The 72,089-nt window shown below is 38.6% G+C and overlaps 2 protein-coding genes and 1 long non-coding RNA gene across 3 annotated transcripts in view; all 3 read right to left on the bottom strand.

The window, feature by feature from the left end:
- Positions 1 to 4,217: 4,217 nt before the first annotated feature.
- On the bottom strand, positions 4,218 to 5,202 carry LOC145770222 (uncharacterized). Its single transcript, XR_014289135.1, has 3 exons — positions 5,134 to 5,202; positions 4,483 to 4,625; positions 4,218 to 4,264 (listed from the first exon to the last, which is right to left on the bottom strand). It is a non-coding gene; the product is annotated as an uncharacterized LOC145770222 (long non-coding RNA).
- A 22,127-nt stretch (positions 5,203 to 27,329) lies between these two features.
- Positions 27,330 to 47,453, bottom strand: LOC145770179 (uncharacterized). Its single transcript, XM_082581765.1, has 15 exons — positions 47,402 to 47,453; positions 47,005 to 47,144; positions 44,990 to 45,088; positions 44,574 to 44,739; positions 44,110 to 44,306; positions 43,578 to 43,677; positions 41,848 to 41,990; positions 41,554 to 41,633; positions 41,317 to 41,424; positions 40,633 to 40,883; positions 40,302 to 40,460; positions 37,841 to 37,947; positions 37,145 to 37,273; positions 28,506 to 28,698; positions 27,330 to 28,176 (listed from the first exon to the last, which is right to left on the bottom strand). Exons 1-15 carry the CDS (start codon positions 47,451 to 47,453, stop codon positions 28,130 to 28,132), a joined length of 1,971 nt encoding a protein of 656 aa, XP_082437891.1. The 3' UTR covers positions 27,330 to 28,129.
- A 23,615-nt stretch (positions 47,454 to 71,068) lies between these two features.
- LOC145770827 (uncharacterized) overlaps positions 71,069 to 72,089 on the bottom strand; it is a 10,771-nt gene continuing 9,750 nt past the window's right edge. Inside the window, exon 15 of the mRNA XM_082582558.1 lies at positions 71,069 to 71,902. Coding sequence (XP_082438684.1) covers positions 71,856 to 71,902 — 47 coding nt within the window. The 3' untranslated portion in view covers positions 71,069 to 71,855. The remainder of the gene's footprint in view (positions 71,903 to 72,089) is intronic.

The raw sequence follows: 72,089 nt of genomic DNA, 5'->3' as shown, positions 1-72,089 counted from the left end.
GCAACCAAAAGATTAACAAAACGAGTCTCACTAACATAAACAATAAATCTCATCCTCCACTGGAGCAGAAGATGTTGATCTGTTGCAGATGGACACTTGAGCTCTTCCAGTTTCAGGACACGCTTGATCAACTTCATAAGCATCATGTCAGGGGAACTAGCTTTACACAATATTTTCATTTGTCCCCGAGAAGAAATTTTCCTTCAAATCTAAACAATGAAAATATGATTTTCCTTGATTAAAGTAGAAAGTTATGAAACCTTCGATTACAAACTTCACTGTTAGTTCATGTCGTAACTTTTAGTTCCGAAGTTACTCAAGCGAATGTTTCTTACGACAATGCTGTTTGTTGCAAAAAATAATACTTTTCGCATGACTATCTCTCCTCCATACAATCATTCATACAATGGTTGGGTTCAGTCAATTGGCGTTCAAATCGATGCAGCCGCTATTAAAGTGTAGTATTCAGGAAGTGACGATTTAAGGCAAGGAATGGAGAAACTGTGATGACACAATCCAATTCTTTTAAACAAAAGCGTTTGATATTTAAAATAAAATAAACTTAAAAGCAAGTCTTACCAGAGGCCACAGCATCATTAGATGACGGTATGTGGTTGCTGTTGTTCAGGTCCGTGCTTTCTATCTTGTTGAAGTGAAATGTTTGTTCCTCGCTTGATGATGAAGATCGTTTCAAGTTAGGAAGAGCGTATTCGATGTCATCCATGAATCTGTCTTCTTTCATATTGTTCTTCCAATGAATATTGCGACTCGCCTTGAATTAGCATGCCAGTTAGACACAAGATGGAATTCAATTGTTACAGCTGATGGTTTTATAACTAATTATCTCCCCTACCACTAAATGCAAGAAAACCTAAAATCAATGTTATGGACTAAAAGTTTAAGCTAGTCCAAAGCTAACTCATTTGACTAATATAGTTGATTATTACTAGGCAACGGAAAAAGAAAAAGAGTCAGACCACCAAGACGATGGCGACAACATCCAAGCATGGACCGAACATAATTTAGCGACATTGGGCGAGCTAGTTCAAAACCGTGGCTCATGGAGGCAGATGACCGATGTTGATGTGCAATCTGCTTCTAGTGGAAATACAGACATGTCATTTTTACAACGTTTTATTTCACACCTTCAGGGCTACCATCAGTTCTTGTGAGAATTCTTCTCCTCTTTCAGTGGACCGTTTCAAAGCGGATCTTGCTCCCGGTGCTCGGACAATGATTAGCTTTGTTTTGTTCTTCATCATATTTATATATCCCTGAAAATATAAACAAATGAACAAGTTTATTTCTACATACTTCGTAACACTTTTCTGGGAAGTAAAACAATCGGCTCTTAAAACAAAGTTTATCCACCCAACACATGTCCTTGCCTTCCCTGAGTCCATCATATTTTTCCTGCATATCTCTAACGTAGAAAAAGTGTCTAACAACTAGCATATCTTCACATCATCATTTCATCAATATTATCATCAGCATGTTTGTAAGCTGCATAGCCGAGTGGTGAGAGCACTGATACAGCATTCTAAAGGGCGCCGGTTCGACACTGCTCACGAGCATGCGGCTGTGTCTTTGGCAGGACATCTGAAGGTAAATACGAAGATTGACTTCCATCCAGTCCACTTAATCTAAATCTTCAACAACTAGGCAAAGCGTGGCTGAGAAAAACATCGGTATCACTTCAACATCATAAGCATCGTATCTCATCATCTTGTTTATCGAAAAACATTTCATAATCAACTACTTTGAAAAGTGCATCCTTTTTTCTTTGTGTGTGTGAATAATATACACATTTGTGTGTACTATATACACCATACAGTATATGATGCAAATACGTCATAATTGAACACCGACCTGTTGTGCTTCAAAGCGAGCCCATCTTTCTTCGACGTAAGCATCTGTCAGAACAATGACCATTCGATGGCTATGGTTCAAATTCTTAAGGAGGGTTTCAACAGTTGCTGAAATCATAAACATTCTGCTATCAAGAAAATAAAAGCAGACAACTCTTGGATATCGTGGTTTACAATCCAATTGACATTTTCACACTTTTCAACATCCAAGAAGAAACATCATCTATTTGCATTGAAAGTTGATGGTATACAGTAAAGTTTCAATAGTTGCTGTAGGCTTAATCATAAACTATTATGGTAAACATATTTTCACATCATGCTAACCCAGCAAACCTAGTACCTCGGCCCAACGTAGAGTGACAGTTGGTAAAATAGTGCTCCTCTGTCGACCCAACGTATCTTGCACCATTCGTCGCAGTCGGGCCAACTTATTTTAAAATCTTTGGGCCAACGTAAAAAAGTTGAGGGGTTGCCGTAGTTCGCCCGCAAATAATGACGTTGGGCCAACGTTCTGTACAACTGCCACCAACATTGGCAAGAACGACTTCCTAATTCTAAGTTTTTTTGCATTTTCATTGTCTCATTACAATTGTAAAAGGAATACCATGAAGCAAACTTAAACAATTCTTCGAAGATACCTTCGATTAAATTATTTCCAAAGTTGGCAAAACTACACTACCCTCAGCCAACCCGAACAACCGTTAGCCAACGTTGGGCCAAAGAAAATTGTTTCTGGAACGCATCATAACACCAGGTGTAGTGTGTGTCAATGCTTCTCTAGAAAGGCTTATCGTTTGCCATCACTTCATTTAAACTTTCGTTGGTGATCAGGGCAGCTGAGAGGATATTTTGGGTCCAGTAGCCTACCAATCAGTTTCTTAGGATTCAAATCAAGATAGCCTACTTAAAGCGCACTATTACCCATGAACTCACGATGGCTTTTTCTAGTTCCTGAGCCCTTTAACTGCGTCAGAATTGACATCAGATTTTACAATAGAAACGAAAAAGCTAATGAGAGCAAATTTCGCAGCAACTTTGATATGCGACCAACTTTAAAACTTACATCCTCCTTTGCTATCCTGATGCTTGTCATAGAAGCTGTAGTTCATTTTATCCATGCGTTTCCTGATGCAATGAACTATCTTCTTGGTATGTTCCTTGGCTTCCTCTGCAAGATCATTTGAAAACAAATAGGAAATGATGGCCACGAATTCCTTGTTATCTGTAAAATATTCAAATGTAAAAATTGTTAGACGGTTTATTGAGCAACAGATAATCCACAGAAGCAATCTAGAACGTCAGACTTTCAAAGAGGTTTGTAAGAACAAAGGCAAAAACATTGTAAAAGAGAACTACAACCAGCCAGCTGAATCAATCAATGGACATTTCCATACCTTCTGTTGGTTGCCGGAAATGACGACGAATAAACAGAAGAATTTGGATCCAGTTGTACCAGATCAGGCCGATGGCAACTAAAATTGCTGTTAGCACAGCTAGCACGGACACTAGTATGGTGATGATGTATCGCAGCTCTCTGGCTGGGTTGAAGGTGAGAGTAACATTCCAAGGCTCGCTCCATAAGTTTTCATAACGCAACTTGACTTGGTACACACCAGTGTCGGATTTGTTTATATAACTGCAATAACAAGCTGATTAGATTATTAAAAGTTAAATTATTATAAATGTAGAAGTTAACTGTCCTACAAAATAAATGCTGATGCAAATCATATTAAACTTCAGCATACTATGGATTTTGCGTTTGTTTTTTCAAAGTAAACGTTATAAAATTAATTTCATGGACATCTATTTATTCTGGAAATGCTAATCAACAACACCATTACTTATAACACATATTCTGCATTTGAAAAAATTGAAAATTGAAAAACTTTGCCAACTGATTCGTGTTTAGAGGTTGAGATTTAACGTGACGTAAAAGTTTTAATAGAAGGCACGTGTCACATATCTTCTGCTGCATACACACGTCATCACAACAAACGTAAATTATAAATGATGTAAACTTTTTGAAAGAATATTTTTATACAATTGACAAATCAGGTGACATGCGGATCAATTACCTCAATGTGTAACGTATCTTGAAAGTATTCTTGTCTTGATACATATTCAGCTCTTGATCATCAGCCATGTACCAAAAGCATTTTGTTCCCAAGTTGTAGAAGTCAACTCTGAAATGCAAAAGTTATAAAACAGCTTTGTTGGTGGATCAAGAAAATAAATCTAAGCAGCATTTTGTTGTCGAGCTGCAGCTGGTATTAAAAGTAATATGTTGCAAGTAGTTATTGCATAACGACAACTCACAAGTCACAAGTAGCTTTGCCACCGCTTTGCTCTGACGAAAGGTATAGTGTCTGACAGTCGTAGGAGCCATCACTGTCGATCTATAAAGCAAAAATAAAACAATACGTTTCGTCTTACGCATGAGCCATGATGACGATAAAGATTGAAAGATCTTTGCCTGAGATGACATAAATGAAACACAACAGCAATTCGTCGACTGAGAATATCACAAAAAATATATTTATTGACAGCTTTTATCTGTTAAGAAAAGATACTTGTTCAAATAAAAGATTTTAAAAGCACAAGTAGAATTTCCCACCTTGGTCCATTGAACCTCCAACTGATCTTTTTCTATTTTGGCATTACTGGATTGCACAGAGCATTCAATCTCCACAGATTCTTCTTCGTAGAAGTGTTTGATTGTATTACATTGTACGGTAGGAACAGATCTTTCAATATTATCTATGAAAAAATAATAATAACAACACTTTAAGGGAGATGAAAAGTTTTGTGAAAGACTCGTGCGATACTGACGAGGCGATACTGAAGACGTCACCCCTAAACGTTGCCCTCATCTGTTCTTGCCTTATGCAATCGACTGCCAAACAAAATGAAGTAGTTTGTTAGTGGAAGTGGCAACAACTAACAATTTATAACAGTTATGATGATTGACATCAACGTAAATTTCATAAATGTGTGCAAAGTTAAACACTTTTGAAAATAAATCGACGACTTTTTGATGATGTAAGAATTTAGCAGCGGTTTGCTGTAGTTATTATGACTTTACAGGCATTTCCTAAACTTAACGCTGTAATAAAGTGGACTTGTTATACTGTTACCGAGACCACACGACATCTGTTAAGTGAAGATTGATAGAGTGTGAAGACAAATGTTGTAAAATTTGCTGATGGTTTTCAGATCACGAAATCGTAACTTTTGTTTGGAAAAGCCAAAAGTAACATGAACTTACTTTCGACGCAAATAGCATAGTGGACAACGTAGGCTGTTTGGTCATTGTAGACTACGCTGCAGCTGTATATCCCCGGATCATAGTAATTCAGCCTGTATTTCTGAAAATTTGAATAACCAAATAGGCTAACTATGACGTCAAAATCCGTGTTGCCATTCTGTTGTTGAAATTTTGCTTTGTTCCAGCTTTTGTAAGAGTTTTGTAGCCTATTGACTATATATTTGCATACAATATTACAATATCATCACATTGAGATGCAGAATAAACCTAATATACTCAACAAATGTGGTGAACAAGCTTACAAACAAAATGTGTTCATCAACTATTCCTCGATTGTAATAAAATCATTGCTAATATACTTAATTACTTCAGAAGTGAAACAACATGTATCACAAAAACTAGTGGTGGTGCGTTCAACACTTTGAATTTAATTGGACACTCGGTTTTCCTTACCCAGATGCTGTCAGGATGAGGTGAGTTGTTCACTTGTTCACCACCGTAGCTTCTACCAAGTTCTTTGCTGTAATCCTCACAAGTTCTATCCTCGATCATTGAGTAATCCTCCTTAACTTTCGTCCGATACCAAGTTGTTTTGTAGCTCGAGGTTGGCACTTCTGGAGGGAATACAGCCTCATTTCCAGCGTCTGGGGCTAAAACAGTTAAAGTTTAAACCTTAATCAGTTTTGAGTTTGAAACTTTAAATCCTCAACTGCAGCTCAGTTTTGTTGATCACTGTAAATCAGTGGTTTCCAATCTAAGGGCCGCTGCACCTTGAGGTGCCATTTGGAACAACTGCTGTAAACGTTATCGGTTTGTAGTTTTCACATTGCCAGATACGATTCCATCAGTTCTACAACATTTTGAAAAATTTATAAAATCGATACAAACATCTTCAACCAAACAGCGGATATGATACCTGTAATGCAATCTAAACGCAATTCATCTCCAAATCGGAGCCGTTTGTATATAAGGATGACGTTTCGTTCAAAGTAATAGTCGACATCATCTGCGCATGATCGGGCGAGCAAAGGACGTATTTCGATTGTGACGTTCGAAGGATTGCTCCATAAGTTTTCATAACGCAACTTGACTTGGTACACACCAGCGTCGGATTTCTTTACTTTGCTGCAATAACAAGCCGGCTCGATTATTAAAAGTTAAATTATTATAAATGTACATAGTTATTGCACGAGGTTGTATCAAGATGTTTTCAGTGTCGCGAAAGTGCAAAAAAATCTGTAAATATATTCTGTGTTTGAAAAAATTTAAAATTGAAAAACTTTGCCAACTGATTCATGTTTAGAGGTTGAGATTTAACGTGACGTAAAAGTTTTAATAGAAGGCACGTGTCACGTATCTTCTGCTGCATACACACGTCATCATAACAAACGTAAATTGTAAATGATGCAAACTTTTTGAAAGAATATTTTTATACAATTGACAAATCAGGTGACATGCGGATCAATTACCTCAATGTGTAACGTATCTTGAAGGTATTCTTGTCTTGATACATATTCAGCTCTTGGTCATCAGCCGTGTACCAAAAGCATTTTGTTCCCAAGTTGTAGAAGTCAACTCTGAAATGCAAAAATTGTAAAACAGCTTCGTTGGTGGAACAAGAAAATTAATATAAGCAGCATTTTGTTGTCGAGCTGCAGCTGGTATCAAAAGTAATATGTTGCAAGTAGTTATTGCATAACGACAACTCACAAGTCACAAGTAGCTTTGCCACCGCTTTGCTCTGACGAAAGGTATAGTGTCTGACAGTCGTAGGAGCCATCACTGTCGATCTATAAAGCAAAAATAAAACAATACGTTTCGTCTTACGCATGAGCCATGATGACGATAAAGATTGAAAGATCTTTGCCTGAGATGACATAAATGAAACACAACAGCAATTTGTCGACTGAGAATATGACAAAAAATATTGTTATTGACAGCTTTTATCTGTTAAGAAAAGATACTTGTTTAAATAAAAGATTTCAAAAGCACAAGTGGAATTTCCCACCTTGGTCCATTGAACCTCTAACTGATCTTTTTCTATTTTGGCATTACTGGATTGCACAGAGCATTCAATCTCCACGGATTCTTCTTCATAGAAGTGTTTGACTGTATTACATTGTACGGTAGGAACAGATCTTTCAATATTATCTATGAAAAAATAATATAACAACACTTTAAGGGAGATGAAAAGTTTTCTGAAAGACTCGTGCGATCCTGACGAAGCGATACTGACGAGGCGATACTGACGAGGCGATACTGACGAAGCCAATCTAAACATTTCCCTCATCTGTTCTTACCTTATGCAATCGACCGCCAAACAAAATGAAGTAGTTTGTTAGTGGAAGTGGCAACAACTAACAATTTATAACAGTTATGATGATTGACATCAACGTAAATTTCATAAATGTGTGCAAAGTTAAACACTTTTGAAAATAAATCGACGACTTTTTGATGATGAAAGAATTTAGCAGCGGTTTGCTGTAGTTATTATGACTTTACAGGCATTTTTTAAACTTAACGCTGTAATAAAGTGGACTTGTTATACTGTTACCGAGACCACACGACATCTGTTGAGTGAAGATTGATAGAGTGTGAAGACAAATGTTGTAAAATTTGCTGATGATTTTCAGATCACGAAATCGTAAGTTTTGTTATGAAAAGTCAAAAGTAACATGAACTTACTTTCGACGCAAACAGCATAGTGGACAACGTAGGCTGTTTGGTCATTGTAGACTACGCTGCAGCTGTATATCCCCGGATCATAGTAATTCAGTCTGTATTTCTGAAATATATCACATGCTCTGTCACAATGTGAGCAATCAAGCTGTCAATCTATCATTGAACATGGAGTGGATCTAATCAGGCAACGCCAAGTGACGCACCGGGTTCAATAACTTTGATGTCAAAATCAGTGTTGCCATTCTGTTGTTTAAATTTTTCTTTTTTCCAGCTTTTGTAAGAGTTTTGTAGACTCATAAAATGTTACAATATCATCACATTGAGATGCAGAGTAAACCTAATTTACCATGAAAATGTGAGCACGCGTACAAATAAAATGTGTTCATTAACTATTCCACAATTGTAATAAAATCATTGTAAATATACTTAATTGCTTCAGAAATGAACCAACATGTATCACAAAAACTGGTGGTGATGCGTTCAACACTTTGAATTTAATTGGATACCATGTTTTAATTACCAAGATGCTGTCAGGATGAAGTGGGTTGCTCAATTGTTCCCTGTTGCTTCTACCAAGCCCATTGTGGTAATTCTCACAAGTTCTATAATCGAAGTAATTCTTACAAGTTCTATTCTCGGTCCTTGAGTAATCCTCCTTAACTTTCGTCCGATACCAAATTGTTTTGTAGCTCGAGGTTGGCACTTCTGGAGGAAATACAGCCTCATTTCCAGCGTCTGGGGCTAAAACAGTTAAAGTTTAAAACTTAGTCAGTTTTGAGTTTGAAACTTTAAATCCTCAATTGCAGCCCAATTTTGTTCATCACTGTAAATCAGTGGTTTCCAATCTAAGGGCCGCTGCACCTTGAGGTGCCATTTGGAACAACTGCTGTAAACGTTGTCGGTTTGTAGTTTTCCCATTGCCAGATACGATTCCATTTGTTCTACAACATTTTGAAACATTTATAAAATCGATGCAAACATCTTCAACCAAACAGCGGATATGATACCTGTAATGCAATCTAAACGTAATTCGTCTCCAAATCGGAGCCGTTTGTATACAAGGCTGACGTTTCGTTCAAGGTAATAGTCGACATCATCTGCGCATGATCGGGCTGGCAAAGGACGTAGTTCGATTGTGACGTTTGTGCTGAAGCATTGTGAGCAATTGATCACCTTCAATAGTAATAAAATCGTGTTATTGAGTAAACAACTACAACAATCAACAAGTATCAGCTGCTTGAAGTTTTATTAGGAAGATAATTGGATAATCAATTTATCATGTGTGTCACAATCAATGTGCAAGGCCTCGCGATGGACTGCTTTGTGTCTTCAACGAGCGTGTTGTTTTGATTGTAAAATTCTAGTGCGATGTGTTATTATCGGTTATGACCTGAAGTAACCTTTGACTGCGAATCTTTGTTATGTAACGTAGTTCTGGACCATTCTGTAAGATGCGAACCTCGAACATTCTGTTGTTTTCTCAATCACCAAATATCGTTTGTCATGATGTCATAAGGATGTTTACCAATGGATCTCTGATTGTGAAATCATTATTATGCAATGTATTTTGTAGAATCGTTTTCCCTACGTGACAATCTAGAAACTTCGGCTTGTTTACGATTTAATGCAACTTGACAGAACCATGAGTCCTATGATGTAATATTACGTAACCTTCTCGAAGTTACTATACTGAAAAACCTTCTATAAATAGTGGTGTAATTTGCGCAATGATTATTATGATGAGTTGATTATATGATGAGTTGGTGATGAGAGATCATTGTTGTAGTAGTAGCAGTTGTTAATAGACGCAAAGATTATTGTTGATCGAGAGTTGAAGTATTGAATACGAGTAAAGCAAAGTTGATGCTAATATAATTTCTGATTGAAATTAGAATCGTATGAGAAGCTGTGAGTGGATCACGTTAAACTCGATCAAAAGCCGCAAGCGTTGGAATCTATTGCTGTTTACTGTTACTTTGATTAATTGCTGGAAGTGGTGAACCATTCGTTGGAGTCCTTCAAGCTTTTTCATATATATCATTTCACTAGTAGAACTATCCGTAAATTTAATTGACTGCTTTTCGGTTTAACTTATTAAACTACGTCATTGAACCTTTCCAAGTCTTTTTCCTGGTAAGAGATAGAAAGAAAGCGTGACAATGTGATGCACTTGGAATGGCATTGTAGGCTAAAAGATCATCAAGAAGATGGCAATTATCTTTGCTCAAGTTTGCAAGCTGAATCGCAAAGACAATCACGTACGTCATATTGGAGCAAGGTTTCCCCTTTGTCAAAATGCATTATTAACGCACCTGAGATAATGTGTACGTAGATGATTGTGGTGACGTCATATTCAAAGTGATGCTGATGTTTGAGAGTTGGGGGGAAACATCTTTCGATGAAACTAAGCACTGAAAAAATAATACAATAATAACTTTCATTCAAAATGAACAAATGAGTTTCAAATTTTATGTGGTATTGCACCAATAGGCTACTAGGCTACTTCACTGGACTCACGAAATAATATGCCCAGTGTAGCCAATTGGCACACCCTAAGTGAGTGGCCCTTGTTACTTTTTTAAAAACAGATATGTTTCCATGTCATGGTTTAATTCACCATTTTATCTCTTGTGAAGACAACAAAAGCAAAATTTTTTATTGAAAACACTAATTACCCACAATTCCCTTCCGAAGAAAGCATGGTGATGGGGTGACCAATCAATAGTTGAAATAGTCAGAAAATGAGGCAGCTTCAAAGCACGTAGATGTGTTTATTTGAAGAAATGATTGCACTTTTGTGTGTTTTCACAAAGTCTTATCAACAAATAACTAGTCTAAATACTTTAATTTTGAAATTAATGTTTTTAATCTTAGTTATGTTACCCGAAATTTTGATGTAGCCAAATGGCTACATTGGGCATAGAGAGAGTCCAAATTCCATGGAATAGAATAAATTTCTGAATTTTTTATATTTTTTATGCAGATAAGTTATTTTTCTGTAACGGCGCCTGAATTATTTTCAATTGATGAAAATAATGTAGATTTGGTGTTGGATGGGATATTGGGATAGTTGTGCCGCTGGTAACATTTCAGAGTATGAGGATGAGTCCGATGAAGATGCGGAATGCCTTCTTCTTCATCAAGGTTATCTTCAGCGCCTTCTACTACAAGACAGCCACGAGTTGAGGTAGTTGAGGAAAGTGTGAAAGAGGTTCAGCCGACAAAACGCTCAACCAGTAAAACCACAAAACCCCAGTATACGTGGAAGAAGGAGGTATTTAAACCCAGTTTGGATATTCAGTGGGAGGATCAAGGGTATACTCTCTGAACATGAAACCCCTTTGGAGTACTGTATTTTTTAGAGTTTTTTGATGATGAGCTGTTTGGAAATATTGTCCGTGAATCAAAACTCTACGCTCATCAAAAAGACGGACGTGTCTTGAGGACATCTATTGCTGAAATGAAAAAGCTAGTTATAGGAGTGCTCTTACACATCAGTATTGTAAAGATGCCTTCAAGAAGGATGTTTTGGGAAAGATGAACGAGATACTCTCCAATAGCTGACTGCATGTCATACAACAGATTTGAAACGCTGTTGCGTTACACGCACTTTAATGATAACACAAACATGAAGAAGTGAGAAGAGGAAGGCTATGACAAACTATTCAAAGTGAATCTCTTGATGGAGAATCTGCAATCGAAATCTCAGAAAATTTGTCAGGAGAAATATAGTATAAATAGAAAATAGCCTATCAAAAAATCTTAAAGCCATTTTTGTTTTCTGGTTACCCTTTGTAAAATGCATATAACATTTCTTCTTCGGTTTTTGACCTTCAGCAATTGAATTTACAGGATAATTTGTATCTAAGAGTTTTCATATTTGTGCATTCTGTATGCCCAATGTAGCCATTTGGCTACATTTTTTAATTTTTTATTTAAAACCCAAAAAATAAAAATTTTGATAAAAATGGATTTGTTGGGTCACAAATGTCACCAAAAAAAAAAAAATTTTTTTTCGTTTGTAGAAAGTAGTCCGGGCATTTAAAGGGTTAAATTCATGTTGTTTGCTCATGCCTTGGAATGAAATCAAAATCTCGCTAGAGGAAGCATCGTTACCACTTTCACTTAGCTCTGGAAATGGAAATATGACAAGTTTGTCATGGCTATGATTGTAACATTATTTGCTCTTACAATTTTTTTTACATTGCAAGATACTTGGCCGTGTTCTAGTAGGCCGTGAATGAACATCTAACATAACAATATCTAATGTAATACAAACAATCAAACAATAAACATTTTTGTTTGGTCTTACCAGCGAGTTCGAGGAAGTCAATGGCACTCCACTAGACTCCACAAGATCATCACAACTCAGCGTGAACGGCCAGTCAACATAAACAATTGTTTTATCGGTTGTTTTAGGGGGTACATCGGTACAAGTGTTCAGAAAATCATCTGCAAATATGACGTGTATACTATTGTCAATATGCGATAGCGTTTGATGTAGCCTAACAATGAGCAACATTACAGAGGAAATTTATCATATTGGGTTGAATAGTTAAGCACTGACAGATGTTCATCCATGTATAAACCAATTTGATAAACTTGATGCAGCATTAGAGACTACTCGACCCTTTATTTTATGTGGAGACTACATTTTCTTATCGCTCGTTTGGAATACAATAATGAATATAAAATAAAAGACACCACTAACCTGTGGCTTTAAAAGGAACTTGACTATTCGCAAGGTGAAATTGTGATGTCATAAACATAGCACCAATCACAAGATGGAATAGAGAAATAATTGAAGAACACATTGAAGTGGTTGACATGGTAACTAATGGTTGTTATGTAATAATATTAACAAAATGCGTCTGTTAGACAATAAGGGTCATTATTGTGACATGCAGCAATTGCAGCATTGATACAAATTGCCACTTTTAATAACAGAAAGTTGGTTTGAATTGTAGCCTTGGCTTCATGTGTCTTCACTTATAGGATAGGCATGGGGGTCTAGGTGGTACTTTTGGACGTGGGCCCGAAATATATAAGGGGCCCGGGTTTAAAAGATTCTCCGCGACTTCAAACATTATCAAGATCTTAATATAATAATCAGATCTAAAGGAATTGCCATACGAGGTTAAAACAGCCACTTCAGCCGTCGGATATTAAAGTATCGGGCCCCTTTCGGGTACCAGGCTCACTTCAGCTCTCTGGTGGTAAAATAGCCACTTCAGCCACCAATCAGTAAAATAAGAAGTTAGTTTAGTTTAGTCTAATATTGTGATTTCCCTAACCACGAATATTTAGTGAAATAACCCGAAACACGAATTTCATAATAACCAGCTAATGTTTGTTTAAACTCAAAAACTGAAATGGCACAGGTCAGAAGATTACTATCCCTATTTCTGCACTAAAAATTATACCAAAACCGCTTTTCAGATTCCAGCAATCAGCAAATGTTTGACCTAGGCCCAAAAACCATTCCAAATCAAATTGAAAAGTTTCTCACCGTCTGCGCCATCTTTGCTGTAAATTCTCTTCTGGTAAGCCTAGAATGACCAGTGAAACATCAATGGAATTGAGCAGTGATAGTCTAGCGCCATGTGACAAATTAAAGTTTAAAAAAGCAACCGCTTGATCAAGATAGTAGCCTAAGTTTTGCGGTTCAGGAAACTTTAAGATTGCGCAAGATTTGTTAAAGGACCATGCTATTGGCATATCGGGTTTGACAGTGACGATCGGTGAGGGAAAGCAAGGAAAGCAGTGCTTACCTGAGCGAAAACTATGCAAAATATAATGACTGAATTCTAGGTTTAACTTCTTATTATTTTTATCACGTCTATTTTAACTTGAAAATTACTGTATTCGTGACTAGAATTACTCGTAACGCTTGTGAGTAGTCTAAGTCCTCACCAAACCGCATGTCTTGCCTATAAATGCCAATTAACGCAAACGCTTCTGTCAGAAACAACCACTGAAGCTCCAGGTAAGCAACTATCAAACTTGCTTTCCCAGGTTCAAAAATGTTAAAAAACGCCTTCGTTTTATCCAATCATCAGTCGTTTTGCAAAACGTCACCAGCTGCTTAGCCAATCAGACATGTTATAGTTATGGTATGGGTAGTTTTGCTTTCCCAATGACGTCAATGCGTACAATGGCTAGACTATCTCGTCATAGAAATATTTCAGACCGCAGAGACACTGCATTTCTTGTATAGATTCTCATGTCAGTATCCGTAACGGTTATCCCTGATGGTAGCCGACTGTGTTGCAGTTGGTAATAAAATCAACAGAAAGAACCAGCCTACATAAGCTTATTATTCGTAAGTGCAGACAGTGGCACACCGTTTCGGCCTTCCAAACTCCTCAGTGCAATAGGTAGCCTACACTGGATAAAGCTGTAAAGCAGCTGCTTTTAATTATTGCAGTAGAATTAGCCTAGCCCTATAGATAGTAGCTAATAATGTGTTAACCAGTTGGAAGTCGGATAATGCAACAGAAGCAATTAGCCTAATTAATATTATGCAAAAAAAGTGCTTATACCATTGAACTAACAGTCGTGGCGTAATTGTTAGTGCGTGGGGTTCGCAGTTGAGAGCTTGAGGGTTCGACTCCAGCCACCGCCTGTTGTTCCTTGGGCAAGAAACTTGACTGTCAAAGGCGAGTACTGGGTAGCTCCAAATTTAGTTACATTGTAGCTTATTCGAGTTGGTGGAAAACAGCATAGATTGTACGCTGAAACTTGAATGATTTGGTTATAATGGGTTATGCTATGCCTTTGGTTGTTATTGCTACTGAGTGCTATTGCAAATACACAACTATCTAAACTTCAGCGTAAATATAAATTTCACTTGCTTGTAGGCTTACGGAAATTCCAAGTGCGCTTGTATATTTCTGAAGTAAGAAAATATTTTAGGGGATTTGTTAATAACTGATGAGTGCAAGAATTAATTGTTTCAAGAACTGCATAAATTAAAAGTAAAATGAATACTGTGGATCAACTTATTTGATAGGTCATTTTCTTCAAGAACGTTTGAAGAAAAGCGTAACATAATAGATGCTGGTAGACCTCTGCCTGAACTTACTGAGCTAAGTGAACAAGACAGAAAATGCGTTCGTCGTTTTCACGTCTCGACTTACCAAAAAATTGAATGGCTTACAGGAAGTGACCAAAAAAATTATTTATTCTGCTGGACCTGTCTTTTATTCTCTGAAGATCGGAAGGTAGCTTCACTGTTATATTATGTACTTTTGTATGTTTAGTTTATATTTCTTGCTGTTTTTTGATGTCTCCTCGCTATGTACTGTAGCCTACTAGCTTTCATAGTCATGCTTTTGCCCTTTTTACAGCGTGGATATAACGTTACTTCGCCAATGAGCGTTCAGGTGCGGATGCAATATTTAGTTCGGCTTCTATACGCAGGAGGCAAGTTTATTTTGTACAAATTGCTTGCGGTTGTAATATTTAGGCCCATGGAGGTGGCCATGTTAGGCCTAAGTGTTAGTTTTTGTAGTATAGGCCTAATTGAATATCTGAGAATGAACATTCATGACGAATTAAATATTTAGACAACTATTATTCCATGTCTAACACTGGATTTTGGTCCTGCAACGTTAAAATTAAGATTGTTCATTACTTCTATAAACATTAAATGGATGTATGATCACGACATAGGCGAAGCACAATTTGACAGATTTTTATTTTTGATTTGTTTTGGAAATGCTCTCAGAGCGCACCAAATTGGAAGTGTTTTTCAAAAATTTCTGGGGGAGGCCCCCCAGACCCCCCGCTGGAAGTGTTGCCTTCGGCAACACGCCTTCGGGCTTCGCCCGACGGTTACGCCCTTCGTGCCTACTACTTTGCTGCAGCATATTTCCAAGTTGCTTTCCCAACGGTTTAAGCCACCGAACGTCACTGGGGTTTGATCTGGTCATGGAAAAGGTAAGGAAGTCTAAAGAAGAGTAGCCTTTGCCTTGGATGCAGATATAACTCAGATATATGCATTGGAGAATATAGAAACTTACTTAAACATGTATATTATACAGGCTAGTGTGGGGGTGTTCAGAGCCGAGGTAGTTCAGAGCCTGGTGTAAATTCGTTAGCAAGAGAGGTAGACGAGTGGTTAGCTTGCTAACAGCACATCAATAAAAGTTTGTACACAACCTTCATATTCATAACATTATCGATGAAGGGGGCCCAAAAATGAATTGGTACTAGGCCCGAGAAATCCTGTCAACGGTCTTGAGGATAGGTGTCAGACTAAATGCGACTTTTTCCTTGCCAACGAAAATTACTTTTGTCTTTTGGGCTAGTGAAATACAAAAGCTATAGTAGTAAACAAGCAACCAGGGACAATGTCCCATGAAGGTTAATCTAAAACTGATTTTATTTTCGTTGATATTTTGCATCAAACTGTATTGCTTGTCAGTTCACTGCAGCTCTGTGTGCCACCTCTGCCAAAACTTTTATATCTGCTACTAATCTCACATGTGATTTTAACGGTGAACTTTAACTGTGAACTTAAACTGTAAACTTTAACTTAACTGTGACCATGGCAAAAGCGCTTACTAGGCTACCAGGCTTGTGGAGTCGTAGCCGACTTTATCTTTATCCCTGCTTGGTGAAGAGCAGGAGCCACAAAACATGTGACAGCTCCCGTGATTCCCGTAAGAAACTCAAGAATTACTTTTATTAAATCTATATGGTGATACGAGACACTATGAGAGATGGCAGGCTAAGTCACGTTTTGAAGCATGTTTTACATTAAAATACAGTAAACGTGTGTAGACATTTTGATGGATTTTGATAGTTGGAAACAAAATAATGAACAGCAAATTATTTTGCTTGTTGAGGATGAAGTAATGCGCAGTTTTTCTTAGGCAAACCTAGAAGCTACACAGTAGTATAGCCTACTCTGCAACTTCTCTCACTCCAAAAACAAGAAATGCAAAAACGTGTTCTGGTTTGTATTGCTAACATTTTTACGGTTTTCAGTAAAATACAATTTCTCTGCATTTGGCCCCACATCAACTGTTTTTAAGCAGGATGGATCATTTTAGTCTTAGATTTAAGCGATTTCGTACTTCAAGAAAGTTTTAAAGTTTTCTCAAGCAGACAACGATAATCTTGCCTTAATATTTCGTTATTCGCCATAGATTGATTTCCGGATCAACCGCACACTGTTGCTCTACGTAAATGGTGAAAACTTTAACACCCATAAATAAAACGCCCAATTTCGTGATCGGCAGTATCACCAGTATGCACAATCAAAATACAGAATACAACAGTCTCACAAGTAAATAGTTTCAACTATCTGGGTTCTATAATCACTTCGAATGGTCGAAGCTGGAGCAATGTTAAATCACGAATTGCACAATCCAAACAAGCGTTCATCAAAATGGCCAAAATACTGAAATCTAACTCAATGTCTCTAAACACTAGAATAAGAATTTTACATGTGTACATTTGGTCAGTTCTGATATATGGCTGTGAATCCAGGACTGTATGCCCACAGATGGAAAAGAAGATCAACAGTGCTGAAATTTGGTTCATTCGAAGAATGATGGGAATTAACTGGATGGATAAGTTCACTAACGAAGAAGTGTGGAGACGCTCTGGGTGCACCCCTGGCGTCTTCATCACAACGATCAAAAAAAGGCAAATGACATTTATCGGGCATGTCTACCGCAAACGCGGAATTGAACACTCGGCAATGATGGGGCGACTTCCTGGTCAGAGGCATCGGGGCCGTCCACGTTTGGAAATCTTCAAAAATCTTCCAACATGGATAAACCAAAATTTTGAAAACCTAATAAGAACTATGGACATTGGACAATCGATCGTTGTGGAGACACACGGTAGCCGACGCCTTATTCATGCATGCATGGCTGATGATGATGATGAGTATCACACAACGAATGTTAAACGTTTGGAGTGTGCGCTTGAACCAGTTTCCATAATCAATGCGCAAAACAAGCAATTTGATCAACTCTGCAACGTTTTTGGTTGAAAATTTATGCTGACTTCGGATAACACATTACGCAGCTTTTTTGTATGACTAATCTGACTTCCAATCACTGCAGACCACTGTAGGCAGCACACCGATTGAGGAGCACTGAGCAAGAACAGAGTTTTCCAAATTGTTTGCCGAGGCACACTGGTGTGCCTCGAGATGATCTCAAGTGTTTCGCGTGAATGGTTTGAATGCTGCAGCCTTAGCACAAAGCTATAAGGTGTTAAAAAAAATCATTTGCTTTCGTGTCACAGTAGGCTACGATAAATTGTCGACAATTAACTGCGTTTAGCCCGGTTCAGTTTGATAACTGACCATCACAACACAAAACAATAGGTAGTTTGCCAAACCTATCAAATGTCTGAAATAACGATCAAAGCCAACTACTGTAAAGCCTCAAAACCCCGAAACTATAGCCAGAGGTAAACCTCCTTTATTGCGGCTCCACAACGCAGGTTGAATTAATGTATTTCGAAGCAGAGAAACATCGTGTGCTTACAATAACAAACAGCAAGATCAAAAGAATTCCCATCTTAGAATTACACACAGAGTGTCTTGGACAAAGCTAATTGTGTCAATATTTGCTTTCTGAGGATAAAGCTGCTGGTTGGTCACTCTTGCTAAATTAGCAGCAAACCCACAGTAAGATAAAAGCAACTCCCCAAAAACGCACTGACTTAACTACAAAGTATAGCCTAAGTCTGTTGTTTGCTACAGTTACAACTTGTAGGGTTGCCAGAGGTTAATATAAAAAAGAGCCCAAGCTTATGCAAAAACTAGCCCAAAAGTAGCCCAATTGTTTTGGGGTCCTAAAATGGAGCCCAAATTGGAGCCCAAGCAAAGAAATAGGCTATTATACAAAATTCTTCAAGAGCGCTTGATTGATTGATTGAATCTTTATCCTCGGATTGGGAAAGCTTCTTGCAGAGCTTAATCCTGGCAGTTTCGCATACTTGTAGAGGCTTTGAATCACTGACGCAGGCCCGGTCACCGAGATTGACAGAGTGAAGTTTCCGATTGTTGAAGTCTTGTTGCTGGGGAATTATTCCATCCATTAGATGCCGCTGAATGGAGAGCAGTCCTTAACGTGCGTTGCTCAAGCGCACACCCCGAGGGACGAACCAGCGCCGCTTGATCTTGAAGCTTCTTCGTTCCAGAAGTGACGAGATAACCAATTGAGCTATCGGGGCTTGATCATGCTTGATCATCGCTTGACCATGACGCTTGATCATCAGTCCCAAACTATAAGTGTTTTTCCAGTTCTTCACATCTTTCAGACAGATTGGCAACCATGCATTCACTCAACTGTTTGTTAAAATAACTACAAACAAGTACCGGTACCACACCAAGTACCTAACACAAAAAATGGTTTAATTGCTTTTCGTGATGAGCTAACGCATTAAGAGACTTCACCTCAAAACCATCAACAGTTTTGATAACCCACCAAGGTCGATCAACATAAAAACTACCTTTTTTGTCTTTTTTTTTTACTTACCGGTATATAAATTGTTAAAAAGAAAATTCACTAGCCTTTTTTTCTCATCTTTCTACATTTGTAAAAACTAAGGTGTTGCGACTATGCCATAACTGATTGTCTTGCTTTGGCATTTGTTTGTTTGTTTGTTTATCTTTATCCTGCATTGCGGGAAAGCGGACTTGAGCGCTATGCATCGGTGTACGCCTTCCGACATACATCTGACCCACGCTGCAGCCGACTGCAATGTCTGTTTCCGGTTGTCTACTATACTTATGACTTAAATTTGGTACTACCCATTACTCGAAATCGATCACTAGGTAGAGGCAATTATCGTTAAGTTTCTTGCCCAGAGAAACAACAGCAAGTGTGGGTGGCTGGAGTCGAACATGCAGGCTCTCGACTGCGAGCCCAACGCGCTAACCACTCGGCCACGGCTTCCGATGAATGTTATAGCGTCCGTGTTTTGTCGCTTCTACCTTTTTCTAGACCCCTGCTATGTCTGACATATATATTGTTTTTCGTTGCGATGGTCGGAAATAAAAACAAACTGAACTGATCCCTGATGTCCACTGCATTTTCATGAAAACCTGGATCACTTAAGTTGCCAAGATTGCCAGATATTAAGACGTAAACATGCACATTTTTGAAAATTGGCATCTTTATACCAAATTGGTAACTCTGCCTGACCGAGGCCTCCAAAAATGCTGCTCCTCAATGAAATAACTACGAATTAGGTAAAAATCTTAAACATGATACAATTTTTACCTAAAAAGTTATATTACATTTTTTTAAAAGTAGCCCAATTGGGCGCCAGCCAAAAAAGCGCACCCAACGCGAATTTTTAGCGCCTGGAGAAATCAAAAGTAGCCCAATTGGGCGTAAAAGCGCCCAATCTGGCAACCTTAACAACTTGCAGGAAAAGTTTACTATATACTTTCGAATAGCACATTTGGTGAAAAGCTGGTCTACTGCTGATCAATCGTAAGTTTCCAGGCCGAACAAAAGTTACAATTTAATCAATTGCCTTCGCAATAACTTCTCTCGTAACCGACAAACACTGAACATATATTTGTAACCGATTTCTATTTTCCTCTTTATTCATTTAGCTTGGAAATTTCAAACTAAAACAAAGCAAGACCAAACGCTTTCGCTTCTGTTCGATAAATAATTGCGAGTCGTGCGCGACGAGTTCATACTGAAGCTTTAATTTTGATGACACAGCCAAGTATGACGTCATGCGCGATAATGTTTGTTGGTGTAGAGACCAGTGCTTCTTAACCTTTGCTAACCTGCTGAACCCTTACGCTAATCTGCAAGGTTTCGTTGAACCCCAAATTTTCGCCGAATCACAAAAACAAGAATCTACCACATCTAGTAGCAATAGCCTACATTACTGTATAAATAAGACTTCTGTTGTTGTTTTTCTGAGACCTATAGTGAGATTCGAGGCTTTGTTTAGGAAACAGTAATTCTCACGTCACTTTCGTATGCAAGCAGGTTTCGTTTTTCGGTTTCAACATCCACAAGAATAGAAAACGCATGCTCGCATAAATAAATGGTTGCGAATAGCATGAGAACTTCAAAGGCAAATTTTGTAATAAGAGGATAACTTTCAATTTGTTGGCACCAAAACGTTTGAAGATTTGTTGTGTTGAACTTTCTTTTTGCACCTCGCTTTTTTGAAGCTCGATAATGTCTACCAAGTATGGACAGTTTATATTTGCCGTTGTAGTATCACAAGCAAAAATGGTTGACGTAGGCTTATCCAGTACCCATGCTGGATACTGCGTTTGTTCAGGAAAGTAGTAGGCTACTGAGTTCCATCAATCAATCATTTTATTTTTGGTTATTAACACGTCCGGGACGAAAACGATACTACTAACCACAACAGGGTTGCCAGACTGAAATTTGCAAAAAAGGCCAAACTCACCAAAAAAAAGGCCAACTTGAGGCCAAATAGGTAGAAAAAAGGCCAAAAATAAGCCAAACTAAAACAAGATAAAATAAGCATTGTAAGTCAGGACTCAATGTGCCAGAATCGAAGCTTAGATTTGTTTTTGTTGAATATCAGCATTCAGCAGCAAATTGCCAGACTATGAAAAAGTCTAAATGTCATAATAATACAAAAAAAAGGCCAAACAAGGAAAATATTAGATAAGTTAAGTCAATTTATTTTGTTTCAACAGCGCCATATATTAACAAACAAGCTGAGTAAATGTAGGGGAAAGTAGGGCAAAATGGGATACTTAAGCCTAAACAGTCATAAAATTCTAGAAACTTAAGCAAAACAAACAATTTTTGTTTTAGCAGAAAGGTCAGGCATCATGCTACACAAATCAAACAAATAAATATCAAAAATGATAATGCTCATTTAAGTATCAAATAAATTCCAGAGGTGCCTTTTTTACCATTTTGCCCCGTGGGTGGGGCAAAATGGGATGAGAAAAGTTAATCAGAAATTTACACAGCAACAATGCATTGACAGTCTAGAAACAAGTTTATTGTAGATGATTAAACAATAAACATGCAAAATAGCAGAAATAACATTTGAACCATAATTATGATAAAAAATATTAGCTAGGATATTCCTGAATGATTATATGCTATAATTTAGGATCTATCAGGGATTCATAGTATAGGGATAAACAACTCGGCTAGATATCTGATAAGCGGAGTGTAAAAGTGTTGCCAAATATTTTTTTAAATTTTTAGAATAACTAATTTTTTAGCATTTTTAAAGAGTAGTAATCGCCCAAAGCTTGTCCGTTTATTTACAGGCAAATTTTGGGCAACCACTACTTTGCAAATGCCAAAATGGTATTTTTACTAAAAATTTAAAAAATATCTGGCAACACTTTTACACTCCGCTTGTCAGATATCCAGCCGTGTTGGCGATTCCTATTCTATGAATCCCTGAAATCTATTAATAAACAAATTGTTTAATTCTGCTATGTCCTGTAGCATATAGCTTCCAGAAGTAGGCTAACAAAAATGAAGAAACCCATTTCACATGTAGTTTCATGCAATGTGGTAACCATCCCATTATGCCCCATTGCATTACACAGAAAAAAAATGGCTGTAAAACACTTGCAGTGAAAGAAAATTCAAATATTTTCCTTCTTATGCTATCACTACTTCCTAAAGTATTATGAGAAAAAGCAATAACTGCAACAAATAATTATTTAGTATAAAAAAATCACGGGAACATTTGGCCGTTTTTTTTTAACGAATTACCTGTTTTTTTAATTCTGCCGCACAAAACATCTCTGTACACTAAAATTACAGAATTAAACTAAAAACTGATTCAATTCCAAGATGGCTACTTCCTACCAAAATTTCCGCTCTGTTGCGTAAGTAGTTTTTTTAAAAAACGAGAACCTCGTTTTGCCCTATCACCTCATTTTGCCCTACTTTCCCATTGTCAAAACAATGCATTGTACAACTGTTGTTTAGATTATGGCGCAATAAGGATGTTAGCGAAAGGCCATAAGCAGTCATCTAGTCAGCCACCACCCCATAACAGTAAATCTAACTACACATTCATACACACTAGTGTGCAGAGGCAGACACACTACTTCAATGAATAAAAAAGGTTCGCCACTGAGATTGAGAAACAACTGCTTTTGGTTTTAATCTCCATTCTCAGACTGAGCATGGACTGAGTAAGCCGAGGATGAAGACTCAAACTAGCAACCAACAATTAACCAATGACCAATATGTGATTGTGTGCTAGAATAGGCTACAGCACTTGGGAAAGCTTTCCTGAAATAATAGGGATAAACTTGAGTACCTCCACCGAATTGCAACATTATTATGTAAAACATACAAAAACAGGACAATTTGATACTACTGTAGAGAACAAAGATTGAGGAGTGCGATACGATGATATACTATACTGTAAAGGTAAGTTATCATTTGTATTGAGCACATAAGGTACACATGTATATCCATGTAACAGTTGGTTTTTGACATTTTTTTTAAAGCGATGGAACGGTAAAAAAGGCCAAATGAATATTTACTTGTTTCTATCAAAGTACTATCTATAATAGGCTGTTCATATTTATTGGTACCGGATTTTAATCAATTGTAGCAAAAATATTTCTGAAAGTAACCCGAACAATACCGTAACAAGTATAAACGAACTGTAGAGGATGTGTTTTAATCCATTACAGTGGTGACATCTGGCACCACTAGCTGGCTTAGAGGATGAGCGCAGTCTGGTCGGCGTCATATTACGAGAATTGAACAAGACATTAGGCCTATAGAATATGCATTGTCGCCATGCATTGAACAATGGTGAATATGGTTTTCATCTGGTAAGGTTACGATATATGAGAAATATTGATTATTATGCATTTTAAAGAATAAATTTAAAAAAGGCCAAATTTAAGGCCAAATCTAGAAAAAGGCCAAATGTATAATTTCTAAGGCCAACAGACTCTAAAAAAAGCCAAATTTGAGAAATTTGGCCTTAAAAAGGCCAATCTGGTAACCCTGAACCACAATACAGTAGTCAATATAGAGTATAGACCAGGGGTGTCCAACCTTTTTGGCCGAAGGGCCACATGTAGTTTACGAATGGTTGCGCGGCCACTTGAGTATTTACTGCTAATTTGTAATCTTAAAAATGACTGTCTGATAATTTCTAATTAAAACCCTCACACCCAAATTCTAATCTTAGAAATGTGTTTGTACATTTTATGGGTTATATAAGAAGAGTGAAGTTGGTTTTAAAGTGGTTTAAGGTTTTTAGTTGAAAGCAAACCAGCAGAAAAGCGTAAAAAATGTCAAATTGGCAATTGACCCTTCTGATGTTGCCGGAAAAGCGGAGTTGCGCGTCCCGTAATGTATTGTCCGGCTGTCCTTAGGTTTATCCACGAAAAACTTGCTGGTAGCCACTTTAACAAGTCGAAATTCTGCCACTAAAAATAACTAGAATGAAACTGCCAATCTATGAATCCTCTGATCTTTTTCTTAAGAAACAATTTTTTTTGTAAAATTCTAGCAATAGAAAGTTTTGAACTTCTCTCGCTAAAAGCAAGAAATATTGCTGATTGACTGACTCTTGAAGCACCAGTACTATTGTGTGGAAAAGGGTATGCGTAACAATGTGCATTGTGATACAATAAAATTAACTTGAACAGTTGCGCACTCCATGCACTAGGGATTATAGAGTAATAGAGAAAGAAAGCAAACAATAAATGCCAATTTATCAGAATGTAAGTTCGCCATAAATTACGTTGGCGATTGAGTTGATAATGCCTGGCTAGAGATGTAAATGCAAAAAAAAAAGAACCGTTTTTTTTTTTTTAAAGCGTGTTATTTTTCAAAAAAAACTTGGGCCAAAAAAACACGCGATTTTTGTTTTTTTTTATATTTTTCTGGAAAAATTGCAATTTTTTTTACAATTTGCAGCTTAGTTTCATTATAGCGCTCTTGAAAAACATTAAACTAGTAAAAATGGTTTATTAGTGTGCTGAAATTCCTAAGTGTATGTGCTTGGCAGCAGCATATGTTTTTTGCATAGCCCTATAGCCTACGTTGTTTCACTTTCTTCTTCATTCTCAGGCATGTTTGTGGCAGTAGACTTGACAAACATTGAATTAATTTTGATACATGACATAATGTAGATCAGTGGTTCCCAACTCGTTTTTAAGGCGACCCATTCAAAAAAAAAATCGGTTCGGTAACATCTTGCGACCCAAGCAAATTGTCGTAATATTTTGAAAGCTATACAAGATTGTGCTGCAAACAAACAGCACTACAAAAGCAGTAACTTTTCCGAAAGTAATATGTTTATCAAATCACTAATGAGATAGCTGTGCTGCGGGGATATAGTGAGCTCGGGATATGAAGGGACGTGACCTCGCGAGAGCACTTCTGCGCACAGTAGTGTCACTGTTTGGCAAGCATTCAAAGTTTAAACAGGACTGTTGGTGATTGGGTTGCACGTTGAAGACTAGTTGGTAATGAAGTTTGGTTGTGCAATAAGGACAGAAAGGCTAATGAACGTCTTTTGCATGCTGGTTTTCTGTAGGCTATCTGCAAATACACATCTAAATACTTTACAAGTGGATTTAGACTAGGTTTATAAAACATTACAATATTAAATGTGTTACATTAAAAAAAGGTTACATTTAGAAAGGTGTGGCAATCATGAGCCTTTCTTTCTTCTAGCATAAATATCTGTGTCTTGATACAGTGAAGAAAAAAAATGTAGGCCTACCGGTCCGATACTGACTGATGGCTGACTACTGAACACGACCGCCAGTCAATACAAAGCCTTAAGCAAACCTGCCTACAAAAAAGTACAAATACAGTAGAGTAAGCGTAGGCTAAAAAAATTTCTTTGATTTCCTTACAAAAAAGAATTTCCATAAAAATTGAAAATAGAGCTAACATGCAAAACGCAAACGTGAGGAAATTCATGTTTTGAGAAAATCAAGTTTTTCTTACCGATCGTTTTTACAATGCTACGTAATAATATTTGCATTCTGTGTTACATGCAGATGGCACCATTACATCACGCGTCAAACACACAGATGTTTATTAACCATCACGTAAGCCGCAATTACGTTTCGGCTGGACAATATTTTCGGCTGGACTGTCGGTTTCGAACAACGAATGTGGCATCAAAACATTTTAATTACAAAGTTTATAATAAAACCGTCCTGAGTTCCATGTTATGAATTTGATCAGTGGTTCTCAACCGCCGGTCTGCGATCATTTTGTGGCGGTCTGCCTAAAAGTTCACATCATTTCAATTCAATTTATTTTTTCTATATCCTAAAGTTTCAAATTTTGCCAGTTGTTTTTATTTCTCGACAGAATGTGCTTTTAAAAAACATTAATGCAGCCTACTAATGCCACTGTTGTATATAAGCGAAGTCGTATGTCCTTTTCTTTTTACCCTTATCAATATACTGAATTTACAAAAGTTTTCTACTTTGCCCGAGAAGAAGCCAGAACGCCATGGCTGCAAACAAAATACAAAAGTTCCTAGGCTACAACTTAAAAACCGGCATACAGACCGCTGATAGCAAATCGTCTTAGATCTGAGCACTACTGATCTACACAGTAAAATCCAATTAAGTGCGCAAGTGCTTAGTTCCTTTATAAAAAAATGGAATTTTTTAATCCTGGTTTTGAGGCTTAAGATTCTGATGAACTAACAAGCGCTTAGTAATTAAGTTAAGAGCCACTTAGAAAATAAGTTAATAGTTTTTGCAAAAGGTGATTTTTAGGGTAAAGGAGAGAGTTTTGGATGAAAATTTCAATTATTTTATCAGACGTTTAACAATATACTATTTTATTCTAAAACTAGTGCTAATGTTGGATTTGAACAAACAACCCAATTACAAATAATTCAATTACTCACTGTCTCCTCAACTTTATTCTAAGTGCAATGAACCATTGAAACATTAGAAGATCATATTCAAATCAAATTCCATAATATTCAGTAGGCCTAAATGTAGTTATCAAAAAAGAATAGCCTACCTGCAATTTTGGAGTTAAATTAATTTATTAATTTATTTATTTAATTTATTAATTTATAAAATTATTACTCGAAAAAATACAAAATAATTCAATAGCATTTGATAGGTAGGACGCCCAGGCCTACTTTTCAATATTTCAGCGTATCTGAATCTTGTAACGAACATTACGGGTCTGAGGAAATAATTGTATATGACTCTATGAAGTGGGCACCACACAGTAGGGTGGTCCTCAAAAAACTTATGTAGCCTACACTGCTTTCCCTCAACTTGGAGCTTTTTTTTTACAAAATGTAGCCTATTTCAGTAAACTATTACTCAGCTTTTGATGGTGAGAGCATCCTTTGCAAAAAAGTTATTGGCTTATTGCAATATAAGCAATAAACAATCTCAAAGCTCGGAGAGCACCTCGTCTAGACAGATCCTTATTCTAACCAACTCGTCCAAGAAGCGACTGCGCAGCTGAACTGGAGAACTGCATTGACATTTTACAACCTGGACTACAGGTTCAATGGAAGATGAAGTTGCATGGTGAAGTGAACGCTTCTTCATTCAAATAGAATCACAACACGGAGATTTGTGAAGCAAACAAGCGTTATAATGATACTGCAACAAACCTACTTACCTGCCCGCAGCATAAGTTCAAATGATTATTTAGCATATCTGGTGATGGCACTGGTGAATATTTGAAAGTTCAAATTTCGTTCTAAGAGCACAAGGTGGCAGCATGTGGCAATTGAAACGCCATGAAGGAAAATGTGATATTCAAAACTTTTCGTTATATTCATCAATAACCAAAATTTTTCTTAAACTAATTCCTATGAAAATTGGACGAAGCGAAAATAGTCTTTAAGACTATATTATGAACGCACTGCTTTTAAACACAAGACAGTAAAAACACAACATAAAACATCTACTGGCAAATCTCAAAAAATGAGGGTTGTTTATAAAAATATGAAGGCACAGACAAGTCTGGAAAATAAACGATATTTTGGATTTTGTTCATTGTTACATCATCAAGTTGAATCAAGATGAACGGTGAAACTTCTACCACGAAGCATCGTGATGTTATTCTTTGTTAGTTGTGAAACGAGTTACGTCACGAGAATAAGCGTCATATATACATCATCAACAAATTGATAAACGAAATCAGTATTTAGTACTTGCGTGGCAACCAAAAGATTAACAAAGCGAATCTCACTAACATAAACAATAAATCTCATCTTCCACTGGAGCAGAAGATGTTGATCTGTTGCAGATGGACACTTGAGCTCTTCCAGTTTCAGGACACGCTTGACCAACTTCATAAGCATCATGTCAGGGGAACTAGCTTTACACAATATTTTCATTTGTCCCCGAGAAGAAATTTTCCTTCAAATCTAAACAATGAAAATATGATTTTCCTTGAGAAAAGTAGAAAGTTATGAAACCTTCGATTACAAACTTTGATTTTAGTTCATGACGACAATGCTGTTTGTTGCAAAACAATAATACTCTTCGCATGACTATCTCTCCTCCATACAATCATTCATACAATGGTCGGGTTCAGTCAATTGGCGTTCAAATCGATGCAGCCGCTATTGAAGTGTAATATTCAGGAAGTGACGATTTAAGGCAAGGAATGGAGAAACTGTGATGACACAATCCAATTCTTTTAAACAAAAGCGTTTGATATTTGAAATAAAATAAACTTAAAAGCAAGTCTTACCTGAGGCCACAGCATCATCAGATGACGGTATGTGGTTGCTGTTGTTCAGGTCCGTGCTTTCTATCTTGTTGAAGTGAAATGTTTGTTCCTCGCTCGATGATGAAGATCGTTTCAAGTTAGGAAGAGCGTATTCGATGTCATCCATGAATCTGTCTTCTTTCATATTGTTCTTCCAACGAATATTGCGACTCGCCTTGAATTAACATCCAAGTTAGACACAAGATGGCATTCAATTGTTACGGCTGATGATTTTGTAACTAATGTAACCTCCCGTATCACTAAATGCAAGAAAACTTAAAATAAATGTTATGAACTAAAAGGTTTAAGCAAGTCCAAGGCTAGTTTATTAGTTGATTATCAGATTATAGACAATGGAAAGAGACAACGAGGCAGACCACCAGTGCTGTGTCAAGGGGGGGGGGGGGCAAGGGGGGCCCGGCCCCCGGGCCCACCATCTCAGGGGGCCCACAAGTAATAGACTTTTGCGCGTCAGTGTCATGTTTTTTAGCTGCTAAAGTTTACTGCGTGTCCTTCCATTGAGAAGATAATTTAGGTCCGATACCAATGAGATGCCGGGCCTGGGCCCTTATACCAAAATGTATTTGAAACAAAACAGGCTGGTTGCAATTGAATACTTGAAATCAAGAAGGGCCCAATTCCCACAAAAGTGTGTTTAAAATAAATGTGTTGTAGTTATTTTGTGATAGAATTTCAGGGGGCCCACAGGTAATAGACTTTTGCGTTTCAGTAACAATGTGTTTTTTAGTTGTTAAAGTTTACTGCGTGTAGCCTACTTGTCCATTAAGATAAATGTGTTTTAATTATTTTGGTTGTTTATTTTTTCGTATTTTGTGGTAGAACTTTGGAATTAGCAACTGTTGAACTGAAACCACTTTATACACTGGTAGGATCACCATACTTTATAAGCTACTGTTAAACCACGAAGTAGACAGCTCATTTTAAAATAATTGTCATAAATGGGCAAATTATATAAGACATTTGCATAACTTAATTGCAATGCCTTGTCTAAATTTTGCAAAAGCATAGATTGAAACCTTTCTTTAGCATACCGGGTAAGGTGAAAGCGTTCATGTTTTGTAGGTTAGCTTCTCTTTAGCATAAACTTTAAGAGTGAGGTACGATTGATTTTGAAGTCTGCCAATAACTAAACAAGACACATAAAATACTTTTTGTAATACTGGACTAGCTGAAAGTTTGGTTGGTCTATTGATATCCCTTTTAACAATAAAGTATTTTTCTACATCTACTGGTATAACTTGCAAGGTAAAAGTCTTTTTTGAAGTGTCATAAGCTGCAGGCTGTTGCACTTTTAGCTTAACGTTTTGGTTTTACAGGATGTTTTGTTTTCTTAAGCTTTACTTCAAAGTGAATGTTACTGGTTTACAATTGGTAGTCTAGTTCTAGAATGGTGTAACCTTGCTATGTAGCCTACCAAGATTTCATTCAGCATTTCATAAAGAAGATGTCTTGTTTGAACTAGCGACATTCTTGCTTTGAACATTTCAGATTTATAAACAAAACTCTCAAAGAGAAATTCTTTGAAATGGCTGACCATGGAGGTTTGTCACAACCAAGCAAACTTTGCTTTGCCATTGAAGTACATTCGTTTACTATGATTACCAATGGTGCAGAAGTGCTGCAAAAGTTTTGCAGGTGTTCCAAACAATGGAGTGTTTTTTCTCAAAGCTCTTTGCATATTTTTTTTTTTTCAAAAGTTATGTTGAGCCAAATGTTAAACCTTGAATGTACCAGAAACCATGAAGCATTTAATGCTATCTTTACCCATGTCTTTAATTGCTGTGGTAAGAACCAGATAAAGTGACCAGCAGGCCACAAGCTGAAGAACGACCACCAAAAGCAAGGCAAACAATTCAAAAACTGACTTCAAAGGTCAGCAAGTAATAAGCGGACAGCGGACATTGAGTAGTGTAATAATCAATTCACATGCCTTTAGATGTAGGCCATAAAAATGTTTGTCTTATTTGTAGCCTATTCCATTTCTGCAGTCATATTTTGTTTACTGCTAAAAAATTGTAAATAGTAAACAAAATAGCATTTCTCATAGATTAATTAGCATTTCATTTTTAGCATTTACAATCCCGTAATTATAAATATTCCTGACTTTACAGAGGTAGCTATCAGCAAGTGTAACCAGCATGCTTTTAGATACCAAGGTATAACAAGTATTTTATGACAGTTGCCAGGATTTTGTTTGTGATTTCAAATCGTTGCTGCTTTATATTTCATTTCTTTCATTCCAAGCAAAGATGAAGCTATAACTTGATAGACCTGTGTTTACTATAAGTTATATTTCTGCTGTGTTCTGTACACTGCTGGGTTGATGTTTGTTTATGAAGTTATAAAAGTTTAACTAGGTAGTAGTTATTGTGCAGTAAGCATTACAACATTTCATTAAGCACCAGTAACCTATGAACGCTTTCTGAGTACTGCAAAGTTGTCAGTGAGTAATGAAGCTGTTAGACCTTACCTAGAAACCTATTAACTAGTGTTGCACTGTAAATATTGCTCCGTTTTGTTAAAGTTCATAGTAATTTTCTTATGTATGCTGTGATTCCTGTGAAGTAGTTGCAACATGTGATAAAGTTATTAAACTTCATCTACATAAGTCAGCATTCATGACCATGCACCATTTCAATAACAGCTGTCTTTAGCATGACCAATGGTGTTTGCATATGAAAAAAATAATTACATGTTGTAAAGTTAATTTTCAAAAATTCTGTGCCATTCTGTGCTATTATAAATTAACACTGTTCTGTTGTGAATTGAAAGTATATCACTAGATTGGTAACTACTGTTTTTATCATACTAAAGTTCCTGATTATGCACATTTGAGTTTTGAGTACACTTGAGTTTTCATGTTGGCATTTTGAATGGGTAGGCTACTTGGGTAGCTTTTTGAAAGTATTGTAATGGTGAGTGGTTTAATCAATCAATCACTGGTTTATGTTTTTTCACAAAATATTACATCAAATGCACTGGTACATTACATAAAAGTGAGAGAGGAAGGAAGCGAAAGACCTTATGAGGTCACCAAGTCAGCCTCCACCCCGGCGTTCCTATAAGGCAAAACATAATTACCACTTGGTGAAAGTGTTAAAATGTTGTTTGTTAAAGCATTTGTGAATTCACTTTTTTTTTGCACTTCTAAACTGTTTTGCTATGTTATGGCTATACATTTAAAAATAATAGGTTAGTGAAATTTCAAATGCCAATTGTAATTTTTGAAACAAATTGCTTTCAAATGTAACTAACCAATTTAAAATTCTCATAATTTTGTCAATTCTTGTTCGATGTAAAAAATTGTATGAACTCAATGTGACAAGCATGTCAAATTTTTATGCTAACTTCTACTGTGTGATATAAGATCTGGGTTGAATGACCCCTACGCTTCATGACCGTTGCCAGTATGTTTAGAAATCGTTAACACTTTTGGCTTTCATTGCAAGCAAAGGTGTAGCTATGACTTGATAGACCTGTTGTTGTATTTCCATTTGATTAACTTAGATATACCACACTTTAGATTACACACAGACCACTTTATTGTACTTTCTCTTAGCTGAATCTATCTCATGCTCTAGTCTCGTAACAGTCGCACGTAGTACAAACGATAGGCTAGTGAAACGTAACAATGGTTTCTATGACGAAACACTACATCCCTCCTTTTTTTTAAAACTTCAAAATACGGTACAGATCATATAGTTAATGCAGCTTTAACATTGAAAAAACAAGAACATGAATGAGCTTTTATGAACTGCTACAGCTGCACTTTAGTGGCGACTCAATTACGAAACAATTGGTGACACAAACGGTGTGTACATTGTACATAGAACATCAGACCAGGCTATTACTATTTTGACGATATGCCTTAATATGCAAGTATGAAGCAAGACATAAACAAATAAGAAAATTGTTAGTATGTGGTAGGTTACTCCAATACACGTAAAAACAGAACTACACAATATTACCACATACAGTAAACATGTTTATGTGAGAACATAGTCATTAAACCTTGTTGGTTTAGTTATACAGCGAGAAGATCTACGTTCTGGCATTTGTAAACAAGGGGGTGATAGGTTCATTGAATCTGATTCATCGACTGTGACTAGTGGTGAGTCGTAAGTCTCACTTTCACAAGGACTATTGTCTGGACTGATATACTTCTTAAAGAAAGACGAATTACGTTTTAGTTCAATACCATCTTTATCCATAACAGTAACCTCACCCTTTTCTTTCGAGACAACTGTTTGAGGGACAGGTTTAAATGTAGGAGACAATTTAGAAGTTTTAGGATTTCTAACTAAGACTTCATCACCCATTTTTATTTCCGACTCTACAGCCCCCCTTTTTTCGTCAGCATAGCTTTTACTTTTCAATTTGTTCTCCCAATCACGATCTCTGACTTCTTCGTCGAACTGTTGTGGCTCACGACACAATTCTGGAAGTTTCGTTTTCATTTCTCGTCCAAACATCAAATAGTACGGAGATGCACCAGTGGATGACTGTGGTGTCGATCGATAAGCCATCAGGAATTTACTGATCTCCTCTTTCCATTCTTTTCCGTCCACATGTGCAATTCTGATCGCTTTCATCAACGTTCTGTTTTGTCGTTCCACCTCTCCATTTGCTTGTGGCCACAATGGCGTCGACTTTTCATGCTTTATGCCGTACTCGGTTAAGAAATTTTCAAACTCTGAAGAAACAAATTGTGGCCCATTATCAGTTCTCAAAGAAACTGGCACACCGAATCGTGCAAACACAGGCACAATTGCGTCTATTATTTTCGTGGTGGTAGTAGACTTCAAGACAGCTATTTCATAGTACCTACTGTAGTAGTCTACAATAACTAAAATGTTTTCACCGCTTGGCAACGGTCCAAGAATGTCAGCAGAACAAGCTTGCCATGGACCGTTCGGAGGAACCACTCTTGTCATCGGCTCCGGTCTTGCATATTCGCTTGTCACTTGGCAACCATGACATTTCCAACACAACTTCTCTGCATCACTGTCCATTTTAGGCCACCACACTTTCGTGCGTAGTCTATTCTTAGTTTTAACGATTCCCTGGTGTCCTTCATGTGCGAGCTCCAAAACGCGTTCTCGCAAAGACTTTGGAATTACTAGTCGTGTTCCTCTTAAAATTAATTCACCATAACAACAAAGTTCATCCTTGACATGTAAATAGCTAAATTGAGAACACTTTGACCAATCGCCAGATTTGACATATTTCCGAATTTCTTCAAACTCTTTGTCACGAGCAGACTCTCTTTCAATTTCTAGCGGTGTAAATGCAACTGGAGTACTGCTTATTGCTACCAACCTCACAAAATCGTACTCTTCATGCGAACCGTCTTCTTTTGATTGTGTGGAGTTGAGTCTTGATAAGGCATCTGCAATGTTCGTACGTCCCGGTCTGTAAACAACTTTGAAATCATAAGCTTGTAACCTTAAAACCCATCTTTCTATTCCGGCAGAGGGTTTGGACGTTTTGTTATAAATAAACTGTAAAGGTTTATGGTCTGTTTCCAGCTCAAATTCTTTCCCGAACACATACAGATTAAAGCGTTCACATGCCCAAACTAACCCTAAAGCTTCCTTTTCTGTTTGGCTATAACGCTTCTCAATGTCAGAAAGACTCCTTGACGCATAGGCAATTACGCGCCATAACCCATCCTGTAGCTGTGTAAGAACAGCTCCTAAACCGACTGGTGATGCATCTGCAATAATGCGTGTCTTGCAATCGGTTCGGAAAAATGCTAATGCATTAGCTTTGGTCATCAATGATTTCAGCTGTTCAAAAGCTTGTTGCTGCTTCTGCTTCCACTCAAATTTAACTTCTTTCTTTGTCAGATCAAGTATAGGCCTAGCGATCGTAGCAAGATTTGGAATAAATTTAGAAGAGTATTGAACCAATCCCATAAATGATCTTGCTTCACTTGAAGTTTTCGGTGGTTCTGCATTCAGTATTGCTGCGACTTTTTCCTCGCTAAGACTGACACCTTGCTTGCTCAGATTGTGTCCAAAAAATGTCAGCTTCGGTAAACGAAATTTGCATTTATGTTTGTTCAAGGTTAATCCGGCTTCCAGTAGTTTTTCTAAAACATTAATCAATCTTTGATCATGTTCTTCTTTGTTGTTCCCGTACACAATTACATCGTCTGCGATGTTGGCTACTCCTTGACATTTCTTCAACACATCGCACAGAATCTTTTGGTACTTCTCTGGAGCGGAGTTGATTCCAAACATCAAACGTTTATAGCGATACAGTCCTTTATGCGTCACAAATGTTGTGATGTAACGACTTTCTGGCTCTAACATAATTTGATGGAAACCCCACTTTAAATCGAGTTTACTAAACATAGTGCTACCATTCATTCGATGCAACAAATCTTCAATTGTTGAAATGGGATGTCGTTCCCGGATGATTGCTTCATTCGCTCGACGCATGTCTACACACAATCGTACATCCCCATCTGGCTTTGGGATAATAACAACGGGTGAAACCCAACCTGTAGGTCCCTCGGGAACTTCTTCAATGATGTCTGCGTCGAGTAGGTCTTGCAATTTGCACTCAACTTTACCCCTAAGTTGAAATGGAACTTTACGTACTGGTTGAGCTACGGGCTTTACCGATGTGTCAATGTATAACTTTAATTCATAATTTTTTAAAAGTCCCACCCCATTAAACAGTTTAGGGTAACTATCAAAAACATCATTACACAGATTGTTTACACGTGAAGGGCCAATACGCAATACACTCAATTTTTCTGCAGTATCTCTACTTAAGAGACTAGGTGCATCACAGTTAACTACAATAAAATCAGTTACACAGGCACAATTAGTATCCTCACAAATTACGTCTGCAGTAAAGGTACCTAGTGTAGGTAACGGTGTAGTAATCCCATATGAATACAAAGATTTAGCAGATTTTCGACATTGGGCAACAACATTACGACATTTTAACCATTCCCAAGTATCTTTACTAATCACATTACTGGCAGCACCTGAATCGATCAAAACATCAGATAATTTTACACCACCAACTTTCAAAGTTATTGTACAAGAGTTCTTACGTGTCCCTCGCAAGTTGAAAACTTCTTTGTTGCTCTCCTCGTTTTCTGCGAAAATAAAAGTCTTTCCTTCTTCTTCCTCTAATGTATTGGTATTGGACTTGCGCTGCACTGGTCTCCGCGACGGCGTACTCCGATTCATCTTGACGTCAGAAGGATATTGTGACGTCACACATCTATTCGTTCGGGACCGTGTTCGACATTGTAAAGCAAAATGTCCGACTTTGCCACATTTGTTACATTGCTTGCCTCTTGCTGGGCATTGTTGATCAAACTTAAAATGTCCAGTTTTACCACAAGCAAAACATACTTTCCCTTCCTTCTTAATTGAAGGCAATGCGCGTCGATGCTCTGGGTGGCGCACTTCGTTGACATGAACTGATGACGTAGGCTGCATTGTCTTTAATTGATTTTCGACATCTTCATAAGCTTTTGCAATAACTATTGCATCATTCAAAACTAGATTATTTTTTTCGAGCAACTTCCTTCTCAATATGTTAGAAGCACATTTTTCAATAACTTGATCCCGAATGTAGTCATTTCTATTGGTTCCAAATTCACACAACGTTGCTTGCTGGCGCAAGCGGCAAATAAATTTATCAATGATCTCGTCTTGGGCTTGCGTCAACTGCCGAAACTTGTATCTTTCAAAAGGAACATTACATTTAGGCAAAATGTACTCATCCAAAATTGCTAGAGTATAATATCGTTAAAAGACTTACTGTCGTCATTTTCGTCCACGAGGCTGAAATAAACTTCTTGAACCTCTTCTCCAGCTGTGTGTAACAACAACGCTTGCTTTTGTTTATCGTCTGCGATTCCTTTACTGACTATAAAAAGAGAAAATGACCTTTTCCACTGCTTCCATCTTTGTCCTAAACCATGTGGATCACCTTGCACTTGAAACGATTTGAGACTGCCTAGTTCGCAGACCAGCGGGTTGCTTCGGGCTACAGTAACTTGTTCAGCCATCTTTCACTTAAATCCTCGTCGCCATTGTTGTATTTCCATTTGATTAACTTAGATATACCACACTTTAGATTACACACAGACCACTTTATTGTACTTTCTCTTAGCTGAATCTATCTCATGCTCTAGTCTCGTAACAGTCGCACGTAGTACAAACAATAGGCTAGTGAAACGTAACAATGGTTTCTATGACGAAACACTACACCTGTGTTTGCTCTTATTTACATTTGTATTGTTTTCTCAACTGGTGAGAAAGTCTAGTGAAGTGAACCACCTTTCCACATCAGTGCAGTTAACATACACACTATATTATCATAAGTCTGCTTGCCGATAAGGGGCCCAAAATTATTTTGGCCCCGGGGCCCACCAAGGGCTTAACACAGCACTGCAGACCACCAAGACGATGCATGACAACATCCAGGCATGGACCGAACTCAATTTAACGACACTGGGCGAGCTAGTTCAAAACCGTGACTCATGGAGGCAGATGACCGATGTTGAAGCGCAATCTGCTTCTAGTGGAAATACAGACATGTCATTTTTACAACGTTTTACTTCTCACCTTCAGGGCTACCATCAGTTCTTGTGAGAATTCTTCTCCTCTTTCAGTGGACCGTTTCAAAGCGGATCTTGCTCCCGGTGCTCGAACAATGATTAGCTTTGTTTTGTTCTTCATCATATTTATATATCCCTGAAAATATAAACAAATGAACAAGTTTATTTTTACCTACTTCGTAACACTTTTCTGGGAAGTAAAACAACCGGCTCTTAAAACAAAGTTTAACCACCCAACACATGTCCTTGCCTTCCCTGAGTGCATCATATTTTTCCTGCATATCTCTAACGTAGAAAAAGTGTTTAACAACTAGCATATCTTCACATCATTATTTCATCAATATCATCATAAGCATGTTTGTAAGCTGCATAGCCGAGTGGTGAAAGCATTGATACAGCATTCTAAATGGCGCCGGTTTGACACCGCTCACGAGCATGCGGCTGTGTCTTGAGAGGACATCTGAAGGTAGATACGAAGATTGACTTCCATCCAGTCCACTTAATCTAAGTCCTTAAGAGCTAGGCGTAAGCGTGGCTGAGAAAAACATCATTAACACTTCAACATCATAAGCATCGTATCTCATCATCTTGTTTATCGAAAAACGTTTCAGAAGCAACTACTTTGAAAAGTGCATCCTTTTTTTGTTTGTATGTTCTATAAAAAACAGTATATGATGCAAATACATCATAATTGAACACCGACCTGTTGCGCTTCAAAGCGAGCCCATCTTTCTTCGACGTAAGCATCTGTCAGAACGATGACCATTCGATGGCTATGGTTCAAATTCTTAAGGAGGGTTTCAACAGTTGCTGAAATCAAAAATATTCTGCTATCAAGAAAGTAAAAGCAGACAACTCTTGGGTATCGTGGTTTGCAATCAATTGACATTTTCACACTTTTCAACATCCAAGAGGAAGCATCATCTATTCGCTTTGAAAGTTGATGGTATACAGTCAAGTTTCAACAGTTGCTGTAATCATAAACTATTACGGTACACATATTTTCACAACATGCTAACGCATCACAACACCAGATCTAGTGTGTGTCAATGTTTCTCTAGAAAGGCTTATCGTTCGATATCACGTCATTCAAACTTTGTGAACAGGTCAGGTTTTATGAGAAGATATTTTGGGCCCACTACAAATTAGATTCTTAGGATTCATACCAAGATACTTTTAACCCATTTACGGCGGTGTCCTTTTAAAAGGACATCGTTTTGAATGACTCAGTATTGCATCATCTTATTTTGATTGAATCATTTTGGACTTGCTAGGAGTTGTTTAGGATCTGTTTTGGAAGGTGTTGATAAATATTTGCGAACAACGTACTTTTTCTGAATTTTGTGAAAGTTTGAAGATTGTTGAAAAATGAGAAGAACCAGAAGTGGTGAAGTGAGGAGGAACATGCAAGTTTTATTGCCTATTAGTAATAGATAATATGAATTATGTCTTTTAATAGTTTGACACTCTATAATATTGTGCTTCTTACTACACTTTAATTTGTGTAAGATTTTGCTTCTTTTGTTTGTTTATTTTGCTTTATATTTATTGTTGCCTTTTAAAAGGACACCGGCCACATAGCCAAATTTATTTGGCTGTTTGTTACGCTGTTAAAGGATATTGAATATCGTATAAAAGCAGCACATTATGCCTATGGAACACTTAACCATCGTGTTTTCAACAACCATGCTATATCTATTCGCTCAAAAATTCTGGTTCTCCAGGCAGTCGTTCTATCCACCCTTCTTTATGCTTGTGAAACCTGGACATTATACCGCTGTGACATCAAACGTCTTACCACTCAAACGTCTTACCACACCGGCTGCATAGCCGAGTGGTGAGAACACTGGAACGGCAATCGAAAGGGCGCCGGTTCGACACCACTCAAGAGCATGCGGCTGTGTCTGTGGCAGGACACTTGAAAGCATGCCTGAAGGTAGACACGAAGATTGGCTTCCTTGCCTTCCCGTCCACTTAATCTAAATCTTCAACCACCGGGTGTAAGCCTGGATACGACAAATAAAACATCAAACGTCTTGAAAATTTCCAGCAGAATAAACGGAGTCAAATGCTAGGCATTCGTTGGGAAGATTGTTTCACCAATGAGGCAATCCTTGATCGCGCTAGGTTGTCCAGTTCAGATGTCACCATACAGTATCGCAACACCGCCTTCGCTGGCAGGACATGTCATACGAATAGACCCAACGAGGCTTCCACGAATAATGCTTTATGGTGAACTAGAGACAGGGAAAAGACCCCCGGAAGACCAAAAATGAGATACAAGGATCAGCTGAAAGTGTCCCTCAGCAATGCAAACATTAATCTGGAGTCATGGGAACAACTTGCTAGTGACAAATCACTCTGGAAAAAAAATTCTAGGGAAGGCACGGAAATTTTCGAAAAAAAAACAGGATACAAAAAGCCCAAACAAAAACGAAACACTAGAAAAGCTAAGGCTACCACGTCCCCCACCCTCCATACACTGTGACTTTTGCCCACGTCTTTTCCATCATAGACTGGGTCTCCAAAGCCAGATACGACATCACCATCCAAAGCCAAATTCGATTTAACGACCAAACCAATGCTCGGACACGAGCTGGAGCCGACGACGACGACTGTCAGTGACGTATAGTTAGGGTTTGTGCCGCTGAGGCAGACCATAATTTTTCCACCCCAGATCACGTGAAGTAGGAGCCAGCAAATAGAATTCGAGCCAAATTCGTTTCAAAAAAAAATTTTACTATGCCTTTTTGTTTACAATTAAAAATTCTGCCGCCCACAAGCTGCCGACCGGGGGGGAGAGGGGACTGCTTACTGGGGGGACCGACCTCCCACTAGCTACGCCGATGGTTACCGTGAATATAATAGGTGTATTGTTTATACAATAATTTTGAAACGTCGTTTAAGAAAGATCTGACCAATTTCTACCGAAACAAACACCTGTATCTGGGGGTTTCAAATTTTTTTAACATACCTAAAAAGTTATGACAATACAACTTTGTGGCTGAAATATCACCCAAAAAGAGCAACGGGAACTTGTGGTGGATTTTAATGGGTTAAGAAGAACGCAAATATTACCCATGAACTCACAAATTCACAAACCAAAAAGCTAATGAGAGAAAAAGCTAATGATACTTCGATAGGCGACCAACTGTAAAACTTACATCCTCCTTTGCTATCCTCATGCTTGTCATAGAAGCTGTAGTTCATCTTATCCATGCGTTTCTTGATGCAATGAACTATCTTCCTGGTATGTTCCCTGGCTTCATCTGCAAGATCACTTGAAAACAAATAGGAAATGATAGCCACAAACTTTTTGTTATCTGTAAAATAAGCAAACACAAAAATTGTTAGACGGTTTATTGAGCAACAGATAATCCACAGAAGCAATCTAGAACGTCAGACTTTCAAAGAGGTTTGTAAGAACAAAGGCAAAAACATTGTAAAAGAGAACTACAACCAACCAGCTGAATCAATCGATAGACATTTCCATACCTTCTATTGGTTGCCAGAAATGACGACGAATAAACAGAAGAATTTGGATCCAGTTGTACCAGATCAGGCCGATGGCAACAACAATTGCTGTTGGCACAGCTAGCACGGACACGGGTATGGTGATGATGTGTGCCATGGCTGGGTTGAATCTGGCTGGGTTGAAGGTGAGAATGAAATTCCAAGGCTCGCTCCATAAGTTTTCATAACGCAACTTGACTTGGTACACACCAGCGTCGGATTTCTTTATATTGCTGCAATAACAAGTTGATTAGATTATTAAAAGTTAAATTAATACAAATGTAGAAGTTAACTGTCCTACAAAATAAATGCTGCTGCAAATCGCATTAAACTTCAACATGTGGATTTTGCGTTTGTTTTTTCCAAGTAAACGCTATAAAATTAATTTCATGGACATCTATTTATTCTGTAAATGCTAATCAACAACACCATTATTTACACATATTCTGCATTTGAAAAAATTGAAAATCGACAAACTTTGCCAACTGATCCGTGTTTAGAGGTTGAGATTTAACGTGACGTAAAGGTTTTAATAGAAGACACGTGTCACATATCTTCTGCTGCATACACACGTCATCATAACAAACGTAAATTGTAAATTATGTAAACTTTTTGAAAGAATATTTTTATACAATTGACAAATCAGGTGACATGCGGATCAATTACCTCAATGTGTAACGTATCTTGAAAGTATTCTTGTCTTGATGCATATTCAGCTCTTGGTCATCAGCCGTGTACCAAAAGCATTTTGTTCCCAAGTTGTAGAAGTCAACTCTGGAATGCAACAGTTGTTGAACAGCTTCGTTGGTAGAAACAGAAAATGTAAGCAGCGTTTTTTTGTCGAGCTACATCTGGTATCAAAAGTAATATGTTGCAAGTAGTTATTGCATAACGACAACTCACATGTCACAAGTAGCTTTGCCACCGCTTTGCTCTGACGAAAGGTATAGTGTCTGACAGTTGTAGAAGCCATCACCGTCGATCTATAAAGCAAAAATAAAACAATATATTTTGTCTTACGCATGAACCATGATGACGATAAAGATTGATAGATCTTTGCCTGAGATGACATGAATGAAACACAACAGCAATTTGTCCACTGAGAATATCATGAAAAATATTAACAGGTTCATTTTTACCTGTTAAAAAAGATACTTGTTCAAAAAAGATTTCAAAAGCACAATTAGAATATCCTACCTTGGTCCATTGAACCTCCAACTGATCTTTTTCTATTTTGGCATTACTGGATTGCACAGAGCATTCAATCTCCACAGATTCTTCTTCATAGAAGTGTTTGATTGTATTACATTGTACGGTAGGAACAGATCTTTCAATAGTATCTTTGAAGAAATAATAATAACAACACTTTAAGGGCGATGAAAAGTTTTGTGAAAGACTCGTGCGATACTCACAAGGCGATACTGACGAGGCGAAACGGACGAGGCGATACTCACGAGGCGATACTGACGAGGCGAAACGGACGAGGCGATACTCACGAGGTGATACTGACGAGGCGATACTGACGAGGCGATATTAACGAGGCGATACTGACGAGGCGATACTGACGAAGCCATACTGACGAAGCGATACTGACGAGGCGATACTGACCAGGCCATACTGACGAAGCGATACTCACGAGGCGGTACTGACGAGGCGATACTGACGAGGCAATACTGATGAGGCGATGCTGACGAGGCGATACTGACGAGGTGATACTGACGAGGTGATACTGACGAGGCGATACTGATGAAGCGATACTGACAAAGCGATACTGACGAGGCGATACTGACGAGGAGGTACTGACGAGGCGATATTGACGAAGAGGCCATACTGACGAGGCGATACTGACGAAGCAATACTGACGAGGCGATACTGACGAGGCGACGCTGACGAGGCAATATTCATGAGGCGATACTGACGAAGCGATACTGATGAGGCGATACTGACAAGGCGATACTGACGAGGCGATACTGACGAGGCGACACTGACGAGGCGGTACTAACGAGGTGATGCTGACGAGACGATGCTGACAAGCGATACCGATGAAGCGATAGTGACGAGGTGATGCTGACGAGGCGATACTGACAAAGCGATATTGACGAGGCGATACTGACGAGGCGATACTGACGAGGCGATAGTGACAAGGCGATTCTGACGAGGCGTTACTGACGAGGCGAAGCTGACGAGGCGATTCTGGCGAAGCGATACTCACGAAGCGATACTGACAAGTCGATACTGACAAGGCGATACTGACGAAGCGATACTCACGAGGCGATACTCACGAGGCGATACCGACGAGGCGATACTGATGAGGCGATACTGATGAGGCGATACTGACGAGGCGATACTCATGAGGCGATACTGATGAGGCGATACTGACGAGGCGATACTGACGAGGCAGTACTGATGAGGCGGTACTGCCGAGGCGATACTGACGAGGCGATGCTGACAAGGCGATACTGATGAGGCGATACTGACGAGGCGATGCTGACGAGGCGATACTGACGAGGCCAACCTAAACGTTGCTCTCATCTGTTCTTGCCTTATGCAATCGACCGCCAAACAAAATGAAGTAGTTTAGTAGTGGAAGTGGCAACAAGTAACAATTATTTACATGTATAACATTTATAATGATTAACATACGCGTAAGTTTCATAAATGTGTGCAAAGTTAAACGCTTTTGAAAATGAATGGACGACTTTTTAATCATGGAAGAATTTAGCATGGTTTAGTGTAGCTGCTATTACTTTACAGGTATTGCCCAAATTGAATGCTTCAATAAAATGGACATGTTACATTGTTACCGAGACAACACGACATCTGCTATGTGAAGATTGATAGAATGAATGTTTTAAAATTTTCTGATGGTTTTCAGATCACGAAATCGTAAGTTTTGTCTGGAAAATCTAAAAGTAACATTAACTTACTTTCGACGCAAACAGCGTAGTGGACAACGTAGGCTGTTTGATCATTATAGACGACGTTGCAGCTGTAAATCCCCGGATCATAGTAATTCAGTCTGTATTTCTGAAATATATCACATGCTTTGTCACAATGTAAACAATCAAGCTGTCAATCTATCATTGAACATGGAGTGGATCTAATTAGGCAACGGCAAGTGACGCACCGGGATCAATAACTTTGACGTCAAAATCAGTGTTGCCATTCTGTTGTTTTAATTCTGCTTTGTTCCAGCTTTTGTAAGAGTTTTGTAGCTTTTTGTATATTTGCATAAAATATTACAATATCATCACATTGAGATGCAAAATGAACTTAATATACTTTACAAATGTGGTGAGCACACGTACAAATAAAATGTGTTCATCAACTATTCTTCGATTGTAATAAAATCATTGCAAATATACTTAATTACCTCAGAAGTGAAACAACATGTATCACAAAAACTAGTGGTGGTGCGTTCAACAGTTTGAATTTAATTGGAAACTCTGTTTTCCTTACCCAGATGCTGTCAGGATGAGGTGGGTTGCTCACTTGTTCACCACCGTTGCTTGTACGAAGATCATTGCTGTAATTCTCACAAGTTCTATCCTCGATCATTGAGTAATCCTTGTTAAGCTTCGTCCGATACCAAGTTGTGTTGTAGTGCGAGGTTGGCACTTCTGGAGGGAATACAGCCTCGTTTCCAGCGTCTGGGGCTAAAAGAGTTAAAGATTAAAACTTAATCAGTTTTGAGTTGGAAACTGTAAATCCTCAATTGCAGCTCATTTTTGTTCATCACTGTAAACCAGTGGTTTCCAATTTAAGGGCCGCTGCACCTTGAGGTGCCATTTGGAACAACTGCTGTAAACGTTATCGGTTTGTAGTTTTTCTTATTGCCAGATACGATTCTATCAGTTCTACAACATTTTGAAAAATTTATAAAATCGATACAAACATCTTTAACCAAACAGCAGATATGATACCTGTAATGCAATCTAAACGCAATTCATCTCCAAATCGGAGCCGTTTGTATACAAAGCTGACGTTTCGTTCAAGGTAATAGTCGACATCATCTACGCATGATCGGGCTGGCAAAGGACGTAGTTCGATTGTGACGTTTGTGCTGAAGCATTGTGAACCATTGATTACCTTCAATAATAATAGAATCGTGTTATTCAATAGACAACTACAACAATCAACAAGTATCATCTGATTGAAGTTTTATTAGGAAGATAATTGGATAATCATGTGATGCACTTGAAATGGCATTGTAGGCTAAAACATCATCAAGAAGATTGCAATTATCTTTGCTCAAGTTTGCAAGCTGAGTCGCATAGACAATCACGTACATCATATTGGAGCAAGGTTTCTCCTTTGTGAAAATGCATTACTAACGCACCTGAGATAATATGTACGTAGATGATTGTGGTGACGTCATATTCAAAGAGATGCTGATGTTTGAAAGTTGGGGGGAAAGATCTTTTGATGAAACTAAGCACTAAAAACATAAAACAATAATAACTTTGACCAAGGAAATAAAACCAAGGACTCACGAAGAAAATTGTTTGTTAAATTAATGTTGTTTGCTCATGCCTTGGAATGAAATCAAAATCTCGCTAGAGCAACTGTAACGATACTCTAGACCAGTGGTTCCCAACCTTTTTGTTGTCACGGATCCCTTTAGACAATTTATTAATTCTGCGGACCCCTACCTAAATTTTGCCTGAAATTCAATTAACATAGCCTACTATTTACTATTGTAATAATTATGCTACTCAACTACTGTACTGTGTCATATTGCATTACCGCTATGACTCCTGCAGCAAATATCAGGTTAAACAGTTGCTCAAATAAAAAAAATGAATGAATTGTTCAAGAAATGTCAGCAGTATTTGAATATTAAGGTGACCCAAGCGCCATGCCGAAACTTTTTCAACGTAAGCAAATTTAATGAGAGGGCTGTTGTTGCCTTTCCTGAACTAAACGACTGAACTATGGTTGAGTTTTTGACAATGCACGCATAACGCAACACGCATGTCATCTTCAACGTCCAGGCGATTTCGATGTTTAGTTTTTATTGTAACAAGAGCTGAGAATCCTGCCTCGCAAAGGTATGTGCTTATGAATGGTAACAAAACAATAATCGCTCGCTTTGCCAAGAATGGGTAAGTTTGCAGTTGTGAGCACCAAAATTCTTCCACAGTTTTTGAATGAAATTCAATGCGTGATAACTCTTTTGATCTCAAATCAATTAGGTCATCTTTACTGAGATCGTCATCGCTAATGTTATTCAAGTCAAAAAGAAAAGGATTTCGAATCCATGTTTCAACTTCGTTCGGCAGGAGTTCTAAATTAAAATAACGTTGAAATGAGATTTGCAGGGTTTCCAAGTGTGCGCAAAAATTTTCTCTCATAGAGATCAAAAGAGTACATTCTCTTTGAGTTTCATCCATCGAGATAAAATCTTCCAACAGCGGAAAGTTAGCGTAATTACCTGCTTCCAATCTGCGTTTCCAAACCGGCAACTTGGCTAAAAACGCTTTCAGTTTATCAGCTGCATCAATTATCGTCACGCCTGGTCCTTGAATGCCAAGATTAACATTGTTAATATGACCGAAAATATCGGCTAAGTAGGCCCTGACGTATAAAAACTTTTTCTCTCAAACAATTTTGAGAGGGACTTCCTTTTGCTTTCAAAAGAGTTAATACCTCATTTTTTAGCTGCTGTAGTCGTTTTAAAACTTCTCTAGATAACCAACGTACCTCAGAATGATACAAAAGCACTTCGTAATCTGACCCTTCTTCTTGAAAGAGCGCTTTAAAAGTACGATGGTTTACTGCTTTGCTTTTCATGAAATTAACGACTTTCATTATGTTATGTTACTTATGAGGTAAACTTTGGTTGCACCGCATGCTTTCGATTACGTAATAGACTAGCCAATCCTGATTAGACTGTAATCGACATGCGTTGTAGTAGATGTAGTTTAAGGTCAATGTACAGTTGTACACACTATAGGCAGCCGCGTAGATTTATTTTAATGCATACCTGTACAGTTTATTCTCGCGGGCTTGAGCTTGACACATTTGCATTTAAAGAGAGAAATGAAAGTTAAAAGATCGCTTTTCGTTTTTTTTTCCAAAATTTGTCAAGGTAATCCCGGACCCCCAAATGCTTTCTCACGGACCCCAGGTTGGGAACCACTGCGCTAGAGGAAGCATCGTTGCCACTTCTACTTACCTCTGGAAATGGAAATATGACAGATTTGTCATAGCTATGATTGTAACATTATTTGCTCTTAAAATTGTTTATACATTTCAACATATTTGACCGTGTTCTAGTAGGCCGTGAATGAACATCCAACATAACAATATCCTTTAAAATACAAAACAACAAACATTTTTATTTGGTCTTACCAGCGAATTGGATGAAGTCAATGGCACTCCACTAGACTCCACAAGATCATCACAACTCAGCGTGAACGGCCAGTCAACATAAACAATTGTTCTGTCGGTTGTTTTAGGGGGTACAACGGTACAAGTCTTCAGAAAATCACCTGCATATATGACGTGTATACTATTGTAAAATATACGATAGCATAAGATGTAGGCTAACAATGAGCAAAATTGCAGAGGCAATTTATTATATTGAGTTGAATAGTTAAGCATTGACAGATGTTCATCCATGTATAAACCAATTTGATAAACTTGATGCAGTATAAGAAACTACTCGACTCTTTGTTTTATGTGACTACATTTTCTTATCGCTCGTTTGGAATACAGCAATGAATATGAAATAATAGACACCACTCACCTGTGACTTCAAAAGGAACTTGACTGTTCGCAAGGTGAAATTGTGATGTCATAATTATAGCACCAATCACAAGATAGAATGAAGAAATAATTGAAAAACTCATTGAAGTGGTTGACATGGTAACTAATGGTTGTTGTATAATAAAGTTAAAAAATTGCGTCTGTTAGACAACAAGAGTTGTTATTGTGACATGCAGCATTGATACAAATTGTCACTTTTATTAACAGAAAGTTTGAATTGTAGCCTTGGCTTCATGTGTCTTCACTTGTACTATAGGATAGCTGTCAGACTAGATGCGACTTTTTCCTTGCCAACGAAAATTACTTTTGTCCTTTGGGCTAGTGAAATACAAACGCCATAATCCGGGCGTAACAAACCAAGGGCACCGTCCCATGAAGGTTAGTTTATAAACTGATTTTATTTTCGTTGATATTTTACGTTGCGGCACACCTAGCATCATCTCATCTCACGGCAGACCACTGTGCTTGACACACCGATTGCGGAGCACTGAGCTAGAACAAACTTTTCAAATTGATTGCCTCGGCACACTGGTGTGACCCCAAGTGTTTTGCAAAAATGGTTTGAATGTTGCAGCCTTAGCACAAAGCTGTAAAGTGTCAAATTAGTTTAAAAAGGATCATTTGCTTTCCTGTCACAGTAGGCTACGATAAATTGTTGACAATTAACTGCGTTTAACCCAGTTCAGTTTGATTTTATAACTGACCATCACAACCAGGGGCGTTGAAAGGGGGTTCTAGGTGGTACTTTTGGACTCGGGCCCGGAATATTTTTGGGGCCCGGATTTAAAAGATTCCCCGCGACTTCCAACATTTTCAATATCTTAATATAATCAGATCTAAAGAAATTGCCATCAGAGGTTAAAACAGCACTTCAGCCGTAAGATGGTAAAGTACCGGGCCCCCTTCCGGGTATAGTGATTTCCCTAACCACGATTTTTTTTTTCAAAAACACGAAATATTTTTTAACCCATTCTTAAATTCTGAATGTATAAATTTTTTGGTGGTAATCTCTTCTATTGCGTCTACTTTACAAAGAATTAATTTCAGCCGAAAACTCCAACAACTTTAAACATAACGACGAAGATCGTGATTGAGATCAAGGATTTTGCGGTTTGCGTAATGGCGCAGTTGGGGAAATTCGTGGATACAACAAATCTTTGAGAATAGGTCTATATATTCCTCTTAATTTTCTACATTGAACGGCATGTGTCATGCTCATTTTAACAGCACATCAATAAAAGTTTGTACACAACCTTTATATTCATAACATTGTCGATGAAAGGGGCCCGAAAATAAATTGGTACCGGCCCGAGAAATCCTGTCAACGGCCTTGATCACAACATAAAACAATAGGCAAACAAATAATAATTAATTTCCAAACATATCAAAGGTCTAAAACAATTAACTGCGTTCAGCCCAGTTCAGTTCGATTTCGACTATCACAACGAAAAACAATAGATTGTTTGCAAAACATATCAGAGGTCTAAAATAACGATCAGAACCAACACATAAAGCACTAAAGCCTGAAACTATAGCCAGGAACTATAACCAGAACCAGACCTTCTTTGTGGCGGCTCCGCAACGCAGATTGAATTAATGTATTTTATGATGTCATAGCTATTCCGCGTTAGTCACAACTTTCGGAAGGTTTGTTCATTCGAAGCAGAGTGAAACATCATGTGCTTACAATAACAAGCAGCAAGTTAAAATAATTCTCATCTTAGAATTAGACACAGGCCATCTTGGTCACAGTTAACTCTGTCAATAATAGATTTCTGAGGGTAAAGCTGCTGGTTAAGTTAGTCCCTCGTGCTACTGTGAGTTAGCAGCAAACTCACAGCAAGATGAAAGCAACTCCCCAAACAGGCACTGACTTACTACAAAGTCTAAGTCTGTTGTTTCACTTGTTTATGACATTATAGATGATGTTTGCTACAGTTGCAATTTGCAGGCAGGGGCTCCGAAAGGGGGGGGAAGTCGGACAACTTTCCCCCCTAGTATAACATTGTAAAGGAAAAACGAGTAGTTTTTCGTTTTTTCACGTTTGAGGGGGGCCCATTTTTGCCACTAAAATAATAGTGTGCCAACTTAAAAAATAAACAAATTTTTGAAAAAAATAGACAGTTCTAATAGACAGGCAAAGGCCACAATACCACGTGGCCATTGAGCCAGCTACACACCATGCTGGGACTCTGATTGTGAGGCTTTCTATCGTTCCTACCTAAACGCCACACCTGGTAGGCCTACTGCTTCTAATACCGCTGCCACCAGACTATTTGAGCGGCTGCAAAGAAGCCTAACGCGCAAAGAAGCCTAAGCCTATTACGCAAAGAAGCCTAAGCGATGGAACGAAGCCGTCCAAACCATCGACTTCTCACACTCAAACCGCAAAGCATGGAGCATTATCAATAACCACACTGGGCACTCAGCAAACTTCCCCCGCCAGTGCTCCGTTTCTGCAAACGCCATTGCTTCTCAGCTAGTGCAGAATGGGGTCTACAAGACAAAGGACCGCAAGGCATCCCGCCTTGTCGCCAAGGAAGTATCTTCCCTGTGGCGAGTGGAAACACCACAAGACGAAACAATCTCTGGAGATTTGACCACAAGAATTCGCCACCGCCCTCCGCCTAGTGAAACCACACAAGTCCCCAGGGCCGGATAAGATCTGCCCTGAGCTTGTACTCCTTGCCCTCAAGTCCTGGTTGCGTAGATTCCTCTCTTTCTGCGTGCATCACCTTACAATCCCAAAAATCTGGGGAAGAGCTTTAGTAGTTCCGAACCCTAAGCCTCACAAGCCACCAGAGGACCCAAGGAGTTATCGTCCGATATTTCTCTTCTGTGTTTCTTTTAAAATCTTCGAAAGACTGATCTATGCACGCGTCAACCCAATCATCGATCCGCTCCTTCCAAAAGAGCAAGCTGGGTTTTGCCGCGGAAAATCCACCGTAGATCAGGTCACACTCTTGACCAAAGATATCGAGGACTGCTTTGAGGCAAAAAAGAATGCCGGTGCTGTCTTTCTAGATCTCACAGCTGTCTATGACACCGCATGGCATCCCGCCTTACTTGCAAACTGCTTCGCCTGCTTCCTGACCGACATATGGTTCATGTGATTATGGAACTTGTTAGGAATCGAAGCTTCACTCTCACCACCGGCAACTCACGGCGAAGCAGACTGAGGCACCTGAAAAACGGCATCCCATAGGGATGGGTCCTAGCTCCACTTCTTTTCAACATCCACATCTATGACCTGCCAACCACGGTCTCCTTAAAATACGCTTATGCGGGCGACCTGGCAATTCTCCAGTCAAGAAAAAACGTGGGAAAATCTAGAAGACACCTTGAACCAGGACACGAAAACCCTCTCAGCTTATCAGTGGTACATCATCATACACGATTACACAGTAGCTGCAGGATCAACTCCAAATTACCATTAAACTATGCAGCACTTGCTCGACATAGGTAGGCCAATTACACATTGAAAACATCAAAACCTTTTGTCACAATTTCTTTCTATCTCTTACCTGAAAAGAGACTTGGAAAGGATTAATGACATAGTTTAATGGGATAACACCGAAAAGCAGTCAATTAAATGTCGAATATTTCTACTGGTGAAATGATAATGAAAATTTTTGAAGGACTTTAACGAACGGCTTTTCAAATAACTCTAATTTCAAACACAATTTATATCAGCACCAATTCTCATCTACTTGTATTCAATCACTTCAACTCTCAATCAACAATAATCTCTGCACCTATTACCAATCCACAACTCATAACACAACTCTCATAATGAACTCATAATCACACAAATTACACCACGATTTATAGAAAGTTGTTCGGTCTAGTAACCTCGAGAAAGTTACGTAATGTTTCATCATAAGGACTCATTGTTCTGTCAAGTTGCATTAAACTTAAACAAGTAGAACCTTCCAGATTGTCACATAGGGTAGAAGATTCTAGAAAATACGTTACATAACAAAGACCTTGCAATCAAAGGTTACTTCAGGTCAGTGACTAATAATAACACACAACATGAGAATTCCATAACCAAAACAGCACGCTCGGTCAAGATACAAAGCAGCCCGTCGCGAGACCTTGCACCTTGATTGTGACACCTTTTTATCTTAAAAACATTTCAAATGAGGTATATATAAACAAAAATATAACACGGCAACAGGCCATGGATGGGTATCAATCGTATTGGCCACAATGCATAACAATCAAGGAAGGTTTCTGAGATTTTGTACTTTCGAAGCTGTAGCGGCGTATTACACGATATCCATTGACAGAAAGTTGTCTGCTGGCCGGCTGAACATCCAAGCAATAATCACACCAAAGTTCGTCAAATCCTATCAAGTTAGTCCAGTGGTTCTTCACCCATTTTGTTGTTGGCAGCACTTTTAAATCACCAACCAGTCTTCGTCCCCCCTTCTACTCAAAAGTGATGCTCTGACAATAAAGTAATACAATATGATACTTTCTTCATAAAGGGAATTTGAAAAAAAAACTACGATTTAACGTACCCTGTTCACCGTATTGCGAGAGATGATGGTTAACAATCGTATATTTTGTTGGATGGCATATCTCCAATCTCCATGTCACCGGTCTTAAGGGTTGATCGAAACGAGATCTGTGGTTCTGCCAAACGCAGATCTTCTCTGACGTTGTCTAGCCAACAAGAATTATTCCCACGGACGTTAGGAATGAATTTTCTTCAACCACACGACTTCTTCCATGCGTTTTCATGCCTTGTAGATAAGGAAGTATGCTTATCTCTAAGGATAGGCATAAGCTCATGGAAACTCGTCCAAGTCAATGGCTGCAAACAAAACAAAAAAATTCCTACAACTTAAAAACCGGCATGCAGACCGCTGATAGCAAATCTTCTTATATCTGAGCATTATACTGATTTAGGCTACACAGTAAAATCCAATTAAGTGTGTGTTGTATTCTTACTTATGCCTCGTTATTAAGTCAGGAGATACTTCAATGGCTGCTGAATGTCAATGGCTGCAAACAAAACAAAAAAATTCCTACAACTTAAAAACCGGCATGCAGACCGCTGATAGCAAATCTTCTTATATCTGAGCATTATACTGATTTAGGCTACACAGTAAAATCCAATTAAGTGTGTGTTGTATTCTTACTTATGCCTCGTTATTAAGTCAGGAGATACTTCGGTAAGATATAGGTTTTTTGTATATTGAACGAAAAGCTTATAAGTCAGACAACACAATAACAATGCACTGTACTTCACGAACTATTTCTATCACTGCATAAAGATACAACCACGTCTTAGCAGGAGAGTTTAGGCCTCATTAAATACTTAAGCTTCCATGCAACTTTACGCAGACAATGTCGAATCTAAAAGCAATGACCCGTAGCGATACACAACACCTCCCTTCTACTCTGAAAACCCGTTAAAGAGTTAACATTCAAACATTCTTTTTGGCTTACGTCTTCTTGAAGATTTTCTTGATGGTTGTTGGACATGATTGAATATTTCCACATCTGCTTCATCTGCTGGATGGTCAAAACGCGGTTGTAGCTGTTCGATGTACCTTTTCCACTGACCGTGGGGTAATACCCGCACGTTTACACTGTGGCTACCAAACACTTTCGTTACCACAGCTGGGACCCTCTTAGGGTCTTGTGTCTGTTGGGGTCCGCAATACAGCGCATAACAGGGGGTTCCCACTTCGAACTTAGGTCTTTCCACGCCCTGAAGTGCTTCCGCATTCCCTTGCCTGTTCGCTTGCTTACTTTGTGCGAAGTGGGCTGGTGACGGTAGCATGACGTCGATCTTGGCGCGAATGCGCGCCCCGAAAGCAGTTCACCTGATGATAAGCCACTTGATAGCGGTGTTCTTCTGTATAGCATTAAAAACTCTAGAAGTGCTTGCTTGGGTGGCAAGCTCGACTTCTTTAGTGCTTGCTTAACGACTGGACAAGCCGTTCTGCAGCCCCGTTCGTTGCTGGATGATAAGGTGCCCCTGTCAAGTGCACTATACCACTTTCTTAGCACCACTGCTGGAATTCTTCAGATTTAACTCTTTCATATCTGGGCTTTTTGAGACGATGTTTTTCTGGGCAGGGGCACAAAGTGCCTTAAAGTTTAACCGCTTATAACTTCTTTCAGTTATGAACTAGAATCTTTTACCGCTGGAAAAACAATCGCAAGGCCTTTGAGCGTTGAATGATATTGACATGTTTGTAATACATATTATTAAAGTTTGTTAATAAACGTGTTTACGAACGCGGGTCAAATTTGAAAGCTGCCTGATTTTTATAATAAAAAAACAAATCTTTCGTTTTTCCCACTCTCGCGTCATTTGCCTTTTTCTAGACCTCTTTTTCGCTGTGATGGTCAGAAATAAAAACAAAACTCAACTGAACTGTGAAGACGTATTGTCGCCTGATTAGTTACGCTTGGCCGGCCAACAAACAAACTATGTCAATTCGGTGATTACGACGACGTTTGACAGCAATAGATTTATTTTTGATTTGATTCTTTTTGATGCATGTTGTATTCCCATAATCATAACAAAATTGCTCGATTATTGATTTCACAACGCCTTATCGTACCCTAGATTCTTGCAAGTATATTCACTTGTATTTATCTCGTAGAGCGTCGATACAATATAATATAACACCTGTCATGCTACATACATAACGTGTTTTGTCAGCACCACGGTGTAATGAATTCTAGGTCATTGATTTTCGTTATGAGTTCACAGCGTCCCTACAATGAAGAATGAGAGGTACTTCAAGCGGTCCCATCATTGCTAAAAATCATTATACGTTTCACATATTTGTGTAATCGGTTGTAACAGTCAAATTATCCCAATTTACTGTCATTCAACCTATTTAGACAAATATAGATGAGTTTATATCGGACAGAAAACAAAGTATCCTGGCTCATTTCAATTTCTTTGCGCAAAACTTATAAACTTTACAGCTATTCTACGTCATTTTGATGTCTCATGGCACTTTGTTATTTATGAGATGAAGAATACTTTGAATAAGACACAAAGCATTCCTGATTATTGCGGCAAACTCTTGAATTATGTAAAATCGTACTGATGAATTCCTCTAAACGTGCGATATAGATTATCTGCAACACGTTTGCAGTATATTTAGCTCTGAGACTATTATGAGCAACTGTCCAAATAAAACGACATCTACGATATGTTAGTATGCTAAAGACCAACGTTGCGTACAGGAGTAATGTAGAAATGCACATAATACCATGGCGATATTACAAGTCAGGTTACATCATTAGGCTATATGAAAAAAATATGTTTTATGGCCCAATTAATTTGATATTGAAAAGGCCAGAAGTAAAGTAATAAACTTCGGAGCATAACCGTAGGATTTAGAGGTAATTCGGACTATGAATATCAAAGCTAACACATTAGCGAACATATTATTCAAACGTTTCGAAAACTGCTGTTTTCATCGTCAGTCAAAAGTAAGAATGAAGCTATGTTTTTACAATGGCAAAATCGAGCGAAAAATGCGATGCAGTAGTTGAGTCACCTCGGCTATCAAAATCAGTCACTCAACAACGATTCAACATCTGCCAACGTTGAATCAATGCAAATGGCTGACTCTGCCAGCAAGGAATAGTATAGCGTCTGAATAATAATTGTAACGAATGTCTGCTCTTTCCTCCAATTATCGTATTATTAAATTTAACTTCTTAATTGCTCAAAACACGAACAGTTGAAGAAAAAAATCTTCTCACACCCTATGTTGGATTTATTTTTCTTGCAAAATGAAGTCATTTTGTTTCAGCAAGTGGCCCGAGTGTACCTTATACCACAGTTCAAAATTATGGTTTCGATGTGTCTTATGATGCAAGGCAAACGGCAAGTTTATTAGCAACCGAAGATGAAAGAGATGCAAATATTTCGGATAGTGATGTTGCTTGATGCAAGGCAAACGGCAAGTTTATTAGCAACCGAAGATGAAAGAGATGCAAATTTTTCGGATAGTGATGTTGATTTGCCTTTATCTGATGGTGAAGGTGGTCCGCTAACATCTGACAAGCGTAACGAAGATGAGGTCGTGACCGTCAGACATGGGCAGTCCCAACGTCGTAGGAGCCATGCCGTCAAATCATTAGATAGCGCCTTGGATGAGGAAAATTACCATACATTGCCTGACCAGGAAGAGGAGCGAATGTCGGTGGTTGTTGACTAAAGAAGTAGAGTGAAAGTTGTTTGGAGTACCAAGCAACCATCAATAAGAGGAAGACAAAACTCTGCTAATGTGGTGCACAGTTTACCAGGAGTAAAGCGCGATTATCAATATGCAACGACGTCGTATGATGCATGGCGTTTCTTATTTACAGCAGAGATGATCTACATCATTGTTTCAAGCACCAGCACATGTATACGAGAGAGGCTATCGCGAATATCGGAGGCTCAACGAACATCTTGGCATGCTTCACATTTTCAGCAAACTGATGCCATGGAACTAGAAGCATTCATTGGATTGTGGTATATTAGAGGACTACTCAAGCAAACATTTCACCGAATTAAGATTGCTTTTCCCATTTATATGGACATCCTATATTTAGTGCGACAATGTCGTTGAACCGATTCAAATTTCTGTCTGCAAATATTCGTTTTGATGATAAAAGCACTAGGGCCAATCGCTGGCAAAGTGACCGATTTACAGCAATCAGAGAACTTTTCCAATGTTTTACTGGAAATTGTGAAAAGATTTTAATACCAGAAGACTTCCTTTCACTGGATGAGACTTTGTTTCCATCCCGCGTTGGTGTGTCCTTCAGGCAATAAGCTTCAGGCAAAAAATAAGCACTGCTAAATATGATTTGTTGCTAAGAAGCATAAATAGTGCGCGTATGCCATTCACCTATACCGCCATAGCTTATGCGGGTAAGCCAGTAGGTGTACCAGGACCACACTATCTGACTTCCACTATGGAATATGTGGAAACGTTGGTACACAATTTGGACAGAGTTTCTTCGCTTCAAGGACGAAACATATCCCTTGATCGCTTTTACACTTCACTTGATTAGGCAGAATGGCTTTGGAACAAAAACATAACTTTAGTTGGAAAATGGCAAAGCAATAGAAAAGGGGTTAGCGAGTTAAAATCTCTCACTGATTGGGAAGCCTTCAGTACCAAAATTTACTGGGAGGAGTCGAGAAACCACATTACCGTTGCGTCATACGCAGTCAAACCAAAATCTACCGGTAAACGCAATGTTCTGGTCTTATCAACTATGCAGCCAATCCTTGGAGTAACCAAAGATGACAGAAAGGGAAAAACCTGCGATAATCAAGCTCTACGATTTTACCAAGGGTGGGACTGATGTCGTCGACCAGAAGATGGCATATTATAGCGTCAAGCCGAAATCAGCCAAATGGACTGTGTCTGCATTTTCTTACATTTTAGACGTTGCGCGGGTGCATGCGATGACCATTAGTTACTTGAACCGCGAGTTGTCCTTTTCACAAGCCAAGGGAGACGAAAGTTTTGTGGAGGGGTGGCAGCTAGCCATGTCATTAGTCAAACCACACATGTCTAGACGATTGGATGATGTACCTATTCTACGTGGGCACTCCGCCATACAATGTCAACATTTTTGGGACGAAACCATAGATTAACAGCAAACTCAAGTTTGCTATTACCAGTGGTTTTCATAATGAAATAACGGGCTATCATAAGATTTGTTCTTATCATGTTATCGTTGATTATGAGATTAGATATTTTAATCACAGTATTTGGTCATTTCTGCTATATGGCTGTGAATCGTGGACTGTATGCCCGAAGATAGTGAAGAAGATCAACAGTGCTGAAATTTGGTTCATTCCTAGAATGATGGGAATTAACTGGATGGATAAAATCACTAACGAATAAGTGTGGAGACGCTCTGGGTGCACCCCTGGTGTCCTCATCACAACTATCAAAAAAAGGCAAATGACATTTATCGGGCATGTCTACCGCAAACGCGGAATTGAACACTCGGCAATGATGAGGCGATTTCCTGGTCAGAGACACCAGGGGCGTCCACGTTTGGAAATCTTCAAAAATCTTTCAACGTGAACAAACCAAAATTTTGAAAATCTAATTAGAAGTATGGACAATCGATCGTTGTGGAGACTCACGGTAGCCGACGCCTTATTCAGGCATGGCCGATGATGATGATGATTTGGTCATCACCGTTTTATTCAAAAGCGGGGTATTTTTCTATCTATTAATTGATCGAAATATTACTTATACAGTAAAGCTGTGCGGTTCAATTTCATTACCATTATAGCCTACTTGACGATGCTAATTTACTACACTTGCAATACGGTCTGTTTTGTACAATATTTCGCACAAGTCATATTTTTTTGTGACTGGAATTTCTTGTCTTCGAAAAATTTTGATAAGTCAGTTTTTCTCAATGCAACGACGAGCTGCATGTCTTCATTTTCAATAAACAGTGCCTGGGTGACATTATGTGTTTCCGTTTTCGCTTATAGGCATTACTTCCACAGATCAAATGTTTGTACTGTTTCAACGTCTGACGATGGTGAACCGCTGTAAAGCGGCCGATATTTTCTGCGAAAGTTTTGCGTAACAAAAAAGCATTCATTCCAGAGGAATGCAATTTGAAACAAACTCATGATTTTCTTAGGTTGTATCGCAACACCGCTGAACGTTGTATCGACATAAGCAAAGTATCTATAAGCTGCTAGCACTCGCAATGACACGATAGGACATATCAAGCTGTGCTTATTTCTCTACGATGAGAATTACGTCAGGGCAAGAGCGGCAAACCCGAGTTGACCTTTCGCTGCTTGTTATTTGAGCAAACAAATTATATGGTAGATTATAAATATTAGTGCAATCAGGGTTGCCAGACTAAAAATTGAAAAAAAGGCCAAACTCAACAAGAAAAAAGGCCAAATTGAGGCCAAATAGGTAGAAAAAAGGCCAAAAATAAGCCAAACTTAAACAAGATAAAATAAGCATTGTAATCACGGTTGTCAGACTGTGAAAAGGTCTTAATGTCAAAATAATACAAGAAAAATCCATGGAAAATTTTCTTAGGAGGTGTAGGCCTAGCGCCTGCGATCTTTTTTCATGTTTGCTTTAGACAGTCTAATTGCCGTTGTGAAATTTGTGCTTGGTAGGAATTTGAAACGCTGGCTGAAAATTAGGGCGTTTTCTCGGAATTTTCACCACTTATCAGGGGTTGATTTTACATACGTAGTTTTACGTTGTTGTAGGTGTTGCGCATTTGACACATGCTGCCAGGCCCGTAGCCAGCCGGGGGACCTTGCCCCCCTGAAAAAAAATTCGCCCCCCCTTGGCAAAATCCCAACATTCTCGAGCAACAGCCACAATTATAATGATTTTGCCCATTTAAAATTTTTCGGCCCTCCCTAAAAACAGTTGGACCCCCTTGCTCTGCGGTCTGGCTACGGCCCCGCATGCTGCATTGCTTGAAGCAATAAGCCCCTTTAAATCAATTGTTCAGCGTTAAATAAACACAGTCAGTTTGTGAGTTTCCAGTATGGTTTCTGTCGGCCAGTTGTGTGGTGCCTTATTTTCTCAGTCAGTTTGTCACGGATGCCTTTCTCGGAAGTCACTGTGTTAGTTTAATTATGGTTGTAGTGTAGTTTTTCATGTTCTGAATTAGTTTAGCTCGTTCTATGTGAATTCAAGGCATTATTTGGCTACAACGTTCCGACGTGGAAGTTCATTCATTTCTTTGTAATAAACTCCTACTCACAAAAGAAGCAAGGTATTGTTCTCAAGATCATCCCCACTACATGCTAGTACCCGGGATGTTGCTGTAGCAGCTACAGCTAGGTATGGGAGGATGTTCAGACCACTCGACGTCCGCTACAAAGGCAATACCTTAGCAAGGTATGAAAGGAATGGTCCAACAGGAAAGAGTCTTACTGTAGTGTCGAACAGACCTGAACACTTTCCATAAGAAGGTCAAATATGAAGGCAATCAATATTAAAATGTCATCAGTGAATAAAGCTAAATTCATATCGTCATAATTGAATAATTTATGTTCATGTCGTCTAAATTCCTCAATCGTCGTAGGCTACTGCGTGATGTGCAGTCTGACTATGGGAAGAGCTCAACACTTTGCTCTCCTGGGCCGCATCAAAACGGGCTTTTGCCTAAGGATGGGTTTCTTTTATGCCTGGTTTTCTTTCTCCATCCTATTTTTATTATGATGACTGCTCATCCATATTAATATTGGAACTGGCAAATGCGAACCACAACACTTTTCATTAGGCTATCATTTATTGCTACATGTGTGCTTCTGTTTGTTTTTTGGGTTTTGTGGCCGTGCAAACTACAGACATACAGGCTACTACATGATTTACTATTCAGGCACGTTTGAAACCTTTCAAGGTTTTGCCACCATTTCCCGTTCATTAACGTCCTGGTAGGCCTATATCCACTATTGTAGTTACTATACTTAGTTAGTATCTTTTTCGTCCCGGACGCGTTAATGACTAAAAATAAATGAATGAATGATGTATTGATGTATGTATCATTTAAGTGAACATTACTAGAGTAATTATTAAAAAAAGATTCTTTTGTAACAAGTCTATGATCAATAATATATTTGCTCATCACAAAATTATTTATAACATCACAATAATAGTAATTTGAAACGCACTCAATTGCACAACCACGAATCACTTGTATTGCTCAACAACTGAATTTCTGAAAGCATGCTCTGCTGGCAAGCCAGCGGTTGTGTTGGACTACCGACCGATCGAAAATGCAGCTGACTTTAGTGACCTTTCGGTCTTTCGCTGCCATCCTTGTTGTGCGAATTATTTGTGTTTATTGTGTTTTTGTATATTTTTGTTTTTTTCTTTCTTTTTTACAATAACAAAACAAAAATAAATTGAACTGAAAGTGAACACGTTAGTCGTTACATTTCTGTGTAGGCCACCTACTTTTGAACGTTAACATTATAATTCCAAAATAATGTCTATAACATTCATATTTATCGATATCTTATGACTTGTAGCGAATTGTAATAAACTATAGCAAAAATAATTCTGAAAGTAGCAAGTATATGTAAGAGAAATATTGATTATTATGCATTTTAAAGATTAAATTTAAAAAAGGCCAAATTTAAGGCCAAATCTAGAAAAAGGCCAAACGTATAATTTCTAAGGCCAAACGGCTTTAAAAAAAGCCAAATTCGAGAAAATTGGCCTTATAAAGGCCAATCTGGTAACCCTGAGTGCAATTTCTTTGTAATGTAAAAACGCCCAAAAATGCCTTATATTTATAAGGAAAAGTAAATTTTTGTTTAGTTTAGCATTACTCCATGTTATAATTCAAAAATATGCGTTCGAACGGTCAATTTTGAAGCGGTTTTCGGGAAATTAGAATAAAAACCTACTTTCTATCGTTTTATCATCTCAAACACTTTATGTCAATAGCTTTGTGGGGTGAAATTTTAATTTCTACACGCACAATACACATGGCTATTATCTTGCAAAATATTTTGGCTCTGTGATTTTCATAGTTCCCGTTATTAGCAATTAATTAGCACGGGGCTAAAATAGCCCGTGTCGAATATCGAATATCGTGACGTCACACGCGTGCCAAAGGGGGGGTTGTAACCCCCAACCCCCCTCCCACTTGGCTACGCCACTGAGATGCTGTATCGGAGGATGGGGTAAGACACATCAAAAGACGCATCGCTTGGCTGTAAATCTACACTGTCTTCGCCGTTCGCAATGAAGCGTCCACGTTATAAGTTGCAAACTCTTTCACAGTTCAGAAGAGCTTTGCCAGCGCAGAATTGCACCTTTTGTTGTTACCCAACCAGAGATCTCTCACCAACCACAATTTACAAAGCTCACTCTAAACTATTACTTACATACGGTCGACGTCTGTTGATGTTGTGTATGTCTTGTAAAAGCGGCGCGATCATTTCGGTTACAGCTGCACAAGCTAACGCAAGGCGAGGCACGAAAGGGGATGCTCATAATAATTTGACGTCTACTGGCGTTGAATCAATGCAAATAGGGTGATGTTTCTATAAAATATTCAATTCTGCAAGTTGGGCACGTTCTATGCGCCGGCGCGTAACACCAGTGAATAAAGAAACAACAGGAGAAAATTTCTGCTCCTAAAAAGAGCAAACTGCAAAATGTTTCTGACAAGGTGTCATAAACCACGTTGTATTTCAAAAAGTATCTGAGATACAAATTTTTGAGTAGCATCTCCAATATGCGTATGAACTTTGTGACAAAGTCATGAAATTTCAGCTTTTTAGAATAGTTTTATCGTATGGTTTTCAGCGTTTAAAATTTCGTAAGGCATGAGATGCCCTAGCCCAGGCATGAAAGGGAACTTGTGGCGTTGTCTGATACTATTGTATATGGATAGCCAAAATGTGAGATATCTTCTTCCAGCAGCTCAGTCGTAGCTTGCGTTCCCACTGATGTAGTTGGGTGAATGCAAGGGTACTTAGATTACGCATCTACAATGACTAGCCAATTGCGTCCCATAAAATTAATTGCATGGTCAATATGAATTCTACTCCACGGCTTCTTTGGCAACATCTACGGATGTTTAATTGCTTTTGCCAGTTTGTTTTGATGTTCGGAGCATGCAGTGCACTGACGACAATTTTCTGCAATGTCTTGGTCGATTCTGGGCCAATAAACTGCTGACCGTTCCAGCTGCTTCATTCTTTGTATCCCGAAGTGTCCAAGATGAAGAAGTTCCATGACTTGTTTGTGAATACTTCGTGGAATGACTGGTCGGGCTCTATATAGTAAGCAACCATTCTCTACAGAAAATGATGGAGCGATTCTTCTGAAGTCTTCTGTCGAGTATGCGTCACAATTTGGTGCTTCAAAGGTCTTTGATTCAGGCCATCCTTCCCTGGTGTATCTCATTACCGTTGAGATGACTGGATCCTTGAGAGACTCTTTCGGGGTCATTCCAGGCTCTGTTGGATTCAGCTGAGCGTTGACCATTTTGACGGTACTCACTACAAGAGTGTTCTCTTCCTCTTCCTTTCCGTCGAAGATGACGTATTCTCCCGCATGCAACCTGCTGAGTGCGTCAGCGTTGCCGTGCTCTTGCGTTTTCCTGTACTCAATTGAGTAGTCGTATTGGCTCAACATGAGTGACCATCTTGCCAAACGGTTGGCTGCTAAAGCTGGTGTGGCTTCGTTTGGTCCGAATAATGCCAGTAGTGCTTTGTGGTCTGTGACTAAAATAAACTTTCTTCCGTAAAGATATTGGTGGAACTTTTGTAATCCAAAAATTATTGCTAGCGCTTTTTTCTGTATCTGGCTATAACGCCTTTGCGTATCTGTCAATGTTTTTGACACATTGGCGATTGGTCGTTCTTGGCCATCTTGGAAACGATGGGAAAGTGCTGCTCCAATTCCGACACTTGACGCATCGCATGATATGCCGACAGGCAGAGAAGGATCGAAATGAGCCAATACAGAATCTGCGCAGAACACCTTCTTTAGAGTTTGAAAAGCTTCTTCCTGCTCTGCTTCCCATTGCCACTTTACTCCTTTTCGTGTGAGCTTATGAAGTGGTTCTGTTGTGGAAGATAGGTTTGGCAAAAACTTGCTGCAAAATTGCACGGAACCAAGAAAAAACCTCAGGCTGGACACGTCGTTTGGTGGTGGCATCTGTAAAACTGCGTCCACTTTATGTCCTTTTGCAATGCCTGTCTTGGATAGCAGGTGTCCCAGGTACTCAACGCTTAGTTGAGCAAAAGCGCATTTTTCCAGACGACATCTTAAACCCTTTTGTTGCAAGCGATGCATAAAAGCTCTCAAGTTTTGCAGATGCTCCTCGGCATTGTGTCCACTCACCAAAATGTTGTCTAAGTAAACAGCTACTCCTTTCAAATCAGAGGAAACCATCTACAATTTGTAGTGAAACCATCTACAATTCCTCTATTAAGAAGTTTATTACGCTAAAATGCAACTAGGTTGTTCTGACGACATAAACTGCAAACTGAATTGAGACTGAAAATAAACACCAGTAAAGACGACAAAGGAACTTAAGGCAACGTAACAAAGCAATCAGCAACAAAGCAATCAGTAACAACGTAAATTACAATGCAACTTAATGCAATAACATGTCATTCACCCCTTCCATAGATTATCAATAGGGATCAACAAAAATTAAAGGCGCTAATACATTAAATACATTTAATTAATTTACAAATCTGTTTGGCGGTCGCCTTGAACGTGATGAGCGCCGGGGCATGGGGCGCTCGCTAGAATCAGTCGGTATATAAGTTTCCGATGACGGGGCAGGTGCATCTTCATTGACAGGCTCATTATTAGTTGTTATTTCTTCGGGAAATTCCACAGATGGATTGTTTATCCCTTCGTTTGGACTCCCGGGATCCGGCAAACTAAGAGTCGACTCGTCAAGGCCACCACGAGCAGTTGGAGCGATGTCACGAATTGACACTGTGGTTTCGCGTCCGTTCGCGAAACGAACGTGCGCGTAGTTCGGAGTTGCATGAGTCATTTCCACTTCTTCGACAAGCGGTTCATACTTGCTAGCACGAACGTGTCGTCTCAATAAAACCTTTTGAGGACATTTAACCCAAGTAGGTATGGAAAGACCTAGACTTGAACGACGCTGAAAATTAAAAAATCGCTCGTGTGGCGTCACGTTTGTTGCAGTACATAATAAAGAGCGCATAGAATGTAAAACATCAGGTAGAACACACTCCCATTTGGAAATAGGAAGATCTCGAGTTTTCAAAGCAAGTTTTACAGAAGTCCAAATTACGTCGTTGTATCTTTCGCATTGGCCATTAGCCCGTGGATTGTATATAGAAGTTCTGCTGGTAGGAATACGCAAACTGTACATGTAAGACACAAAATCCTTAGACATAAACGATGCACCTCTATCCGAATGCACATAACCACATTTACCAAACATTGCAAAAAGACTAGACATGCACGAGATTACAGTTTCAGTGTCTACTTTACTACAAGGAAAGGCGAAAGGAAATCGAGAGTACTCATCTACTACAGTCAGAATGTATTTGTTATTCGTAGCAGAAGGTAAAGGTCCTTTGAAATCGATGCTTAAGCGCTCCATAGGTTGCGTAGCTTTTATCAATGGAGTTTCAATTGGCTTGTAGAACTTAGGTTTCAACTCAGCACAAATTTTACAAGCGGATGTCATTTTACGGATGTCATCAATAGAATAAGGCAAATTCTTTGTTTTAACATAATGATGCATGCGAGTTACTCCAGGGTGGCATAAGGCCGCATGAATTTCATACAACGAATTGTCCATCATAGTTGCACAATACACTCTAGATAAAGTGTCAGGAGCAGTATTATACTTCCCTGCTCGATAAACGATTTCATAATCGTACTGTGATAGTTCCAGTCGCCATCTCAAAATTTTTGCATTTTTTACCTTGCCATGGTTGTTGCTGTTGTACATGAATGCCACCGATTTTTGATCTGTGACAAGTTTGAATCGGCGTCCCGCTAGAAAATGACTCCATTTTCGAATGGCTTCGATAATTGCCGTCGCTTCTTTCTCTATGCTTGAGTGAACTTTTTCACTTTTGTTGAGTGTCCTGGAAAAAAAAGCAACGGGTCGCCCGTTCTGATTTAAAGTGGCTGAAATGGCAATGTCAGATGCGTCAGTTTCTACTGTAAATGAAATTTCTTCATCTATCACCCCAAGCGTAACTTGAGCCAATTCAGCTTTCAACGTCGCGAAAGAGTTTAGGGCTGCATCATTCAGAGGAAAGGTAGTGTTTCGAATTAGAGGCTGAATTTTGTCAGAATAACGCGAAATCCATTGCGCATAATACGCAAATAAACCGACAATCCTCTGCTGTTGTTTACTACTTTCTGGAGGCGGGATTTTTAGTAAAGCTTCCACTCTTTCGGGGTTAGGACTTAAAGTACCTTTAGAGATTCTATATCCAAGCAAGTCGATTGTATCTGCCGAATAAGTACTTTTTGCTTCATTGAAAGTTAGATTGCATTCTCGAGCTACTGCAAGAAATTTTGATAAATTTTGATCGTGCTCTTCTTGGGTTTTCCCGCAAATGGTAATATTGTCAAGATAAGCGTACGTACCTTTGCACTCGTAGTCTTTGATAATGTTGTCCATTATCTGTTGAAAACCAGGTACTGCATTCGTTAGACCAAACGGCGTTCTCTTCCATTGCCACAAGCTTCCATCGGCTTCGAAAGCAGTGTAATTTCGATCTTGCAGAGGAACTTCTACCTGGTGGTACGCACTTTTTAAATCTAGCGTTGTATAGATGCTGTTCCTAGCAACATTGTTCACTACGTCTGACATAAGAGGTAAAGGATACGCGTCCAAACAAGTGAATTTGTTTATGGTTTGGCTAAAATCGATGACCATACGCTTTTTGTGATTTTCTTGAGTGACCACAAGAGGTTGTGCTCGCCATGGCGAACGACTCGGCTCAATTAGACCTTCCTTATAAAGTCGCTGCACCTCTGAAGAGATAAAACTTCTATCGGCTTGAGAATACTTTCTAGGCTTTGTAGCAATCGGATGGCACTGCTTCCTTAAGTGTTTGAAAAGCTGTATTGAAGTTGACGTTTTAATAGCTTCTAATGCTCCGATCTGTAACGTTGGCATAGGCCCTCCAAATTGAATATTCACGCTTTTGTGCTGTTTCATAAAAGTTTGTCCGATAATTAGGTCGGTGAGCAAATTTTTCAAAACAGTGACTCCTACATTATCATACTCTTGTCCAAAAAGCGCAACTTTTACGTTACAGATTCCTAAACTTTGCGATGAACATCCTTTCACGGCTAAACCAATGCGGCATTCACTTTCTTCAAGATTTAGTTTTAGACGCTTTCTTAAACGATCGCTCATGTGACATAGGGTAGAGCCAGTGTCGATGAGAGCATTGGCTTGAACTCCATTAACTGTAACAGGGACGTTGACCTTTGCGTGGGTGTCGAAAAATTCGGTTGCCGTATTCATAATGACATCTCGTGGAGAAGAAGCAGATGAATAAATATGTTTTCGATTTACCCTGGAAAAACGACAAACTTTTGAGAAATGACCTTTTTTAGAACATTTGAAACAAATAACTTCACGAGCAGGGCAATATCTTCTACTATGTCGCCTATTTCCGCAAAGTTACACTTTTTAACCAACGCGGCGCTAACATCTGAGCTTTCTTCCTTATCTGAAGAATCTTCAATTTTAAAGGTAGGACGTGTTTCAAAAGTTGTTGCGCCACAATCAAGTGAAGACGGAGTCTGGCTCGCAGTCATTTCGACACGATTGCAAAACGTTTGGGCATCATCTAAGGATCGAGCTTTATCAAAAGTTTGTTGTAGCGAAGCATTTTTGTCCTCTAGCAAGCGTTGTTTAATGTGATTTGACGAAATCCCAGCGATAAACAAGTCACGTATAGCTTCCTCTTTATGCTCAACTGCCGATACGGCCCGAAAGTCACAGGAGAGGCTCAATCGCTTTAAGGTCTGCATGTACTCGTCTAGTGATTCATCTGGCTTCTGCTTCCTAGTTTTTAAAACAAATCGAGAAAACATGGGGTTAGAAACCTTTTCAAAAAGGCGCTTCAGTTGTTCGATAGCTTCATCATAATTTGTTGTCTCACACACCAGTTCATATACTGAAGCGTCTATATGATTTATAAGCAAATTCAACTTGTCTTCAGCTGAAACTTCTCCGAGCTTTTCTACATAAATTGTAAAAGACTTGTACCAATGCACCCATTGTCGTTTAGCGTCTTTACTTTGCGAGTCCGCAGCTAAGAGTCTAGGGCGCAAGTCTTTTAGATCCATACTTTATTAGCGTAATGAAATGTAGTGAAACCATCTACAATTCCTCTATTAAGAAGTTTATTACGCTAAAATGCAACTAGGTTGTTCTGACGACATAAACTGCAAACTGAATTGAGACTGAAAATAAACACCAGTAAAGACGACAAAGGAACTTAAGGCAACGTAACAAAGCAATCAGCAACAAAGCAATCAGTAACAACGTAAATTGCAATGCAACTTAAAGCAATAACATGTCACTTCCCATTGCCACTTTACTCCTTTTCGTGTGAGCTTATGAAGTGGTTCTGTTGTGGAAGATAGGTTTGGCAAAAACTTGCTGCAAAATTGCACGGAACCAAGAAAAAACCTCAGGCTGGACACGTCGTTTGGTGGTGGCATCTGTAAAACTGCGTCCACTTTATGTCCTTTTGCAATGCCTGTCTTGGATAGCAGGTGTCCCAGGTACTCAACGCTTAGTTGAGCAAAAGCGCATTTTTCCAGACGACATCTTAAACCCTTTTGTTGCAAGCGATGCATAAAAGCTCTCAAGTTTTGCAGATGCTCCTCGGCATTGTGTCCACTCACCAAAATGTTGTCTAAGTAAACAGCTACTCCTTTCAAATCAGAGGTGAGTTGACCCATATTTTTTTGGAAATGGCCAGAAGCTGAGCTGATGCCAAAAGGTAATCTCATCTGGAGTTAGACTCCTTGATAGGTGCTCAGAGCAAGCTTCTTTTGGCTTTCTGGACTCAGTGGTATTGGATTATAGGCACCAGCCAAGTCGATCTTTGTGAATCCATAACCACCTCCCAGCTTGTGCATGAGCTCTTCCGGCAGAGGAAGAGGTTGTCCATGTGTTTCCAGCTGAGAGTTGGTGGTAACGGAATAATATCCACAAACTTGGAGGGATGCTGTGCTTTGCCCTGGAAGTTTTGTCTTGCGTACAGGCACCACAGGAGTACCGTAATCATTAAACTGGGCTGGCTTCCAAACCCCTTTGGCAATGCCAGCGTCATACGCTTGGGCTAAATCAGACTGTATGGCAAATGGTATCGGTCTGGGTTTGCAAAACAAGGGCTTGACATTCGGTTTAAATTTGACATCAAGCTCAAAATCTTTCAAACACCCCAATTCTGGTTTGAAAAGGTCAGGGAACTCATTACATAATTGCTTACAAGCATTTTGGAGAGATGTGTCTGCGGAAAGTTTATCAAAAACATGATTTGCACCAATCAAATTACACACTTTAGAATCAGCAGGAGATATCAAAGCATCTACAGAAATTTGTAATTTAGAAATTGCATCTCTACCAACTAAATTCAAATCAGTTACATTTGTCACAATAAACGATAAATTATTGCAGTTCGCGTTAGAGTCTTCTGTCGTAACGGAATTCGGGCGAAAAATGCCCATAATTGGCAATTTGTGTCTGGAAGCGGACTCGAATAATTTCGAACTGCACTGTTGCAATGGTGGCTTGCCTTGCTGCAACCAACGACGTTTACGCATGAAATTCTCCCCAGCTCCAGTATCAACTTCAAAACTAAACATCATGTTATCAATAAAAACACATTGTTGGAGCTGAGGCACATTATTAGTAGTTTTCACTTTTTGCAATTTAGTTTTACAAATCACCTTAACATGCGCAGTTCGCTTCTTCTTGAAACATCCCGGTTCGATATGTCCCTTCTTGTTGCAGTAGTTTGGAATCTTTGAAACGGCAATCTTTTCCAGTGTGGCCCTTCTTCCTGCAACGTCCATACTGTAAGTTTCTTTTCAGATCTGCTCGCTCTCTATGGTTAAAGGAATTAGTCTGTCCTCCGTGCCATTATCTCTTTACCTCGACCATGCTTGGCCAGGTATGAACGTCTTTGATCCGTAAACTGTCTCTTTTGCTACCTTAGTATTATCTTTTGTCTCCAAGGCAATTTGTATGGCCTTGGCAAAGCTTAGTTCTTCAGCGTCTACTTTGAACAAGGCTTTCAACACCGCTTCATTGCTGACGAGGCAATTAAAGCGTGTGCACATGGCTTCATCTTGAGCATCCTTTATGGAAGAAAAATCGCATGTTGAAGCGTCCTGTCGTATTCGAGCTGCCAGCGTGTTGATAGACTCGCCTGGCTTGCGGTGCATGTCGCTCCAGAACTTAATTCTTTCTCGTATCGTAAAACGTTTCGGGTCGTATTGGTCTCTCATGAACTTTGTTATTTGTTCTAAAACAAGTTCGTTTATCTCCACAGGAGGGCTCTGTTGTGCTGCAAGATTCTGCAACATCTTGTATGTGACTGCACTTTGATTTGTCAAGAAAACTTGCGCAGACATTGTTACGTCGTATTTGTCCGCATCCCTTGCTACGTGTCACCAGCTAAATTCGGTCTCTTTAAGTGGCAACCCCTGCTGTCTTGCTTCGAGGTGTGATGGTTACGTCATAATTGCATTTGAGTTCGTCGCTACGTTTTGCTGTTCTTTGAGTTTTGTCCAGTGCATGTAAAGATCAGTTTACCGTTTACTTTACTTTACAGCAAACTAGTTAGTTAGCAAACTACTTAACTTTACAGCAACTAGTTAGCGACTGGTAGTTAATTCAAGCTATTAACGGTGCTGCTGTTTTTTAGTTGAATCAGAATAAGTGTTACTGCGTTAACGTACTGTATTGTTGAAGTCTGCAGCAAATTCATCTGTCGTTGGCCTATGTGGTCTAATCAGTAATCATCACAGTTCACGGTAAGCTTAATATCCTACTGCAATCTTTACTGATAGGCTATGTGATTTTAGTGCCGATGACGTAGTGTAATGACAACCTTGGATCAAGTATGAGCTCACCTATGTGAATTTAATAGCCTACTATTCTACTGTTTATATGTTCAGTTTCGATCTACAATTGTTGGGTTTCTCCCTGTGCTGTTTCCGCGCTTCACAAAATAGTCGGTAAGAAAATAAGAATCCATTATAATTCGTCATCTGTAATTCCGCATTAGGCCTAATTCGTACGTTTTGTGTGTTAATCGTTGTTGTTGCTGTGTTGTCACAGAAACCTTATTCTTCACTGCACCTTCTGCTTGTTCGTCGTCGTCGCTGTCGTCTCGTCGACAGTTGAATACAATTACTGTCACTCTGTGTGCGTGTTCGTACGTTACAGACATTCCTTCGGGGACAGAGTGTGCTCCCAAAAATGTTTTGAATCTAGCGTGATAGTCAGACCATAACTCACTCCACGGATCGAATGCGCTGAAGATTCTGATGAAGTAACAAGTAGCATGGATTGTCAACCATCAAGCTTATCAATGCTGCAGCTGTGATACCGCAGACAAGTGTACAAATATAGCACCTTTAAGTGGGAGGTAGGGGGTAATTTTAATTTCCACTTCACCCCGATTTTGGGATAGGCCTACAAAAGTATATAACCACTTGGAAAATAATCGTCTTTGCAAAAGGTGATTTTTAAATAAGGGAGAGAGTTTTGGATGAAAATTTCAATTTCTTTTTATCAGAAGTTTAACAATACAGCCTACTGTTTTATTCTAAAACTAGGGTTAATGTTGGAGTTGAACAAACAATCCAATTACTCAGTACTCACTCTCTACTCATTAAGAAAGAATAGCCTACCTGCAATTTTGGAGTTAAAAACTTTTATTAATTTATAAAATTATTGCAATATAAGCTTCAAACAACAAACAATTTCAAAGCTCGGATAGCTGCAGGTCTCGACAGATCCTTATTCTAACCAACTCGTCTTAGGATTAGGAGCGACTCCGCAGCTGAACTGGAGAACTGCATTGACATTTCACAACCTGAACTGCAGGTTCAATGAAAGATGAAGTTGCATGGTCGAAGTGAATAAACGCTTCTTTATTCAAATAGAATCACAACACGGCGATTTGTGAGGCAAACAAGCCTTATAACGATATTGCAACGAAACTACTTACATGCCCGTAGCATGATGGCACTGGAAAACATTTTAAAGTTTAAGTTTCATTCTAAGAACACAATTAGAACACAAGGTGGCAGCATGTGGCAATTGAAACGCCATGAAGGAAAATGTGATATTCAAAACTTTTCGTTATATTCATCAATAACCAAAATTTTTCTTAAACTAATTCCTATGAAAATTGGACGAAGCGAAAATAGTCTTTAAGACTATATTATGAACGCACTGCTGTTAAACACAAGACAGTAAAAACACAACATAAAACATCTACTGGCAAATCTCAAAAAATGAGGGTTGTTTATAAAAATATGAAGGCACAGACAAGTATGGAAAATAAACGATATTTTGGATTTTGTTCATTGTTACATCATCAAGTTGAATCAAGATGAACGGTGAAACTTCTACCACGAAGCATCGTGATGTTATTCTTTTTTAGTTGTGAAACGAGTTACGTCACGAGAATAAGCGTCATATATACATCATCAACAAATTGATAAACGAAATCAGTATTTAGTACTTGCGTGGCAACCAAAAGATTAACAAAGTGAGTCTCACTAACATAAACAATAAATCTCATCCTCCACTGGAGCAGAAGATGTTGACCTGTTGCAGATGGACACTTGAGCTCTTCCAGTTTCAGGACACGCTTGACCAACTTCATAAGCATCATGTCAGGGGAACTAGCTTTACACAATATTTTCATTTGTCCCCGAGAAGAAATTTTCCTTCAAATCTAAACAGTGAAAATATGATTTTCCTTGATTAAAGTAGAAAGTTATGAAACCTTCGATTACAAACTTCACTATTAGTTCATGACGTAACTTTTAGTTCCGAGGTTACTCAAGCGAATGTTTCTTACGACAATGCTGTTTGTTGCAAAACAATAATACTCTTGGCATGACTATCTCTTCTCCATACAA

The sequence above is a fragment of the Aplidium turbinatum genome, chromosome 5 (assembly GCF_918807975.1).
Source record: "Aplidium turbinatum chromosome 5, kaAplTurb1.1, whole genome shotgun sequence".
Classification (NCBI taxonomy): Eukaryota; Metazoa; Chordata; class Ascidiacea; order Aplousobranchia; family Polyclinidae; genus Aplidium; species Aplidium turbinatum.
This window is presented reverse-complemented; position numbering and strand designations above follow the sequence as displayed.

Excerpts from the sequence above, each read along its gene's own strand:
- LOC145770179 (XM_082581765.1), bottom strand. The coding sequence starts at position 47,453 with ATGACATCACAATTTCACCTTGCGAACAGTCAAGTTCCTTTTGAAGTC. Across the intron at positions 47,145-47,401 it reads AGTTCCTTTTGAAGTCACAG|GTGATTTTCTGAAGACTTGT; the intron begins GTGAGTGGTGTC and ends TCATATATGCAG. Across the intron at positions 40,461-40,632 it reads TTTCTGGCAACCAATAGAAG|ATAACAAAAAGTTTGTGGCT; the intron begins GTATGGAAATGT and ends CTTATTTTACAG.